The sequence below is a fragment of the Papaver somniferum genome, chromosome 10, assembly GCF_003573695.1.
Source record: "Papaver somniferum cultivar HN1 chromosome 10, ASM357369v1, whole genome shotgun sequence".
In the NCBI taxonomy this organism is placed as follows: Eukaryota; Viridiplantae; Streptophyta; class Magnoliopsida; order Ranunculales; family Papaveraceae; genus Papaver; species Papaver somniferum.
This window is the reverse complement of record NC_039367.1, coordinates 131682555-131754643: the sequence shown is the minus strand read 5'-3', so window position 1 is coordinate 131754643 and position 72089 is coordinate 131682555.

Sequence of the window (72089 nt, the reverse complement as noted above, 5' to 3'; positions counted from 1 at the left end):
TAATGTACATGGATAACTCCTAGAAGTTGCTCAACTATGACCGCCCGCCGCCTAGCTTGCGCGTGATTGGTCAGAATAACTAGGTCTTGCACACAAGACCCAATAAGCAACCTGCTGCATATTTTCCACGAAAATACTCAAGACATCAAACATGTCACAAACTAGGGGATGTTCATCAGGGTATTGGTCTGGCGGTTTACAGCGTGCGGCGTGCAAAGCGCCCATTACGAGAAAGTGTCAGGAAAGGGCGGACGGTTAATAGAAGTAAGAGAGTAGTGGGCGCATGGCTGAACAGTTTTCCCTCATGATGGAAACGTGATAGTCACCACTTTTTACACAACCCCACTTCTCCACTACTTAACTGTCACCACTTCCTACGAGATCAGGGTGTGCTCAATCATGACTTGTATAAATAGGTTTTCAACTTATTTTGACAGGAGGACAAGTGTGATCAACACAATTATCCAGAAACCAGATTCTGATAAAAGTCATAAAAAACGGCCACACCTTCAGAAATTCAACATTTTGATCTCAACATCGTCTTCGCTTCCCTCCCTAAGATAAACCCTTCTCCTTCATTTTGTGACCGAAACAAGGCTGGAACGGTCATTTCTTGGTATAGCCCATAATTGTAAAGATTGATCTCTCAACACTCACTACTGTGTTTCCAGGAATACTGCCTCAGCACATCCTTCCTCTTGGTGTTGAGACGTGCAAATTCCTCAACACTCACTACTGTGTTACCAGGCATACTGCCTCAACACATCCTTCCTCTTAGTGTTGAGACGTGCAAATTCTTCAACACTCACTACTGTGTTGCCAGGCATACTGCCTCAACACATCCTCTTCTTAGTGTTGAGACGTGCAAATTCCTCAACACTCACTATTGTGTTGCCAGGCAAAACCGCCTCAACACATCCTTCCTCTTAGTGTTGAGAAGTGCAAATTCCTCAACACTCACTACTGGGTTGCCAGGCATACTGCTTTAACACATCCTCCTCTTAGTGTTGAGACGTGCAAATTCCTCAACACTCACTAATGTGTTTCCAGGGATACTTCCTCAGCACATCCTTCATCTTGGTGTTGAGACGTGCAAATTCCTCAACACTCACTACTGTGTTTCCAAGCATACTGCCTCAACACATCCTTCCTCTTAGTGTTTAGACTTGCAAATTCCTCAACACTCACTACTGTGTTGCCAGGCATACTGCCTCAACACATCCTTCCTCTTAGTGTTGAGACGTACACATTCCTCAACACTCACTACTGTATCGCCAGGCATACTGCCTCAACACATCCTCCCTCTTAGTGTTGAGACGTGGAAATTCTTCAACACTCACTACTGTGTTGCCAGGCATACTTCCTCAACACATCCTTCCTCTTAGTGTTAAGACGTGCAAATTCCTTAACACTCACTAATGTGTTGCCAGGATTACTTCCTCAACACATCCTTCCTCTTAGTATTGAGACGTGCAAATTCCTCAACACTCACTATTGTGTGGCCAGGCATACTGCCTCAACACATCCTTCCTCTTAGTGTTGCGACGTGCAAATTTCCTCAACACTCACTACTGTGTTGCCAGGCATACTGCCTCAACACATCCTTCCTCTTAGTGTTGTTACGTGCAAATTCCTCAACACTCACTACTATGTTGCCAGGCATACTTCCTCAACACATCCCTCCTCTTAGTGTTGAGACGTGCAACTTCCTCAACACTCACTACTGTGTTGCCAGGCATACTTTCTCAACATATCCCTCCTCTTAGTGTTGGGACGTGCAAATTCGTCACACACTCACTACTGTGTTGCCAGTCATACTGCGTCAACACATCCTTCCTCTTAGTGTTGAGACGTGCAAATTCCTCAACACTCACTATTGTGTTGCCAGGCATACTGCCTCAACACATCCTCCTCTTAGTGTTGAGACGTGCAAATTCCTAAACACTCACTACTGTGTTTCCAGGCATACTGAGTCAACACATCCTTCTTATTAGTGTCGAGACGTGCAAATTCCTCAACATTCACTACTGTGTTGTCAGGCATACTGCCTCAACACATCCGTCCTCTTAGTGTTGAGAAGTGCAAATTCCTCAACACTCGCTACTGTGTTTCCAGGCATACTGGCTCAACACATCCTTCCTCTTAGTATTGAGACGTACAAATTCCTCAACACTCACTACTGTGCTGTCAGGCATACTGCCTCAACACATCCTCCTCTTAGCGTTGAGACATGCAAATTCCTCAACACTCACTACTGTGTTGTCAGGCATACTGCCTCAACATATCCTCACCTTAGTGTTGAGACGAAGCAATTCCTCAACACTCACTACTGTGTTGTTAGGCATCACTGCCTCAACACATCTTCGTCTTAGTGTTGAGACGCGCAATCTCCTCGTCACTCACTCGTGTTTTCAGGCGTGACTGCCTCAACACATCATAGTGCTAACGGCTCCACCACCTCAACACTCATCTTTGTATTCAAGGCTCAGCTGCCTTAACACTCATTAATCGATGCTCCCTACTTAAATACATCATTTTAGTGTTCTACTAGAAGGGTGATTACTACTTGTATCGACGTTTCATTAAACATGTTCTGCTCAAAGGCCAAGCCCGTCTCTATCTACTGGTAACGCCTGTTTACTCTTCTCATGAATTTGATTTTCATCTATCACCATCTAGTGCTTACCCCGCAACAGTGTCATTGTTACGTGCTAAGCAGGGGACTTAATGTTGATGGTGGTTTTTCTGTTTAGGGCTAAAACTGTGAAACCCTGTGCTTAATATGCTTTCATTCTGTAGAGAAACAGAACCATTTAAAAGTGACTAGAGCCCAAGTCTCTTCACTTACAATATGTATTGAGCAACTCAGGATATTTATACGAAATTTATCCAGAATGGTGCATGTAGCAACAATCCCAAATATTCTATAAATTTTATTAAACTCCCGCTTACATTATTCACTAATGTACAATCTGTCGCGTATTTTCCTATGCTACGTTCCCCAGCTGAACTATTAATATTGGCATGACATGACAATTACTATTCACTCACAACGGAGTAGCATGAATTTCCCGAAGTGTCAGTATTATGATCTGCATGAAAATACTCAGGAACACGCAAGTTGCACCGCTCTCTGATAAAGAGGTTTCTTGTGCCAACGCACTGATAATTTATCGAAAATTGTTTAATTTTGTGTCAGCTCACGAAATTCAATTTTCCGATCAATCAGATCGCTTTAAATGCGCCACACACACTTTTAAATAAAATTGGAAGTTGGTTGGTCGACGCACCTAATTCCTTAAGGAATCTAATATAGGATGCCCATGTCAGTCTTAAAACGATCACGGCCGTACGTTTTGGCCAGTCGATTTATCAAGTCTAGCCACTTACTAACATGACCGGACAAGCTCCGTGGTACACGCCCGCGGGCTCCTCTTTCCCATCAGCCAATCAAATCGCTCCAAAGACGCAGTCTACACTTCAAATTAAAGGTGGATGGCGGCTCGTCTTTGGTTTTGACCATCATATCTCTTCAACTTGGTCGGAAGATATCCAAAAGGTCACCAAAGATTGGACGAACAACTAGGAGCATTTGGTAAATAATTTGAGTATGAGATACATGCCAAAAGTTTCGTATGGATGTCTAGTATAACATACTAATACATCACATCAATCGGATTAACGAGCTAAAAGATACAACTTAAAAGGAGAGCTAGGTCATGACTGAAAACTGACAGAATTCCTCCTGAATTCTTCCTGATTTTTTACTGTCGGGATGTTTTAACCTCCTAAACGAGCTCAAACCCCAAATATTCCCGAGTTAGAAGATAGGAAATTCTTTTATGATAAGAACGAAGGGGCGGATCATCAAAATCTGAGTTCGTATGAGAATTCTACAACAGTTTTAGTGAGGGTCTCACATCTGAATTTTCCGAATACGAAATTTCATGAATTAACAAAAACTTCTGCTAATCATCTCAGCCATCTAACTTGGCTAGCCAATTTAACCGATTTAGATTTAATTTGGGTCAACCAATAGGATGTCAAAATGGATACCAGCCATCATTCTCCTATAGGGACCGACCACCACATTTTTAATGTACATGGATAGCTCCTAGCAGCTGCTCAAATATGACCACCCGCCGCCTAGCTTGCGCGTTATTGGTCAGAATAACTAGGTCTTGGACACAAGACCCACTTAGAAACCTGCTGCATATTTTCCACGAAAATACTCAAGACATCAAACATGTCACAAACTGGGGGATGTTCATCAGGGTACTGGTCTGGCGGTTTACAGCGTGCGGCGTGCAACGCTCCCATTACGAGAAAGTGTCGGGAAAGGGAGGAAGGTTAATAGCAGTAAGAGAGTAGTGGGTGTAAGGCTGACAAGTTTTCCCTAAACTTAACTGTCACCACTTCCTACGAGATCAGGGTGTGCTCAATCATCATGACTTGTATAAATAGGTTTTCAACCTATTTCTACAGGAGGACAAGTGTGATCAACACAAGTATACAGAAACCAGATTCTGATACAAGTCATAAAAAAACGGCCACACCTTCAAAAATTCAACATTTTGATCTCAACACCTTCTTTGCTTCCCTCCCTAAGATCGACCCTTCTCCTTCACTTTGTGACCGAAGCAAGGCTGGAACAGCCATTTTTTGGTTTAGTCCAGAATTGTACAGATTGATCTCTCGAGTATAATGTATTCCCGTGCAGTGCATTTGTTTAGGGTTTAGATTCGTTTCTCGGCGGCACACCCAAATTTACCATTTCCAGCAGAATCAGTTTTTACCCAAAAAAGTACCATTGTTGGTGTTCACTGTGAATTGTTAGTACTCATTGTCGAGAACAAGAGATGTTGAAAAATCCTTAAGATAGTGAATTTAGACCTGCTCCTATTTTTCATATTCTTAATTCTCTCATTCCAAGAGAAGCGATATGGTCTGGAGACTTTATCGTGTGTGATGGAAGAAAACGTCTTAATATCCAAAAACTTTCTAAGCAATATGATCAGCTACAAGAAGCCGGAGAATCAAAAGAGACTCTTGAAGAAATTAACAGAGTCATACGAATGGAATTACAACGTCGTTGGGATGTTGAATATTATGAGGATGACGAAGATTCTGATGAAGATGAGAAACCTTTGCAAATCCTTTGCAACAATGAGGAAGTTATTCCAACTCTGGATCATTATAAGGATCTTTCGCCTATTCAAGAGGAGGAGACTGGATACAACTTATCTTTTATTTTAAACTTGATTTTCGCGCTTTGCTCCCTCTGGAGGAGTAATGTGAAAGAATGCCAAGTCGGGCTGACGACTTTAAACCAAGCGTTAAATGGGAGGCAACCCATAGGTTTTGTATCTTAAACCATTTTATTTATTAATTTTCTTGTTTCCATATCATATTTTCATCCCCATGTTTAATTTCATTGAGTCCGGAATCTATTTTAGAAGAAAATTATGACGAATACCTTTTCGTTTGAAAAATTCAGACTGCACGCAGTTCAGTCCAGAGACCATAACTGTCAGACCGTTTATCGAAACATTGTGTCCTTTTGACACTTTGTAGAAAAAACGTAGGCGAACAACTTTTCTGAAAGTTTTTCCAAATTCCTTATCAATTTGTACAGTTTTTGCGTTTTATCTGATGTTACGTCAGAATTCAGAATTTTCGGTTTTATACATTGAGGACAATGTGAAGTTTAAGTGTCGGGGAGTATTTTGCATATAGATTTTTCACTTTTTTGCACACATTTGCATAAAAACTCCAACTTGTAGTTAGTTTGTAGTCACATAGTCTACATGTCGCTAAGATTACATCGAAATTCTCACAAGAGTGACTGAACTTAAAGATGCCAGAGAACGTCATCGGGTTTCTTGCTTGTTTGAGAGTTAAAGTTGGATTTAACCATGCCAGTGGCATATGAGGTGCATACTGAATTCGATATTAGAGTTATAATCCCCTATAGTGTAGACTACCTATTGTTACATCATATGAGGCACCGACCTTCAATTCTTTGTACATGTCTAAAAATGTTCTTTTAGAGTGTGTGTCACCGTACATTAATTCTGGGTAGAATGGTGAGCTACCCAAACTCCCACCAATAGAAACACTACTTTGATCTCTTGAGCGATGTCTTATCAGTCATGATGGTGACATCGAATTGCTAACTTACATACCACTTGTAATATTGTTCGAAGTTAGCACCATCCACTTTATCTCTCTCTACACCAACATGTCCATAGAAACATCATTGTTAGAGCACTGCTCGGTCGAACTCGCATGCATTCCTATTTCAAGCATGTTTGTTAATGTTAGTGATCAAAACTATAAGTCTTGATTTCTAGTCTACTTATAGCTAAGTCTCGGACTAGGATAGAAAGTGTAGTTGAGCTCAAGACTCCATGGAGATCATCATACAAATATGAAGAACTACTCAAGGAACTTGTGGAACTTCATCGACTAAAAGGTATGTGGAGACTTGAACTTATTTATCACTCAAAAGTCTATCTACTCTATCTCCTATCTTGAGACAAAAGTCGTATTGCTATATAGACTTTGATTATACACATTTGCTATTTCGAGACGAGTTTATCTCGCGTATCTATTTCTCGAAATATGTTTTGGTAAGCTTTCGCTTTGGGCAAGTTCATCTTTACTAATGACGAAAGTCACATTAAGTTTGAATTACTTGAAAATGGCTTTGACGAAAAATGGTTTGTGAATAACAATCATATAACGTCCTCTAAGAATCTTTCAATGATTGAAATGAGAGTTTAGAATATATAACCTTGAAGAATATAAACATTGTGTGGTAACGCATATGTGTGTAAGTCCTTATTCCTTGAACCAAAGTATGCGTACTTTGCTGCTCAGGAAAACCGGAACTAAAGTCCGCGTACCAGTACGCGCACCATCGGAAGCTCACATCCCGTGAAAATCTGTTAGAGTTTGTGAACTGAAAACAAACTTATTCCGGGTACTTAAGTCCGCGTACTAGTCTGCGTACTTAGGTTGGTTATTTTCTAAAAACGATTATTCGTGAACTTAATCTTATATAAAACTAAGGAATGCATAAATGCAAACCATGGCTATAAAGTTCATGAATTGATTCGAGTGAATCATATCGTTTTTGCTTCGATTGTGTCTTGTATACTTCTATAAGATCTAAGCAATTGAACAACTCTCTAACTAGTTCATTTGAGTCATATGAACTAGTTGTGGTAAAGAAGAATATGGTTGATATGGAAGTGCTCATATGGCTAACCATTTGGTTAACTACCGTTGAACCAACTAAGTGTACATGTTTGGGTACGGTTACACAAACCTAAATAAACGTGCATTTCATTTGTGTGTAACAAGCTAAGTTCGATCTAACGATTGAAAGATATTAGCTTGAATCTAATCAGGTTTTCATCTAACAGTGAATATTGAATTCTTTGTTACTAAGCTAACATTGATTACAAACCCTGATTTGAAAGTCTATATAAAGGAGAACTCTAGCAACTGGGAAAAATAATTCCCACACCTTCTGTGTGATACTAGTTGTATTAGCTAGAGTCGATTCTCCTTTAACCTTAGGTTTCTTTTCGAGACCTTGTAGGTTAACGACTTGTAGACTTCATTGGGATTGTGAAGCTAGACCCAACTATTTTCTCTGTAGTTGCGTGATCCGATCTTGATGTCTCTATCGTATTTGAGTACAATCATAAGATTTTCTTGAGATTGATTTCTCCGATAGGCAAGATATAAAAGAAGTCACAAACACCTTCGTCTCATCGTTTGTGATTCCACAATATCTTCTTTCGCTAGTCGATTAAGATTATCTGTTCTTCAGGAATATAAGTCCGAGTTATCAATTGGTTCCTGTTCACCTTGATTTATCAAAAGACGGAATAAAAGCTTGTAGATATTTCTGTGGGAGACAGATTTATCTATTACCGTAGACTTTTCTGTGTGATACAAATTTGTTTATTAAAGTCTTCGACTTTGGGTCGTAGCAACTCTTAGTTGTGGGTGAGATCAGCAAAGGGAATCATGTGCACAGTATCCTGCTGGGATCAGAGACGTAAGGAGCGCAATTGTACCTTGGATCAGTGTGAGATTGATTGGGGTTTAACTACAGTCCAGACCGAAGTTAGTAGTAGTCTATTGTCTGTAGCGGCTTAATACAGTGTGTGTCAATCTGGACTAGGTCCCGGGGTTTTTTTGCATTTGTGGTTTCCTCGTTAACAAAACTTCTGGTGTCTGTGTGTTTGTGGGTAAAAATTGTTTCTACTGGTTTTGGCAATTTTGGGTGTGTGTATGAGAAACAAATCTAAACCCTAAACAGTGCACTGCACGGGAGTACTTTTGATTCGAGAGATCAATCTGTACAATCCTGGCCTAAACAAAAAAATGACCATTCCAGGCTTGCTTCGGTCACAAAGTGAAGGAGAAGGGTTGGCTTAGGGAGGGAAGCGAAGAGAGTGTTGAGACCAGAATGGTTAATTCTGAAGATGTGGCTTGTTTTATGATTTGTATCAGAAAGTGGAACTGGCTTGCAGAGTGAAAAAGCTATCAGTTCTCGGTGATTTCTGGATACTATGTTGTTGTCGACCAAAAACCTGTCGTTTGGTGGAAATAAGTGAAGCCTATTTATATAAGTCATATTTAAACGTACCCTGGTCTCATAGGAAGTGGGAACGATTGGGTGATGGTATAACCGTTATAAACCCATGCTTCCATGATGAAGGAAGTGGATCCGTTACACCCGTTACTTCTTGCCGCCACTAATTGTCCCGCTTAATGACACTTTCTTATAACGTGCGTATTGCACGCCGCACGCTGTAAACTGACATACCAATACCCTGTTAAGTATCCCCCAGTTCGTGACATGCTTGATATCTCGAGTGTTTTCGTGGAAAACGTGTAGCAGGTTGCTATGTGCGGCAAGTCAAAGTCAAGAGTCTTGCCGCAGGAAAATAGCATGTGATGCTATTAGGCACGTCTTGGCTGGTGACCTAAAACTTTCCACAAGTCCGTCAGTTTGGTGGCGAACTTGGATGGATGAGATCGCATCTCATGCGGAAGGGTAGTCGTTGATTATGGCTACCTTCCGTTGGCTCCTGGTAATGGCGCAGTGGTGTTTTTGGTGTATGCCAGTGGCACTGCGGCATGACTGGTATAGCTCGTGCATGCCAGTGGCACGGTGGTATAAGTGGCGCCTGGCGTAGCCATGCTCACGAGATTTAAGCGTCTGGTCGCCTAAAACTTGCCACAAGTCTGTCAGTTCGGTGGCAAATTTGGATGGCTGAGATTGCATCTCATGAGAAAGGATGACCATTGATTATGGGCATATCTTGTTGTATATAAAAGTGGCGCCATTGGTATGGTGGCGTCTGGCGTAGCCATGGCATAGCGGCATGCCAGTGGTGTAGCCATGGCAGCTTTTTTGGCATATTGGTGTTAGACCCAAATATGGCTCTGGCAATATTGGCCCTGTTGCTAAGTTAAATTTAAGGCCTTAGGAGAATCACTTAATCTAGTTGGCATGGAGACTTTAGCTAAACTAGGGTTTGGCGTATCGAAACCTTAATTAGCACGTGCGCTGCGACACGGTGGCGTGGCTGACATAGCTGGCGCATGCCAGTGGCACGATGATGCAAGTAGCGCCTGGTGTAGCCATGGCCGCTAGGTTTTGTCACATTGATGTTATACCCGAAATGTGGCGTGACAACATTGGCCTTGTTGCCACATCAATCCCAATGCTCTGGGGAACGTTACTTGGCTTGGTTGGCGTAGCAACTTTACTTAAATTAGGGCTTGGCATGCCGAAACCCTAATTAGTGTGTGTGGCATGTGGACGCGGCATGGCGACACTTTTTGTGCAAACGGTGCCATAGCTGTGCCAAAGGAACTATAACAAGGCCATGGTGTAGAAACGGCCACAAAAGTAAGGATTGTCGTGGGTGGCTATGACATGGCGCCATTCCTAGGGCTTCATGGGTCCCACACGGCTCGTGACATGATGTGGGGTCGAAGTGGCATAATTTGTACCACGACTGAAAATTAGGGCTTTGGTTAATGCAAAGTCATGCTTCTGACTAGAAAACCCTAATTTAAGCTTGTCATGGCGTTGGCCACGAACAGGAGGTAGGCTAGCACGCATGGCACTATTTATGGCATGTTTTGGCATGCTGCCACAAAGTGGAATGTTGGCATGCCGCTCATCTCATTGGCGCAACATGGCACGTTTGGCATGTTGGCGCGGTTTCTGGAAAGCCAATTGGCTTCGTGACCATCTAGCGCAGTTTCCCCTTTTTAACACTTTGGCAAGTTTAGAGCAACCTGATTGGTCGAAAAAGAGGGTCGGCCAAGCATGGACGTGGCTACACTTCTGGTGTGAGTGTGGCGGCTTTAGAGCGACCTGATTGGTCGATGGGAAATGTGGCTGGCAAGTATAGGCCCAGCCACAACTCATGGGAGTGTGGCAGGTTTAAAGCGACCTGATTGGTCGACAAAGGAGTTACCGCCGGTTGGGTTGCATGGGGCGTGGCCAAGTGGCGCCGGCTGGCCTATGGTGTGGCCACGCTTCCTCTCATTGTTGCTCCTTCTCCGCGGCTCCTTTATTCTTTGATTTCTGATTTTGGGTAGGACTTTTCACCTACTAATCCATGTAGGATTGTTGCTTACATGCATCAGTCTGGATAAATTTGATGTGAACATATTGAGTTGCTCAATAAATACGCCAGTAGAGAGGTTGAACACTCATCACTTTACATGGCTCCATTTTCTGCAGAGTGATGGCACATTAAATGTGAGGTTTTATAATTTTACCCCTGAACTAAAGACCACCATCAACGTTAAGTCCCTTGCTTAGCACGTAACAATGGAATTGTTGCGGGGTAAGCATGATATGGTGACATATGAAGATAAAAATCGAAAGGGAAGACATTAAGAGATTGCCAGGAAAATTCAACTAACCTTTGGCAGGAGGCATGAGTAGTCTATGATCCTTGTGTTGGCATACTTCTGGCTTGTCCACAGGGTGCTGATGCCATGGAGTGTTGGCGCAGTGATCCTTAACACAAAGATGAGTGTTGAGGTGGTGAAGCCGTCAGCACTATGACAACAACAGTGAGTGGTGAGGAGTTTGAACGTCTCAACACTAGGAGGAAAGATGTGTTGAGGCAGTACGCATAACAACATAGTGGTGAGTGTTGAGGAATTTGCAATCTCAACACTAAGGAAAAGATATGTATTGAGGCAGTTTGCCTGGAAACACAGTGGTGAGTGTTGATGAAATTTCCAACGTCTCAACACTAAGGAAAAATATATGTTGAGGCAGTTTTCCTGGCAACACGGATGATGAGTGTTGAGGAAATTTCCACGTCTCAACACTAAGGAAAAATATGTGTTGAGGCAGTTTGCCTGGCAACACGGATGGTGAGTGTTGAGGAGTTTGAATGTCTCAACACTAAGAGGAAAAATGTGTTACGGCAGTTTTCCTGGAAACACAATGGTGAGTGTTGAGGAGTTTGAACGTCTCAACACTAAGAGCAAAAAATGTGTTGAAGCAGTTTTCCTGGCAACACAGTGGTGAGTGTTGAGGAATTTACACGTCTCAACACTTAGAGGAAAAGGTGTGTTGGGGCAGCATGCCTGGAAATGCAGTAGTGAGTGTTGAGGAATTTACGCGTCTCAACACTAAAAGGAAGGATGTGTTGAGAAAGTATGCCGAGCAACACAGTTGCGAGTGTTGAGGAATTTACACGTCTCAACACTAAGAGGAAAGGTGTGTTGTGGAAGCATGTATGGCAACACAATAGTGAGTGTTGAGGAATTTACACGTCTCAACACTAAGAGAAAAGGTGTGTTGTGGCAGCATGCCTGGCAACACAGTAGTGAGTGTTGAGGAATTTACACGTCTCAACACTATGAGGAAAGATGTGTTGACGAAGCATGCCTAGCCACACAGTAGTGAGTGTTGAGGAATTTACACGTCTCAACACTAAGATGAAAGGATGTGTTGAGGAAGCATGCCTAGCAACACAGTAGTGAGTGTTGAGGAATTTACACGTCTCAACACTAAGAGGAAGGATGTGTTGAGGAAGCATGCCTAGCAACACAGTAGTGAGTGTTAAGGAATTTACACATCTCAACACTAAGAGAAATGATGTGTTGAGGAAGCATGACTAGCAACACAGTAGTGAGTGTTGAGGAATTTACACGTCTCAACACTACGAGGAAAAATGTGTTGAGGCAGTATGCCTGACAACACAATAGTGGTGTTAAGGAATTTGCACGTCTCAACACCAAGAGGAGAGTGTGTTGAGGCAGCATGCCTGACAACACAATAGTGAGTGTTGAGGAATTTACACGTCTCAACACGAAGAGGAAAGGTGTGTTGAGGCAGCATGCCTGGCAACACAGTAGTGAGTGTTGAGGAATTTACACGTCTCAACACTAAGAGAAAGGATGTGTTGAGGAAGCATGCCTAACAACACAGTAGTGAGTGTTGAGGAATTTACACGTCTCAACACTAAGAGGAAAGGATGTGTTGAGGAAGCATGCCTAGCAACACAGTAGTGAGTGTTGAGGAATTTACACGTCTCAACACTAAGAGATTTAAAATTTATTTGATATGCCTAATAAATATAAAATATTAGTTTAAGGATAGTTACTTAGCTCTGTCTCCGCTAGGTATGTCCTTGGCGCATGACTGGGATTTAGGTGTATCAGGCTCTCCCGTGAGTAAGCAGCGTGACAAAAGTCGCCATGTGTAATTATCCTGAGCTTATTTCCTTGTGGAAGATGTGCTTCCATTGCATTCGCTGGTAAGGCGGTGACTGCGTTTAAACTTCTAAACCTGGAGGAGGCTTCAGTCCCAAACGTTAGCGTACTTTGATTATACAACCTTGAATCTACGCCTCTGTGATTTGATACAAGTTTATCGTACTCTCCTGGATGGGATGCTTGGAACATCACATGGACGAAATATTCTTTGTAGTGGTTGCTGCTATGGTGAAGCTCAAACGAGCAGCAGCGGTTCTTGGCAGCAGCTGTGATCAGAAGAGATTTGGCTGGCTGCGATCACAATCCTTGACAGGGAGGAGTGGCGGCTACGGGAACGAACCTTGGTAGGAAGGAGTTGCGTCTTCTGGAGATAACGTTGTAGCGGATTCTGGAGCGAAACGTTGAAGAGGAGCGGCTTCTGGAGGTGAGACGTTAAAGCGGCTCCTGGAGCGAAACGTTGAAACAGACCGGCTTCTGGGGAGAACGTTGAAGCGGCTCCTGGAGTGAAACGTGAAAGCGGGGTGGCTTCTGGAGCGAAACGTTGAAGAGGAGCGACTTCTGGAGGTGAGACGTTGAAGCGTCTCCTGGAGAGAAACGTCGAAGCGGAGCGGCTTCTGGGGAGAACGTTGAAGCCGTTCCTGGAGTGAAACGTGGAAGCGGAGCGGCTTCTGGAGCGAAACGTTGAAGAGAAGCGGCTTCTGGAGGTGAGACGTTGAAGCGGCTGGAGTGAAACAGTGAAGCGGAGCGGCTTCTGAGGAGAACGTTGAAGCGTCTCCTGGAGTGAAATGTGGAGGCGGAGCGGCTTCTGGAGCGAAACGTTGAAGCGGAGCGGCTCCTGGAGAAAAGTTCGAAGAGCCAACGCAACACAGATGAGAGCTTGAAAATATATCTCGGCGCTGCACCTTGGAGAAATAAAAAAATCTCACACACATGCTCAATCATAGGTTACATGGTTTTGTGAACAGAGTCCCCAGAAAGCATTAATGCACAACTTCCCCAATTGATGTTCGGTCACATTTGGTTTATGATAATCTAACGCCCGAATTCTGAATCCCTTGACTAATCATTCAGATGTTCATTGTTTCGCTCCTTTTGAGTTGTGACCATGTCCGTTTGAGCCTTAGCAAAAACTTCTTGTATTTCCATCAAATCAGCAATGGTAATAGGGGATCGGCTTCATCTGGATCCCCCAGTTTCTCTTCCTGATGGTGGAGTAGCAGCGGCTCTGGTGACGGTTGGAGGAGTCACACTTGAAGAAGCGTTGGGGGTGGAGGCAGCGGCTCTGGCTCTGGTAACAGGAGGTGTAACGCCTGAAGGAACATTTTCCGCGCCGCTAGTGTTGACAGGTGGCATGTTAATGCCACTAGAAGGAACGTTAATACCGAGAATAATTTTTAGCGCTAGTGTTTTCAGGGTTTATTGTTGATCCGGACCTGAGTTCTACCATCTTGAGATCATGATTGAAAAATGAAATTTGGAGATTGGAAATTGATATTACAACCGAGAGATTAATCTTCCATTGTGGTCGCCAATTGTTTGTGGGTAAAAACTGTTTCTGCTGGTTTTGGTAATTTTGGGTGTGTAGATGAGAAACAAATCTAAACCCTAAACAATGTACTGCAGGGGAATTTGATTCGAGAGATCAATCTGTACAATCCTGGCCTAAACCAAGAAATGGCCGTTCCAGGCTTGCTTCAATCACAAAGTAAAGGAGAAGGGTTGGTACTAGGGAGGGAAGCGAAGAGAGTGTTGAGACCAGAATGGTTAATTCTCAAGATGTGGCTTGTTTTATGACTTGTATCAGAAAGTGGAACTGTCTTGCAGAGTGAAAAAGCTATCAGTTCTCGGTGATTTCTGGATACTATGTTGTTGCCGACCAAAAACCTGTTGTTTGGTGTAAATAGGTGAAGCCTATTTATACAAGTCATATTTAAACGTACCCTGGTCTCGTAGGAAGTGGGAACGATTGGGTGATGGAAGAGTGGAGTAACGTATAACCGTTAGAAATCCATGCTTCCATGATGAAGGAAGTGGATCCGTTTACACCAGTTACTTCTTGTCGCCACTAATTTTCCTACTTCATGACACTTTCTTATAACGGGCGTATTGCACGTCGCACGCTGTAAAACGCCAGACCAATACCCTGATGAGTATCCCCCAGTTTGTGACATGTTTGATGTCTCGAGTGTCTTCGTGGAAAACGTGTAGCAGGTTGCTATGTGCGGCAAGTCAAAGTCAAGAGTCTTGCCGCAGGAAAATACCATGTGATACTATTAGGAACGTCTTGGCTGGTCGCCTAAAACTTGCCACAATTTCGTCAGTTCGGCGGAGAACTTGGATGGTTGAGATTGCATCTCATGAGGAAGGGTAGTCGTTGATTATGGCTACCTTCTGTTGGCGCCTGGTAATGGCGCAATGGCGTTTTTGGTGTCTGTCAGTGGCACTGCGGCATGAATGGTATAGCTCGTGCATGCCAGTGGCACGGTGGTATAAGTGGCGCCTGGCGTAGCCATGGCCACGAGATTTAAGCGGCTGGTCTCCTAAAACTTGCCACAAGTCTGTCAGTTCGGTGGCGAATTTGGATGGCTTAGATTGCGTCTCATGAGAAAGGATGGCCATTGATTATGGCCATATCTTGTTGTATATAAAATTGGAGCCATTGGCATGGTGGCGTCTGGCGTAGCCATGGCAGCTGTTTTTCCATATTGGTGTTAGACCCAAATATGGCTTTGGGAATATTGGCCATGTTTCTAAGTTAAACTTAAGGCCTTAGGAGAATCACTTAACCTAGTTGGCATGGCGACTTTATCTAAACTAGGGATTGGCGTATCGAAACCTTAATTAGCACGTGCGTTGCGGCACGGTGGCGTGGCTGACATAGCTGGCGCATGCCAGTGGCACGATGATGCAAGTAGCGCCTGGCATAGACATGGCCGATAGGTTTTGGCACATTGGTGTTAGACCCGAAATGTGGTGTGGCAACATTGGCCTTGTTGCCACATCAATCCCAATGCTCCAGGGAACGTTACCTGGCTTGGTTGGCGCAGCAACTTTGCCTGAATTAGGGTTTGACATGCGGAAACCCTAATTAGTGTTTGTGGCATGCGGACGCGGCATGGCGACACTTTTTGTGCAAACGGTGCCATAGCTGTGCCAAAGGAACTATAGCAATGTCATTGTGTGTAAACGACCACATGAGTAAGGATTGCCGTGGGTGGCTATGATATGACGCCATTTTTAGGGCTTCCTGGGTCCCACACGGCTCGTGGCATGTTGTGGGGTCGAAGTGGCATAATTTGTAGCACGACTGGAAATTAGGTCTTTGGTTAATGCAGAGTCGTGCTTCTGACTAGAAAATCCTAATTTAAGCTTATCATGGCGTTGTCCACGAACATGAGGTAGGTTAGCACGCAGGGCGCTATTTATGGCATGTTTTGGCATGCTGCCACAAAGTGGCATGTTGGCATTCCGCTCATCTCATTGGCGCAACATGGCACGTTTGGCATGTTGGTACGGTTTTTGGAAAGCCAATTGGCTTCGTGACCATCTGGTGCAGTTTCCCCTTTTTAATACTGTGGAAAGTTTAGAACAACCTGATTGGTCAAAAAAGAGGGTCGGACAAGCATGGGCATGGCTACACTTCTAGCTAAAGAAGTCTTTTGGCCTTCCCTTGATCCTAGGAGCACCGCAGCGGATGTTTTCCCCCCGGATATTGGTAGACCTTCTAAGGGTGTTAAACTTTTGGGCGGTCCAGTGAGTTTAGATATGGACTTCATTAGTGATATGTTGTTGAACAGGGTGCACAAAACTGTTCAACTAATGGATGCGATCAAAAAACTCAGGGATCCTCAAAGCGATATGCTTTTACTTCGCAATTGTACTTGGGTGTCCAGACTCTACTTTGCAATGCGAACTACTAATCCTGGTGCTCTTCAACCTGCCACCGATCTTTTTGATGACCAGTTATATCAGTATCTGAGACTTCTAGTTACTGGGGATGGTGCGGGTTTTTGTCTTTTACAGAAGAGATTAGCTACCTTACCTATTAAAGATGGTGGACTTGGAATTTATACCATGTCCGACACTCGTGCTTATTGTTATCTTTCTTCTCAGAGCCAGACTACTTCAGTGCAGAAAGTGATCCTTGGTAATTTATTCTCAACGGACAAAGGTTCAGCTTATCAGTTGGCTCTTCAGACCTTCACCCAGGTATGTGGAATACTGTCTACTTACTGTGTCGATAATTCTCCCCCCTCCCCCCCCTTACATGCATTCTTTGACAGTAGTTTATTTTGATGCAGTTAAGAAGCAAATCCCAGACCAATTTCATATGTCTGAAATACATTCCATCTTATGGAAATGTAACCGTGTCAAGCACGCACAAGACTATCTTTTGGCGGTACCTATTAGTGGGATTAATCAATGCCTCAGACCTAGACAATTTAGATTTGTGTTTTGTTATCGCCTCGGTATTCCTATGTTCGTTGAGAATAGTTCATGCACAAGTTGTAGCAAATCTATGGACATCTTTGGTGATCATGCGCTTCATTGTGCTAAGGATATTGGGTATAAGTTTCGCCATGATGTTGTTCGTGGTGTTATCATCGACATTTGTTACAAAGCCAATGTACCTGCGCGCAAAGAGGTTTCTCTCGGTCTTCGGTCAGATGATGATAGAGATCTAAAGCCTCCTGATATTCTTGTTCTTAACTGGGAAAATGGGAAAGATGTTTGTATGGATGTCACAGGTGTCTCTCCATTCACTGGTGATGGTGTCCGCTCCTTTGTCCCCGGAAAGACTATTTCTGGTGTCGTTTCTCGTAAACGTGCTAAATATTTGGACAAGTGTGCTGCACATGGATATGGTTTGGGTGTTCTGGCTTTCTCTAATTTAGAGGAACTTGGTGAGGATACTCTTGTTTTTTTCAAGCGTCTACATAATTGTTTAGTGAGCAATGACGCTAGTAGTGGCTTAGGTAGTTTTATTTTTTATAGATTAGGCGTTGCAATTCAAAGAGGAGTTGGAGTCCAGCTTGTTGCTAGGTTACCAACAAAAAGCTCTGTATGATTTTCAATATTATTATTGTTATTTAGATTCTAGTTAAATAAAAAATAAATAAATAAATAAACATGGTTTCTTCTCCGGCGACTATTTTGTTGATTGAAACCCAGATTTTTTCATCGGATTTAACATGGTTTCTACTCGTTTTCCTTTCATTTTGATTTTCCTTTTGATTTCCTTCCCAAGGTTTCACGAGTTTTGCTTTCTTTTTTCTTTTTTCTTTTTTTCGACTCATTGTTCGTGGTTTTTAATTTTTTTAGGGTTCGAACTTTTATTTTCCATTTTAGGGTTTCCCTGTTGTTCCCGTGGGTATATCGTCTAGGGCTTCTTCTTCTCGTAACACTTTGATCACTACCCCCTCTTCCTAGGTACCCTCAACTCCATGCTCTTCCTCTTCAGCAGATGTTGTCGGTTGTCAGCCAAGCAAAAATATTTTAAGTTCTTTCACTTCACAATTATAAATAAGAGTATAGGTATAAGAACAAATTCGTTCCACAAGGAGATATGGGTTGTTATTCGTAATTGAAAACTTAAGTAACCTGGGGGGGATTTTTGATAGGTCTAAAATAATTAAACTAATAATAGTAGCAAAGAATGGATAAAGAGAATCAACAAGTTGAGAATACTGGTTAAGGGTTCATCATCAATCATAATACATGCACTTCGACTAATAACTAGTGTTGTCACTCAATCATACATTATCAAGAGTCCTAAAGTACCCCATCGAGAGCATACTCCGGTAAATTCCTTATATTATCACATACCATAACGATGAATATGTGAATACTACTCAGCGAACAACCTAATGCAACGTCCTAATAGATATAATCCTCCAAGAGCCTTAAGTTCTATGGATTAGACTAATCCATGCGATAGAAATACTACGAGTAAACTATTTAACATAGGCCAAGCTTCTACTTGCAATCACACAAAGGTTTTGAATACAATTGGTAATCACAATATGTTACTTATGACAAGGTTTATCAACAATTATGTATCTTAAAACCCTAGTGTAGCTATAGGTATGCATTTATGGTCATTTAGTAGCGCTCCTAAACAAACAATCATACAATCATACGCGATAATAAATCGTAGAACAAGACAATAATAATTTGATCGAGATAACAAAACCAATATATTAATTTAGTAGCATGTTTATGATATCCGACTACATCCTTAACCAATATGGAGTGTTTATCTACTCATGAATTTCTTAAAACCCATGAAAAATATATTAAAAGAGAATGATTAAACCAAACCCTAGGTTGTAGAAAAATCTCCAACTTCAAACCCTAGATCTTGTTCTTCTCTTTCGAAGTATGATAAAAGATATCTCAAGATATCGTCAAACTCTCTCCTAAATAGGGTTCCCAAAAGTAGACGTGCCTGTACTTGAATCCTGGCCAATAGGTTGCCCAAAATCGCAACATTCCTAAAGCTGAGTCTGACTGACCGTGTACTGCAGCAGCTAATGGGCTCATGCTGTGGAGAAAAATCTGGCCCAAATATCTTCACAACTGTGGGAGACTGACAGTGTATCTCAGTTTTCACCACACATTTCTTTTCTTTTCCCTGAGTTATCTTACGACCGGAAGACCCATCCGTAACCTCACCTGTTGTTTACCGAGTTTCACTACGGCTAGGTTTCGTACTATAGCTTCTCTTCTTTCTTTTCTTTCACTCGAGTTTTCATTATTCCATGCAATGTTTCCATACAGCTCCATATCTTCCCGGTTATCTTCAACTCAATCTTCATCGACAGCATTCACCCATCATCTCCCTGAATCATCACCGTTAACAGCAACCATCACTGCCAACCATTTACCTCCTCCTGCGTCTTGAGCTTTTGTATTCACCACTGGAAGCATAGAACTCAAGTCCATTGCTAGCAGCGTCTCCTCATCTGCAGCTATCAACACCGCAATCTTCTTTGTGCTCGAGCTCAATCCACAGACTTTTCCACAGACGCAAGTAGAAAGACATCTCCTTCTTTATTCACTGCCAGCTATCCCCATGAATCGATCTCATCATCAACCACATCTCCCAGCGTTTCTCACATCAATCACAACCAACACCCTTAATATCCAGCTGCAACAGCTTCATCGCTGCCATCATTTGCAGCTAACTCCATCAATCCTCGGTAATGGTATCACTGCCATGCTTGAGTACGGCCACAACTCGACTTCCTCATCTCCATTAGCGACAAAAACAACTCACAACAAACTATCCTTCTCATCAGTTTTAACTTCAGAGAATGACCAAAGTTTCATCTTTATTCTCGTACAATCTCCATTCCCTGTTTTGCTCGAGTTCTTCATATACATTCAATCACCAACAGATCCAATGATAAGAGAATCATCCAACTAACAGCCAACTGAACTTCATCATAATTCCCGATCACCAGCAACTTCAGCAACCTGATTCTCGTCTCTGTCTCGTTATCTCCATTCACCAGCAATCCTGCCATCATAAAACTCCATGGATCACAATCAGTTCACTACCAAGTGGCGGATAACTTCATCGTCTCCATCGGTCAAAAACTGCCAACAACCATCAACAGTAACTACAGTCAGCAACCCTGCAATATCATCGAGCAATAGTTTCTGCAGTCTATCTCCTTCGTAACTCGACCACCATAGTTCAGCTTCCATTACCGAGCAATGCCAGTCCATGCCAATGCCCGATACAGCTCCATTCTCGCCATCTCTTTCTGTGACTGAATTCTTCAACTCGGGCACCATCAGGATAAGCACTACTATCTTCATCACAACTGCCGAGAATCACCAGCTAGCATCTGTCAAGCTTCATCGTCAATGACCATCACTGATCACCACAGCAACACAGCAACAAGAACTGATGAAGACTACAAAATAAATACTACCTCCGTCCCTAATTAGATGACCTAGTTAAAATTTACTAGTAAATTTAGAAATTATTTATCTCTCAAACTATACAACGGATTTCCGTAAATTTTGTATCATCGGAAAGCATTTTAAAACACCTATCTAAAGAATATAAATATGGCTATCAAATTTTACATATTTCTTATAATAATACTAATCTATCACTCCACTTATTTATGGTATAGGTCATCTAATTAGGGACAGAGGGAGTAAAGAGGATGAAGTACCCAAATAAATAGGCCAGGTGCTTTTATCAGTTCTTTGCATTCTCTAACTTTCACAACTTTGGCTTGCTTCAATTGCGCGTAACTTTCTCATATAAAATCGGAATGACCTCATTCTTTCTCTGTTGGCTTCGTCTTTTCGTCCTCTTCATGGTGATGTGAAGAAATCTCGGATTTAAATGAGTTCCACTTCTTTTTAGTTAAGATAACCTCAAACACCTAACAAACTCAAAAGCAAACAAAATCAAATCATAATGATACAAAAACTATCAAGAAATCAAAAAATTTGAGTACCTAACTAGTGCAAATATTGCACATATCAAATTCCCCCAAACTTGCCTTTTGCTAGTCTTCGAGCAGACTACAAAATAAACTAAGGTACAACAACTCATTGTCGTCGAAGTCACGGTTGCACTTAGCATGTGCAACAGGCCTTTAAACCCCTAGGTGTCCCTAGTGGACGAGTTATAGTCTCGTCAGGGCTTACAAGAGGTATACCCACAAAACCTACTCCAACTTCAAAGCGTTTCAGCTTCCCAAGCATCCAAAGAGCTATGAGGACATAGAGTTTCTGCATGCTAGTAATTAGAAGTTATAAACACCAAAGAACATATTCTCATTCTTAATGTTGAGTGAGAAATAACCACACCATAATGAGAGAATGCGTGTTTGAGAGCGATCAATAAGCATTTCGCCTCGACTTCTGCCTCACTTAAAAGGCTTTTATGATAATTGCACTCAATAAGACGACTTTTTTATGGGTCTCACATGTGTGTAGGTTATGAAGAGAGAATCCTACACACGTTGAATGGTGGGAAGGAAACCTTCCGAATTATTTCTGGATACCCCACAAGATCGTGGGAAATAAAAGACTTTTTTTTCTTCTGATGATCTCTAAGAAAGGAAATCAACCACTATAGCAAGGATGAGAATACTTACCACCTTCAAATCCGATATGCAGTGATGAAATCACCACTCTCATAGCATCCAATAGAAATGTAGTCTTCAGCTCGTCTTCTTCATCTTCTTGGTCTTCGTCTTCAGTCTTCAACTGTTGATGATAAACTCTTGAACTTCGTAGAACTTCGACAATTTGTAACTCTTTCTCTTCAATTCCTTGTTGCTTGAAACTTCTTCATAGATTTTTCTTCTTCCCATGGCTGTATTAAATGAATACAAAAAGAAATACAAACCAAAATAATACAAAGAATTTCTCTTTTTCTTTTTTCTTTTCTTTTTTTTTTTTTTTTTTTGATGGCAAGAGAAATAACTACAAACTGAATATAGAATAAATAATGAAATTTTTATTGCCATGGGATAAGTACTTTAACGCTTGATTCTTCACAACTTGTATTGTCTTCGTATCATAAACTTCAATATAATTCCCATCTTTTGGTTTTCTTCGCTCTTGTAAATAAGTCTTCAACTTGAATATAGAATTTTGCTCCTTATGTGTAAGTCTTCAACATGTAAATAAAAATCTTCTCATTGTATGTTGCTTTACTTGAATATGAAATTGCGCTCTTCCTTGTATTGTTGCTTGTAAACCTCAAACGTCTTCAACTTTCCTTGTAGATTTTGATGTCGTTCCCTTATTGATGATGACGTGTTTCTATGGACCTGTTGTTGGCGAGAGAGAGAATGGTGCTAACTGTAAATCAAACTACAAGAAGGTGGTTTTCATCTATAGACGTCACCCTCATGATTGACAAAGTTATCACTCAAGAGACCAAAAATAGTGCTTCTATTGGTGGGAGGTTGGGTAGCTCACCATTCTACCCGGAATTGACGTACGGTGACACACACTCAAAATACATCTCTTTAGTCAACTACACAAAAACAATTTTGGTCTGGTGCCTCTGTTGATTTCAAAGTAGGTAATTTCCACTAATGATTGATCAACAACTCTAATAATGCATTTCTCCCTGCTCCTAATTTGCATCACCGGCATGATTAAATCCATTATTTAACACTCTAACAAGCAAGAAATCTGAACGTAGTTCCCTAACACTTCCAAGTTCAGTTATGTTGGTCAGAATCTCTATGTAAACATACCTAGAAGTATGTTAGTGACTCTAAAATCTCTACAAGTTGGAGGTCTTTTTTTTTTTTATTTTTTTTATGCAAATATAAACAAAAGTTTGAAAAATGTAGGCAGAAAGATAAAAACTCTATATGCAAAATACTCCCCCACACTTAAACTTCACATTGTCCTCAATATGCAAAACTGAAAATTCTGAATTCTGACGTAGCAGTAGATAAAACACAAAAACTGTACAAATTGGTAAGAAAATTGGAAAAACGCCATTTCACAAAAGTTGTTCGCCTACGTATTTTCTACAAAGTGTCAAAAGGGAAAAGTGTTTCGACAAACGGTATGAAAATTATGGTCTATGGAATGAACTACGTGCAGTCTGAATTTTTCTGACGAAAAGGTATTCGTCAAAATTTACTTCAAAATAGATTCCGGACTCTACGAAATTAAACATGGGGATGCAAATATGATATGAAAATAATAAAAACTGAAAACAAAAGGGATTAAGATACAAACCTACGGGTTTCCTCCCATTAGTGCTTGGTTTAACGTCGTCACCCGACTGTAGACTCTTTGGCTACTCCTTAGCTTGCGTCTACGATATTTGCATGAACGTCCGAATGAACATCGCTAGGATACCGCATTGCTCCAAAAATATTGAAGCGAATGTTTTCATCATCAAATTCCATAGTGAGAATTCCTTTGTCAACATCAATAACGGTTTTGGCCGTTTTCATTAAAGGCCTCCCAATAGCAGCGGTATAGATGCATCAGACCCGCTATCCATTTCCAATACACAAAAATCAGCTGGAAATACGAGTTGATTCACCTGCACAAGAAAATCTTCAATAATACCTCTAGGTTAAACATTATAACGATCAGCTAGTTCAAGAACAATACAAGTTTCTTTCAAAGGACCTAAATTCAAAGACTCATAAATAGATGCGGGCATAACATTAACCGATGCTCCTAAATCAAGCATGGCTTTTCCAAACCTTTTATTACCAATCATAACAGGTGTATCGAAACTACGGGGATCCTTGCATTTAGGTGGAAGTTTCTTTTGGAGGATAGCATAAACGTTTTCCCCCACACTCATCACTTCATTACCGGTTAATCGTTTCTTCTTGGTGCATAGGTCTTTCAAAACTCTTGCGTACTTAGGAACCTGCTTAATTGCATCTATCAGTGGAATATTCACATGAATCTTTTTGAGTACATCTAAAATCTCTTTGTCTTGTTCCACATTTTTGTTAGCAAACCTGCCAGGAAACGGTAAAGGAGGAACATAAGTTGAACAAAAGGTTTAGAGTTTGTTTTAGGTACCTCATCGGTTTGGGAAGAGTCAGTAATCTCTTTCTCCAAAACAGGCCCCTTGGGGTCTTTGCTTTTCTCAGCATCTTCTGGTTGCACAGTTCGTGTACCACTTCTCAATGTCACAACATTAACAGTTTCTCTAGGATTAATAGGTTGAGAAGGGAGTTTCCCACTATTCTGTGTTTCCAAAAGGTTAAATCTACCTTCTACGGTACTCATTTGTGTCTGCAACTCCTTGATTGCACCATCATTCATTTGGTAATTTTTTTGCACCATTGTGGTTAGATTCTTCATCATATCAAGCATCTCTAATGATTCTGAGTTCTGCGCTGGTTGTGGTTGTTGTTGGAAACCACTAGGGCGATTAAAAATCGACCCTGGAGCTGCTGCTTGCGTATTCGCATAGATGAAATTGGGATGATCTCTCCACCCTGGATTATAAGTATTGGAATAAGGATCATACTGTTGCCTTTGTTGATTCGGGAATACTGCATTCACTTGCTCAACTTCTTCCTTATAAGAGGGAACGATTACTGCGGCCATTTGTTGCATCATCTTCTGCATATTACCAATCCTATGTTCTAAGTGCGGTGAAGAACCACCACTAGATGCATCAATAAGATTTCTGTGTGTTTGCATCAATCCTATCTTCTCCATATTACCAATCCTCATTAACCCTTCGACTCATTGACACACCTCTTATGTTGAATTGCTACGTGTTTGCAGCCATGTTCTCGATCAATTCTGTCACTTCGTCAATGGTTTTGTTTTTCAAAGCACCACCACTAGCTGCATCAATAAGATTTCTCTCGGATTGGATAAAACCATCATAAAAATACTTCACTATGAGTTGCTCAGAGATTTGATGATGTAGGCAGCTCGCTAACAACTTCTTGTACCGTTCCCAGTAGTCGTAAAGAGTCTCACCAGTAATTTGTTCAATCCCTCTAATTGTTTTACGAATAGTTGCTGCGTTAGAAGCAGGAAAGTACTTTTCTAAAAATGCTCTCTGCATCTCATACCATGTTGTGATACTTCCAGGTGGAAGACCATAAAACCATTCTTCTGCAAAATCAATCAAAGAGAATGGGAAAGTTGTCAGTAAAGCTCTTCCTTGATCAGTTCTAGTTGGATTCAAACTTGTCAACCTATGTTGAAACAGTAGTAAATGACAATTTGGATCATCTCCTGGAAAACCTTTGAACTTTGGTAACCAATGAATCAACTGAGATTTGAGATCAATTGAATCTTCCAAGTTGACACACAACTTCTGTTGATCAAACGATGGGGATGTCAGATCTTTGAGTGTCCTCTTGGGAGGTGGAGGTGGTGGAGCGCCGTCATTTCCCTGATTCCCCTGGTTTCCCTGGTTACCAGTGTTTTGGTTGTTCGTTCAGCCAACCATCTCTTCTTGTTGTGATTTTCGAGGTTCTTGTAGTACTGTTCCTCTGCGAGTTGAAATTCCGCACCGTTGGTAATCCCAACGTTTGGATGCCAGAGATCAAGTACCCGAAACAAGATTCGCAAAAACAAACTAAAAATAAGAAATAAAAAACAATATAACAATCCGTTATGCCTCCCCTGCAGCGGCGCCAAAATTTGGTCGGTTGTCAGCCAAGCAAAAATATTTTATGTTCTTTCACTTCACAATTATAAATAAGAGTATAGTTATAAGAACAGATTCGTTCCACAAGGAAATATGGGTTGTTATTCGTAATTGAAAACTTAAGTAACCTGGGGGGATTTTTGATAGGTCTCAAAATAATTAAACTAATAATAATAGCAAAGAATGAATAAAGAGAATTAATAAGTTGAGAATACTGGTTAAGGGGTCATCATCAATCATAATACATGCACTTCGACTAATAACTAGTGTTGTCACTCAATCATTCATTATCAAGAGTCCTAAAGTACCCCATCGAGATCATACTACGGTAAATTCCTTATATCATCACATACCATAACGATGAATATGTGAATACTACTCAGCGAACCACCTAATGCAACGTGCTAATAGGTTTAATCCTCCAAGAGCCTTAAGTTCTATGAATTAGAATAATCCATGCAATAGAAATACTACGAGTAAACTTTTTAACATAGGTCAAGCTTCTACTTTCCATCACACAAAGGTTTTGAATACAATTGGTAATCACAATATGCTACATATGACAAGGTTTATCAACAATTACGTATCTCGAAACCCTAGTCTAGCTATAGGTATGGATTCATGGTCATTTAGTAGCGCTCCTAAACAAACAATCATACGCGATAATAAATCGTAGAACAAGATAATAATAATTTGATCGAGATAACAAAACCAATATATTAATTTAGTAGCATGTTTATGATAGCCGACTACATCCTTAACCAATATGGAGTGTTAGCTACTCATGGATTTCTTAAAACCCATGAAATATATATTAAAAGGGAATGATTAAACCAAAACCTAGGTTGCAGAAAAATCTCCAACTCCAACTCCAAGCCCTGGCTCTTGTTCTTCTCTTCCAAAGTATGATATGTAGGGTTCCCAAAAGTAGACGTGCCTGTACTTGAATCATATCCAATAGGTTGCCAAAAATCGCAACATTCCTAAAGCTGAGTCTGACTGACCGTGTACTGTAGCAGCTAATGGGCTCATGCTGTGGAGAAAAATCCGGCCCAAATATCTTCACAACTGTGGGAGACTGACAGTGTATCTCAGTTTTCACCACACATTTCTTTTCTTTTCCCTGAGTTATCTTACGACCGGAAGACCCATCCGTAACCTCACCTGTTGTTTACCTAGTTTCACTACGGTTAGGCTTCGTACTGTAGCTTCTCTTCTTTCTTTTCTTTCACTCGAATTTTCATTATTCCATGCAATGTTCCCGGGTATGAAAACTCCATCGACAACATTCACCCATCATCTCCCTGAATCATCACCATTAGCAGAAACCATCACTTCCAACCATTTACCTCCTCCTGCGTCTTGAGCTTTCGTATTCACCACAGGAAGCATAGAACTCAAGCCCATTGCTAGCAGCGTCTCCTCATCGGCAGCTATCAACACCGCAATCTTCTTTGTGCTCGAGCTCAATCCAAAGACTTCACCACAGACGCAAGTAGCAACACATCTCCTTATTTATTCACTGCCATCTATCCTCATGAATCGATCTCATCATCAACCACATCTCCCAGCGCTTCTCACATCAATCACAGCCAACACCCTTAATATCCAGCTGCAACAGCTTCATCGCTGCCATCATTTGCAGCTAACTCCATCAATCCTCGGTAATAGTATCACTGCCATGCTTGAGTACGACCACAGCTCGACTTTCTCATCTCCATTAACGACAAAAACAACTCACAACAAACTATCCTTCTCATCAGTTTTAACTTCAGAGAATGACCAAAGTTTCATCTTTATTCTCGTACAATCTTCATTCCCTGTTTTGCTCGAGTTCTTCGTATATATTCAATCACTGTTAGAATACGAGCATCCAACTCAAAACCAATTGGCAATGAGTGGAGAGGCCCTAAGGGATTATAAACCGCAAGATCTTAGAATGCCCAACAATGTGGGACTAATAATCTCAACACGCCCCCTCACGTGTAGCCTCGTTGGGCCTAACACGTGGACAATTAAATCGGGTGACGCGGAGTAAAGGCGCGGTCAATGATTCGTCGCAAATAACCGGCTCTGATACCATGTTAAAGTCTGCGGGCATCCAACTCAAAACCACCAACAGATCTAATGATAAGAGAATCAACCAACTAACATCCAACTGAACTTCTTCAACATTCCCGATCATCAACAACTTCACCAACCTGCTTCTCGTCTATGTATCGTTATCTCAATTCACCAGCAATCCTGCCATCATACAGCTCCATGTATCACAATCAGTTCACTGCCAATGGCAGATAATTTCATCGTCTCCATCGGTCAACAACTGCCAACAACCATCAACAGTAACTACAGTAAGCAACCCTACAATATCACCGAGCAATAGTTTCTGCAGTCTATCTCCTTCGTAAATCGACCACCATAGTTCAGCTTCCATCACCGAGCAATGCCCGATAAAGCTCCATTCTCTCCATCTCTTTCTGTGATTGAATTCTTCAACTCGGGCACCATCAGGATAAGCACCACTATCTTCATCACAACTGCCGAGAATCACCAGCTAACATCTGCCAAGCTTCATCGTCAATGACCATCATTGATCACCACAGCAACACAGCAACAAGAACTGATGTTGTTCGTGTAAATAAATAAATAGGATGAAGTGCCCAAATAAATAGGACAGGTACCTTTATCAGTTCTGTGTATTCTCTAACTTTCACAACTTTGGCTTGCTTCAATTGGGCGTAACTTTCTCATATAAAGTCGGAATGACCTCATTTTTTCTCCGTTGGCTTCGTCTTTTCGTCCTCTTCAAGGTGATGCGAAGAAATCCCGGATTTAAACGAGTTCCACTTCCTTTTCGTTAAGATAGCCTCAAACACCTAACAAACTCAAAATCAAACAAAATCAAAGTATAATGATACAAAAACTATCAAGAAAGCAAAGCATTTGAGTACCTAACTAGTGAAAATATTGCACCTATCAAGATGCTAGACAATGGCTATTGTCATTGCCCTTTTAATAATCATGATGGATGTCAGGACGGGATTAATGACAGGGGTTATGCCAAAGGTTCATTTCTAAAACATCTACATGACAGGCACCTCTTTTCTGACGACAACATATCCATATGCATAGAATTGATCGCCAACAGTTTGCATATCTACAATGCCTGGGAAAAGGTACTTTACTGTCTTCGGATGTGGTTATGTTGTAGATGCATGCATCTTCATGCCTGGAAGATGCCATGCAAAGGTCGTGAAGGGTTTCACAGAGACGTCATTGCAGGTCCTCCTCCATGGCGTAGTTCCAGACTTTCTTCTTCACTGGATAACTAAGCCTGTTGAGGTAAGTGAGGTTTGTTTGGGGAATACTAGTGTTGATGTACGTGATGATTCCATAGGGGAAGCTTGTGATGACGCTATAAAAGGCTTGCTATCTACAGATTTGCTCAATGTTGTTCTTCAAAGACAATTCACCACAGTATCATGCATCCCATATCAGTGCAGGCTCTCTTTTTCAAGGGCGTTGAAGGCCTGCCTGTACAAGATCATTGTCAACCCAACCAGCTTGTCTGCTTGGCTACAGCTTTTTCTCCTTCATATCTGCACCTTAAATTTGTACAGGACGAGAAGCTCCGCTGAAGCTAAGTTTGGGAATCGTAAATGTCTACAGGTTGCAGCTATACATCAAAGTCTATCGACTTAGAAGGAGCCTGATTGTTGTTTTGCACTGGTAAACAAGTTGCTGCAATTACTTGTCCGTACTGGGGCCAAGCAAACGGATTCGAAGAAGCAGGTAACTACCTTGACAGCGTTCCACAAGAAACTGGGTTATGTCCATTTTGCTGCTGCCATCAGAGTTTTGTCTTCTAATGGAGTGGCTTCATGCAATGATAGTACCTACTCCGAGCTGCAAGACAAACATCCAGTTGTGTCTCCCCCTGATGTTCCTAATGAGGCTGTTACGGTGGACCCTATCACAGTTGAGAGCCGGGAAGTTTTGGGAGCTATTAAGAGATTTCCAAAAGGCACTTCGCATGGACGAGATGGTCTACGAGCGCAACATTTGGTTGATGCGATGAGTGGGGCAGCAGCAGCTGTCGCTGATGACTTACTCTCTTCGATCACGGGGGTCGTCAACCTTTGGTTGTCCGTAAAATGCCCTGGTTGTTTAGGCGAGTTCGTTGTTAGTGCGCCTTTGAAACCGTTACTTAAACCTGGAGGCGGTCTTAGGCCCATTGCACTTGGCACGGTTTTGCGTAGATTGGTCTCTAAAGTGGCTGCTTTCTCTGTCGGAAAGGACATGACTTCGTATTTGGGGTATTACCAGTTCGGTGTTGCGTGACTGCTGGAGGGGAAAGTATTTTACATGATGTAAATAACCTATTGAAGCTTAAAGGTCACTCTGACAAGATGTCAATGTTACTCATTGACTTTTCCAACTCGTTCAACATGGTGAGAAGATCTCAACTCATCAAGGAGGTTCATCTTCACTGTCCAGGTATTTCTTGATGGGTGGAATTTTGTTATATGCGACCGGCAAAACTCTACTACCACCAATATATTTTGTCATCTGCACTTGGAGTCCAACAGGGTGACCCTCTCCGTCCAATGTTGTTTGCCTTGACACTTCACCCCCTAGTGAAGATTATTGCTTCCAGCTGTAAACTCGATTTACACGCCTGGTACCTTCATGGTGGCACAATTGAGGTGGCCAAGGCCTTGCGCATAATAGAAAAGGAAAGGCCAGGTATAGGTTTACACCTAAATATAAAGAAAACAGAAGTCTGTTGGCCTTCCATTGATCCCATAGGTATTGCTGATGGTGTTTTCCCTTTTAATATTGGTAGACCGTCTAATGGGGTCAAACTTTTGGGTGGACCTGTGAGTCTTGATTTGAACTTTATTATTGATATGATGTTGAGCAGGGTGAACAGGACTGTTCAACTAATGTCCTCTATCAAAAAACTCAGGGACCCACAAAGTGAGATGTTGTTATTTCGTAATTGTACTGGTGCGTCAAGATTATATTTTTCAATGCGACCTACCAATATTGCTGCCCTTCAACAAGCCACTGATATTTTCGATGATCATTTGCTCAAGTATCTGAGACTCCTAGTCACTGATGATGGCGCGGGTTTTGGTCCTTTACAGCAGAGACTATCCACCTTGCCTGTCAAAGATGGTGGCCTTGGCATTTATACCATGGCAACACCCGCACCTACTGCTATCTTGCTTCACAGAGCCAGACTGCTTCGTTGCAAAAGGTGATCCTTGGTAACTTATTCCCAACAAACAAAGGTTTTGACTATCAGTTGGCTCTTCAAAACTTTATCCAGGTATGTGGACTACCTTCTTCTTACTATATTGGTGATACTGCCCCCCCTTCCATGCAATCCCTAGTAGTCACTTATTTTGATGCGGTTAAGAAGCGAATCCCAGACCAATTTTCTATGTCTGCAAGAGACTCCATTTTATGGCAGTGCAACCGTATTAAGCATGCACGAGATTATTTGTTGGTTGTACCAATTAGTGGGCTTAATCAATGCCTTGGACCAAGACAGTTCCGTTCTGTTCTTTCTTATCGCCTTGGTATCCCGCTGTTTGTTGAGAATGGTCTATGCTCGAGTTGTAACAGATCTATGGATGTCTTTGGGGATCATGCACTTCATTGTGCTAAGGATGTGGGAAGTAAGTTCCGACATGACCATGTACGTGATGTAATCACTGACATTTGTTACAAAGCTAATGTGCCTGCGCGTAAGGAAGTTTCTCTGGGGTTTTTGTCGGATGATGACAAAGACTTACAACCTGCTGATATCCTTGTTCTTAATTGGGAAAATGGTCAGGATGTTTGTATGGATGTCACACGTGTCCCGGGTAAAGATATTTCTAGTGATGTTTCGCGTAAACGCACTAAGTACTTAGACAAATGTGTTTCACATGGTTATGGTCTGGGTGTTCTAGCCATCTCTACCTTAGGGGAACTCGGATAAGATACTTTTTGTTTTTTCAAGCGTTTGAAAAACTGTTTAATTAGCAACGATGCAAGTAGTGGTTTTGGTAGTTTTATTTTTCATAGATTAGATATTGCTATTTAAAAAGGGGTTGGTTCCCATATTGTTGCTAGGCTACCAACCAAGGTTGTATGCCGATCTTGATTTTTTGTACTTGTTATTTGAAAGAGAATAAATTTTCATTACTTTAAAAAAAAATAATAATAATAATAATAATAAATAAAAGACAAGAGAAAATTTTGTTAGGATCATTGTTAGTTTTATTATTTTGTTTTGTTCTCATTTTGTATCTAATTTATTTTTCTTATCTCATATATTAAAAAAAAAGAGAGACAAGAAAAAATCGTTGTATCATATTACGGTTTGTTTTTAGTTTTGTTCTTTCCATAAAGCCAATGGAAGAAGAAATATTTATAATGAAGTTCCAAGAAACAAGGATTTGAAGAAAAAGAGTTACATTGTCAAGATTCTACGAAATTCAAGAGTTGAAGGCCGAAGACGAAGATGAAGACAAGGATTGAAGACCGAAGACGTTTCTATGAATGCTGTGAGAGTGGTGCTAACTGCAAGTCGAACGGATAACGAGGTAAGTAAGCATATTCCCACCTTGTTAAGTGGTTGATTTCCTTTCTTAGAGATCGTCAGAAAAAAAAGGGGTTTTCAAAACAATTTGGAGGGTTTTTTCCTTCCCACTGTTCAACGTGTCACAAGACTCTCTCTTCATTCCTACTTGGACACATGTGTGACCCATAAAAAAAGTGGTTTATTATTGAGAGAAACTTCATAAAACCCTTTCTGGTGAGGCAGAGTCGAGACTTTCGATCACTCTGGAACCTGGATTCTTTCGATAAGGGATGGTTATTTCTCTCTCAACTTTTAAGGATGAGATTGTGTTCATATATATGTCTAACTTCTTATGACTAGTGTGTAGAATCTCTATGTCTTCTTAGCGCGTTGGATGTTATCATTTGGGAGAACTAGTAAGTTGGAAAAGTAGGTTTTGTGGGTATATCTCTAGTAAACCCTCACGAGACTATAAGTCGTCCACTAGGGACACTTAGGGGTTTAAAGGCATGTTGCACATACTAAGTGCAATCGTGCCCTCTACAAAATGGAGTTGTTGTATTTAGATAGTTTGCTCGAGGACTAGCAAAAGCCAAGTGTGGGGGAATTTGTTAAGTGCATATTTTGCATATATTTAGTGTCGAATCCATACTAGTAATTGTTATATATTCTTGCGAATTACTGTATATTATTTTTGTTTTCTCTTATTTATGTTTTGCTAGGTGAATCGTCCAAAAGAAGTGAATTTGCACGTAATTGTGCAATAAAAGAAGTTAGCTACAAGTGGAGAAGGGCCAAAGACCAAGTAGAGCTCGTTCATGTCTAGGAGTCCATGATATCATCTCGAAGGGGACAAAAAGACGAAGCCAATGGCGAAAGAATGGAGTCAATCCGACGTGGTATGAAGAATCTAGAAGCAAGCCAAAGTTTTCGAAAACTAGAGAACCTACAGAACTGTTAACACCCGAGTTTCTACTCAGGGCATCCATGGAATATTAATAAACTGTCAGTCTTCTATGACTAACAGTTGAATGTGAGTTGTTAAAGGTTTGGTCTTTTGGGAGATGGCGGTGTAATGGTAATCAAGTTTCAGGAGACGAGCATGGAAGATGATTCCAGCGAGATGAAGTTTTTGTAGGAGCTGGAGGTGATAACGATGGATGTTGCTATTCTCGATGGAGCTGAGAACTGAGTTAGGTTAATGGTTGATGCCATTATCGATGATGAACAGGAAGATGGTTCGAGTTTTTTTGCTGCTGGAATTTGCTGTAATGCTGGAAAGAGTTAGCCGAGAGATATCAGTTGAGCTCAAGATGAGGAGTTAGATGGTGGTTCATGGAAGTGATGTTGTCGAGAAGCATGTGATGGAGAGAATCAAGACAAGCTCGAGCTGGTAATGGAAGAACTAGCCAGTAAAGATGAAGATCATTGATTGAGCTCAGATATGGTTGATGAGAGATAGAGAAAATTTGCTGCTTGTAATGATGATGATTGGAAGAAAACCTGAGCATGTCACTGACGGGAGAAGGAAGATGCTGCTGCCATTGATTCTCGAGGTTGAGCTGGGTTCCTGAGATTGCTGAGAGTTGGAGCTGTTTATGGCAGTGAAGATGGCGAGACAGCTGAGCATTTTGTAAAGATAATGACGCTTTTAATAGAGATGAACAAAGAGAGCGCTCGGATGATGGGTGCAGCTGTGATTCGATTGTGGTATACAATTGATTGGTGGTTGACTGGCGGAGCTGAGCTGCTGCTGATATCGATTAAGAAGGATTTGAGGTGCGAATGTAATACTCCGATTTCGGCAGTGGTTTGCCGAACAAAATATAAGTAATGATTTGTCATTTCCTAACATCGAGGCCTTTTCAGCACAATTGGCTCATGAGTTGGCAGAAAACTCTGCAGTTAAGCGTGCTCGGGCATGAGCAATCCAGGGATGGGTGACCTCCCGGGAAGTTGTTGCTGAATTACCCTAGCAATGCCCGTTGAAAATACCACACTGCCGGATAACCGCAGTGGATAAGTGGGGACAGTATCATTGGAGGGACGGGCCGAGGGTGGGAAGGTACGCCCGACGGGGTCGGTCCAGGTGCTTCTCATGAAGGGAAGGGAACGTCGGAGATCTGGGCTTGCGAATATATTCTGGAGCCGAGGACGGCTCCAATTTAAGGTGGTGGTATTGTAATACCCCGATTTCGGCAGTGGTTCGCTGAACAGAATATAAGTAATGATTTATCCTTTCCTAACACCGAGGCCTTTTCAGCAAAATTGGCTCATGAGTTGGCAGAAAAATCTGCAGTTAAGCGTGCTCGGGCGGGAGCAATCCAGGGATGGGTGACCTCCCGGGAAGTTGCTGCTGGATTACCCTAGCGATGCCCGTTGAAAACCCCACACTGCCGGATAACCGCAGTGGATAAGTGGGGACAGTATCGGTAGAAGGACGGGTCATTACAGGAAGATTAACTTCCGAAGGAAGGTGAAGCTGTTTAGAGGGATTAGTGATGATGATATGCTGCTGTTGTTCAATGGCTAGATAAATATGGAGTCTTGACAAATTCATATGGTTTTCACGGAGGGCCTGGTATACGTGAGAAGATGGCCGAAAAAGTTGAAATTCAGAAGAAGAATATTTTCACGTTGGGATAAGTTGTCGAGGAGGATGAGAAACGAAAACCAAAAGTCAGGGACTTAGATTTATCACGGAGGGGTGAATATCCGAAAATTGTGACGGGAGAAAGATCAAAATCCATGGAAAAAATATTCTCACCAAGGGAGACGTGACCGTGATTCCAACTTAGGAAAAAAGAGTAGGCTGTCAGTCCCTTGGAACTGACAGGACAACAACAATTCAAACTGAAATGGGTTGGACTTCTACAGCAGCCATGCAAAAGCCCAATAACTGTTTGGGTTAGTTTTGACACGGCCAGACTTGGACATGAGCTGTTTTTGGAATTTTGGTGAGTTTTGGCAATTATTCAATGATAGGTGTCTAAAGCACCTACTTTTGTATCTAGTATTTATGCTTTCTTTGCGAGTTTTCTTGTAAATTATGTATCTTATGTTTTCTTTTGAGTTTTATAGGTGTTTTGGAGTCATCAGAGCAAAAGGAAGTGGAACTCATCAAAATCATGGATTTCTTCTCATCATCTTCAAGCGAACGAAAAGACGAAGCTAGCGGCGAAAGAATTAGTTCATTCCGGCGTCGTATGGGAAATAAATGAAAAATCTTGTCAATTCTAGGGAACTGACAGTGCAAGAGTTAAGCAGGAAAATACATTGTCAGTCTTGCAAGACTGACAGTTGAATGGAGGTGCGCCCTTTTCATACGTCATAGGTGCCTACATCAACACGTCACGAGTTAACCTACAAACTAGGTCAGGATTCCTTTCAGAGGACCAATTCCTCTTTTCTTCCCTTGCTGCTATCTAATAAACCAGAGTCCTTCTTGCTGGCAAGCTCAAGTTCATGGATTCGAGTTCAAGAAGAAGGAATTGATGGTGGATGCTAGTGATAACAATGGGTTCGTGGCTGTATAGGAATGATGAGTAGTCGAGATTTGGTGGATTGCTGAATTTGAATCTAGGGTTTGTATGAGTTTGATTTATCAGAAATAAGAAAATCAGGCGTTGTTGCCATGGTTTCAATTCGAACATGGAAGGAAGAAATGGGTTCGTCTTTGATTGCGAGATGGAAGCAGATGGACTCAAATTAGTGAAGATTGAGAGTGTTTTTCAAATCTGTTTTGATTTATAATGAATGGGTTTGTGTTGCTGAGATCGATGGGGGCCATGAGTTTGTGGATGTGCTTGTCTATGCGGAGATTTCAAGGAGGAGAAGATGATGTTGCTGCTATCAGTTGAAGAAGAAATTGTTTTAAATCTGATGAAGGAGATGGGTTTTGTTTCATGGAACCAGTGGCTAGAGTTTGTGATGATTTGGTGACGACTAGGGCAAGAAATGAAGAACTGCTGCTGCTGGTATTTGAACAGATGAAGGAAGAACTGGAGATGCATCAATTGTGATTGAATTTGGTTCTACAGCGGTCCATTAATGGAACTGAGTTGCAGGTGTTTGTAGCTGCCGATTGCGTAAGGAAAGAGATGAAATGGTGTTGATGAATGTCTAGGTCAGGTACAAACTTCGGGTGATGCTGCAAGGAGTGGGTTGAATGGATGGCAGCTTGGCTGAATTGCAGGTGCAGTGGTGCTATGGACTGATGCACTGAGGTGGTGCTTTAGGCAGGGATTGAAATGGTTTTTGCTGTACAGGGAGGAGATGCAATGGTGCTAAGGTTGTGAATCTGCAGATGGACTTGAACTGGAGATGGAATGATATAGTGAAAGGAGTTATAACAGAGACTAGAATGGGTATTGAAGCTGATTTCATTGCAGGCAGTGCTGCTACTCAAATTGCAGAAGAAGAATATGGAGATGAAAAGGGTTTGTGCTTGAAGGGTGAATGTGCAGCTGATTATGGCAGTGGTGAAAATGGAGCTACAGGAAATGCGACACGAGTGTTTGAACTAAACTGCAGAGCAGGTTAAGGTGGTATGATGTTGTTGCTGTCTTGGCTGGAGTTTGAGGATGAGAATGGAATGGCTGAACTGAAGCAGTAGAATGTATGTTTAGGTTGCAGGAATGGAGGCAGTGAATCAAGTGGTGCTATGTGCTAAAAGTAATGCCACAATTGTTGTGTCCGGAACTGAAATTTGAATCCGCTGGAAGAATGAATGAATTAAACCGTCGAATGAAGGAACAAATGATTATACACTGCAGGGATGGAGGAAGTTGTGTGTTGGTATTACGAAGGTTGCAGATGCTAGTGAATGGCCGAGTAATGCAGGGCAAAGTGCAAAGAAGATGACAATAATAAGAAGTGGAGTTGATATGGAGCATGCCTGTGACAGAATTGCGGGTGAAATGAATGGTGGTGTTAGAGCAGATTGGCTTGGCAGTTCCAGGAGACTGACACAGGCTTAGTGAATTGAGGGATTTACTGTTTAATCCAGAAAACCCGACCCGGATTACTGGCTAGTTCAGCGCCAAAAAATATTTACTCCCTAGTCCAAAAAAGTTTTGAAAAGAGTAAAATTACTCTACTAACCCTAGTATATAACATTACGTATAATAATGCATATGTTACAACATATTACATATGTAGTATACTAGTTACTACTAGTATATATTAATATACTAGTAGTAACTAGTATACTAGTAGTAATTAGTAGTAACTAGTATGTAGTAATAACATATGTAGTATGTAATATACTAGTAGTAACTAGTATGTAGTACTAACATATGTGGTATGTAGTATACTAGTAGTAACTAGTATACTAGTAGTAATATGTTATGTATTGATACTACATATTGATATGTAGTATGTTATGTATTGATACTACATATTGACATATAGTATGATTGATATGTAGTATGTTATAAATTGATACTACATATTGATATGTAGTATGTTATGTATTGATACTACATATTGATATGTAGTATGTTATGTATTGATATGTAGTATGTTTGATATGTATCATGTTATATATTGATATGTAGTATGTTATGTATTGATACTACATATCAAAAAAAAATTGTTATGTATTGATACTACATATTTTACTACTAGTACTAGTTACTACTAGTTTACTAGTATAGTATACTAGTATACTAGTTTAGTATAGTAAAGTAGTTACATAATTTACTAGTAACAATAAGATACTTTTGTTACTACTAGTACAGTACATATTAATATGTAGTATCACCGTATTCATATTATTAGTATGTAGTAACATACTACTAGTAACATTTACATGTGTTGATACTAATTAGACCTGGAAGGGTGTTTTAGGAATTTATAAAATACACTTTATAGTCTCCACAAAGTTTTTGGACTAGAGAGTAAATAATCTAGTCCAAAAACATGTTTTTGGACTAGAGAGTAAATCTTTTCCACAGATGGACTATCCATTAACTGAGTCTGCTAGAACTGGACTAGCCGGTAATTCCTACCTAGTGAATTTTGATTGCATCATGGGCCTGAACTGGGCTGGAGCGTGAATTTGGCGGAGCTGGTCATAACTTGGCCGAGATTTGGAAGTTTAATTTTTGGAAAAAAAAAACCTATTCACACAGAAAGCTATATAAGCCTATTCACACCACAACAAGAGGATATCTCTTCTTCTACTTTTAGCATAGGGTTTCGAAACATGGGTTTTCTTTTTTTCCTTGTGATGAACTCCTATGCCATGTGTACTTAGATTTTATTATTGGTTAAGGAATAATTTGGATTTCCAAACATGGGTTTTCATTTAATAAATTAGTTAGTCTCCATGTTTTGTCGATTACTATTCGCTAGAAATATCGCCATGTATGATTGATTGTTAGTTTTGTCAAGTTGCAAATTGGTAGAACTCGTAATCATATCTATTGCTAGTTTAGGGTTTATTATACGTAAACGTGATACACCTTGAATACACGTAGCATAATTGTGATTATTTCTTGTAGTGATACATCCTAGTAGTCACATGTGGATCATAACCTTTGTTAAAACGGATTAGTGCTTTTACACGTTCGTTTGCATTGATTAGGCCTGATTTCATAGAACTTAGTGCTCTTAGGGAGTTAAACTTAATTATGCTTTTACACTTTAGGTTGCTTTCTAGGAAGAATTCACTTTCGCATCTTTTAATGTGTTTGTTGATGACAAGAGGAAATTAGCGGGATACTCTTGCGATCAAGGTATACTAGGACTTTTGATAAAAGTTGAGATTAAATATCAATTCTAGTTATTGTTACAAATTCATGTTTGTGAATGAAAACTAATCCTTGACCAATATCTTCATCTTATTGATTTGCATGTTTATTTCATTATTTGGTTTTAGTTTATTTTCCTTTACATAAAAATCAGAAATCCTCCCTTGTTTATATAGGAAACCAAAACAATTTGACAACCTAGATCCTTTCTGTGGGAACGATCATTTCTTACCCTTGCTATATTATTTATTTTGAGTTGTGAGAAAGTGTAATTTATTTTTGACGCATACGACCGCGATAAAATTTTGGCGCCGCTGCCGGGGAGGAAGCGGTTTTCACTTGTTTTTGGTTTCTTATTTTCTTGTTTTTTTTTAGTTTTGTTTTATTTTCTGGTTTTTAACCTTGTTTTGAGAATCGTGTTTCAGGCACTTATTTCTCATGGATGGAGCATATTGGAACAATGGATACGGTTTCCAACAATCTCAACAACATGACAACTTCCAACAATTCCAGGGGTATAATCAAAACCAATTCATTGGCTATGACCAATATTCCATGGATCCTTATGGTTTTCCTCAACAACCTTATGGCGGGTATGTGTGTGAACAACCACAAGGATGGGAGGACTCTTATGCTTGTGAACAAAAAGTCTCTGACTTTCTAGACAAAGTTTCCAACTTTTTACAAGAAGAGTTTCAAAAAGATAAAGAGGCTACAGAAGAGCAACTCCAAGAACTTCGTGAAGGTATGGCTAACTTACAAAGAGGTATTGATCAAATCAAAGAAGAAAGGTATGAAAAAGAACTTTGTTTTCAAAACAATAACTATTATAATGTGCCTGTGGTTTGTGATGAATATTTGATTGATGCTAATGTTGAAAAAGGCCAACCTTTAGGGACTTTCGTTGATAATTGTGTAGCTAAATCAACTCTTGATCTTAATAATGATCATTCGCCTATTCAAAAGGATGAGGTTGAGGTTAGCAACACTAACTAGTAGTAATTTGTGATCACTAACGGTGTGAATCGTGAAGAAAATCACAAGTAAAACTTGGCCTAGGTTGAATATACCACGATTGTGTTTATATTGCCTATGAATAACCCGTCTCATAGATTTTAGATCTTTCCTCAAGTTGAATCTTCTAGCAATAAGCATTAGGTTATTTGTTGGAAAAGAATTCATATAATTGCGATTGTGTTATTTGTTGATTTGTGGAGACGTAACGAAGTGTTGACACCAATTGGGGATACTTTAGGGTTATTGGTGATATGAGTGAGTGAATAATAATATGAATGCTTGATTGATTAACATGTGTAGTGATGGACGACGAGTTCCTTAACCAGCTTTTCCTCTGATATTTTCTTAAAACATTTTTAACTTTCGTTTTTAATTTAAATTATGTTTAAACAACAAAATGGGTAAGTTTTCAAAAACAATTAAACAACCCATATCTCCATGTGGAACGAACTTGTCTTATTACTGTACTCTTAAATATAATTGTGAAGTAAAAAGACTTGAAATAATTTTGCTTGGCTGACAACCGACCAAATTTTGGCGTCCTTGCCGGGGAGGCATAGTGGATTGTTATTTTGTTTTTGTTTTTTTTTTTGATTTCTTATTTTTTTGTTTTTAATTTTGTTTTTGAGAATCTTGTTTCAGGTACTTGATCTTTGGCACCCAAGCGTTGGGATTACCCAAGGTGTGGAATTTCAATTCGCAGGGGAAAAATACTACAAGAACCTCAATCACAACAAAAATAGATGGTTGGCGGAATGAACAACCAAAACACTGGTAACCAGGGAAACTAAGGGAACCAGGGAAATGGCGGTGCTCCACCATTTCCACCTCCCAAGAGGACACTCAAAGATCTGATATCCCCATCGTTTGATCAACAGACGTTGTGTGTCAATTTGGAAGATTCAATTGAGCTCAAATCTCAGTTGATTCATTAGTTACCGAAGTTCAAAAGGCTTCCAGGAGACGATCCAAATCGTCATTTATAATTGTTTCAACATAGGTTGACAAGTTTGAAGCCAACTGGAACTGATAAAGGAAGAGCTTTACTGACATCTTTCCCATTCTCTTTGACTGATTCTGCAGAAGAATGGTTTTATTGTCTTCCACCTGGAAGTATCACAACATGGAATGAGATGCAGAAAGTATTTTTAGAAAAGTACTTTTCCGCCTCTAAAGCAGCAACTATTCGTAAAGCAATTAGTGGGATTGAAAAAATTACTGGTGAGACTCTTTAGGACTACTGGGAACGGTACATGAAGTTGTTACCGAGCTTCCCAGATCATCAAATCTCTGAGCAACTGATATTGCAGTATTTTTACGATGGTTTGCTCCAATCCGAGAGAAATCTTATCGATGCAGCTAGTGGTGGTGATTTGACAAACAAAACCATTGACGAATCCACGGAATTGATCGAGAATATGGATGCAAACACGCAGCAATTTAACACAAGAGGATTTTCAATGAGTCGAAAGGTTAATGAGGTTACTTCTTCACCTCAGTTAGAAAATAGGATTGGTAACATAGAGAAGATGATACAACAAATGGCCTCAGTAATCATTCCATCTTATGAAGAAGAAGCTTAACAAGTGAATACAGTATTCCCAAATCAGCAGAGGCAACAATACAATCATTATTCAAACACTTATAATCCAGGGTGGAGAGATCATCCCAACTTCAGCTACGCAAACAAGCAAGCAGCAGCTCCAGGTCTGATTTTTAATCGTCCTAGTGGTTTCCAATAACAACCACAACAAGCTCAGAATTCGGAATCATCGGAGATGCTTTCCATGATGAAGAATCTAACTACAATGGTGCAGAAAAATCAGCAAACGACTGATGGTGCAATCAAGGAGTTGCACACACAAATGAGCACCATGGCAGATAGATTGAACCCTTTGGAGACGCAGAATAGTGGGAAACTCCCTTCTCAGCCTCTTAACCCAAGAGATTCTGTCAACGTTGTGACATTGAGAAGTGGTACACGAACAGTGCAACCAGAAGATGCTGAGAAACATAAATACCCTAAGGGGCCGGTTTTGGAGACATAGATTACTGACTCTTCCCAAACCAAAGAGGTACCTAAAACAAACTTTAAACCTCATGTTTCTACTTACGTTCCTCCTTTACCTTTTCCTCGCAGGTTTGCTAACTCTAAAAACGCGGAACAAGATAAGGAGATTTTAGACATTTTCAGGAAGATTCATGTGAACATTCCACTGATAGATGCGATTAAACAAGTCCCTATGTATGCGAGAATTCTTAAGGACTTGTGCACCAATAATCAATGGTTAACCGTTAATGAGGTAATGAAAGTGGGGGAGAATTCTTCAGCTATCTTGCAAAAGAAACCCCCACTTAAATGTAAAGACCCCGGTAGTTTTGATATTCTTATTGTTATTGTTAACACCCAGTTTAATAAGGCTATGCTTGATTTAGGAGCATCAGTAAATGTTATGCCTGCATCTATATATGAATATCTTAATTTAGGTCCTTTAAAAGAAACTGGAATTACTTTACAGTTGGATGACCGTTCTAACGTGTACCCTAGAAGTATTATTGAGGATGTGCTTGTGCAGGTAAACAAGCTAAATTTTCCAGCGGATTTCTGTGTGTTGGATATGAAAGATGAATCAACTGACACATATCTACCTTTACTTCTTGGACGACCATTTATGAGCACAGCTAGAACTAAAATTGATGTGCATGATGGTTCGTTGACTATGAAATTTGATGGAGAAGTAATATGTTTCAACATTTACGAAACGATGAGATATCCTAGTGATGTCCACTCTTGCTTCTCCATTGATTTGATTGATACTTTGGCTCAGGAAATGTTAAATATGGATGAGGTGGATGCGCCTAAAACCGTGTTGACTATACCCATTGATGATGGTTTGGAATGTGGTGACGTAATCAAGGACACTATTGGCTCACTTAACTCTTGCAAGAAAAATCAGTACATGAGAGTGTTTCCTTTATATATTTACCAGTATCTAATGAAAAACTTGTGCCATCTATCTTGCAGGCTCCAAAGCTAGAACTGAAACCTCTTCCAGATCACCTAAAATACTTGTATTTAGATGATAAAGAGGAGTTACTAGTAATAGTTTCTAAGGAACTAACTGAATTGCAGGAACAAAGACTTCTTCGAGTGTTGAGGGAGTACAAAACAACCATAGGATGGACAATTGCTGATATCAAGGGAATAAGCCCATCAACATGCATGCACAAAATACGACTTGAGGATGAGGCAAAACCTACAAGGGGAGCTCAACGCCGATTGAATCCTCCAATGATGGAAGTCGTAAAGAAAGAAATTCTGAAGTTATTAGATGTGTGAGTTATCTATCCCATCTCTCATAGCAAGTTGGTGAGCCCATTACAAGTAGTACCAAAGAAGTCGGGCGTTACAATGGTGCAGAATGATAAAAATGAACTTGTCCCAACTCATGTGCAAACCGGTTGGAGGGTTTTTATAGATTATAGAAAACTTAATGCAACCATTAAAAAAGATCACTTTCCTTTACCTTTTATGGATCAAATGTTTGAACGTTTTTCTGGACACTCTCACTACTGTTTTCTTGATGGTTACTCAGGTTACAATACGATTGCTATAGCACCTGAGGATCAAGAAAAAACTACTTTTACTTGTCCGTTCGTAACATTTGCATACAGAAGGATGCCTTTTGGTTTGTGTAACGCACCCGCTTCTAAAGGTGTATGGTAAGTATCTTTTCAGATTATGTTGAAAACATTATCGAAGTTTTTATGGACGATTTCAGCGTGTATGGCGATTCCAATGACTTATGCTTGGATAACCTTACACTTATTCTTAAACGATGTGTTGAAACTAATCTTGTGATAAATTGGGAGAAGTGCCATTTTATGGTAACCCATGGCATTGTTTTAGGCCATATTATATCTTATAGAGGATTGGAAGTTGATAAATCTAAGATAGATCTTATTCGTGCTTTAACCCCTCCTACTATGGTGAGGGAGGTTCGTTCTTTTCTTGGTCACACAGGATTTTATCGCAGGTTTATCAAGGATTTTACCAATATTGCAGCACCATTATGCCAACTTTTGCAGAAGGATGTCGTTTTTAACTTCGATGAGAAGTGTTTGGTGGCATTCAATCGTTTGAAAGAACTTTTGATAACAACCCCTATCATGAAACCACCTGATTGGAGTAAGCCATTTGAGCTAATGTGTGATGCTAGTGACTATGCGGTCGGTGCAGTATTAGGGCAACATACTGGGAAGTTACCCCATGTCATTTATTATGCTTCCAAAACGTTGAATGATGCTCAACATAACTATACGACCACTGAAAAAGAGTTATTATCAATCGTGTTCGCATTTGAAAAATTTCGTTCTTATTTGCTTGGTACAAAATTTGTTGTGTTTTCTGGCCGTGCAACACTTAGGTATCTACTCACAAAGAAGGAAGCGAAACCAAGGCTCATTCGTTGGATATTGCTTTTACAAGAATTTGATATAGAGATTAAAGATAAGAAAGGCATTGAGAACACAGTTGCAGATCACTTGAGTCGTCTTACTATGTACGAAGAAACTATCATGTTGCGTAAAAGTTTTCCGGATGAGCAATTGTTCTCGCTACAAGTTGCGGAGCCATGGTATGCTGATATTGTCAATTATCTGGTTTCTAAACAAACCCCGAAGAACTTGTCTCGTGCTGAGAGAGATAAACTTAAGAGATTAGCTTATCAATATATATTGGATGATCCATACTTGTGGAAATATTGTGCGGATCAAGTAATATGAAGATGCGTATCCGAATCTGAATCAGTCAATATTATGTTTTTGTCATTCTTATGCATGTGGAGGACACTTTGGATCTAAAAGAACCGCACTCAAGGTACGTGAGAGTGGTTTCTATTTGCGCACTTTGTTTAAAGATGCGTATATATTCTGCACTACTTGTGATAGATGTCAGAGAACCGCAATCTAGGTGCTCAAAACCAAATGCCACAAACTCCCATACTCTTTATTGAAATATTTGATGTTTGGGGAATTGATTTTATGGGCCTTTTTGCTAACTCTGGTGGTAAGTTTTTTATCTTACTAGCGCTTGATTATGTCTCGAAATGGGTGGAAGCTAAGGCCACCTCAATGATTCTAAAGTGGTTACAGAATTTGTTAAGGAATATATTTTTGCAAGGTCTGGAACCCCGAGAGCCATAATCAGTGATGGAGGATCACACTTTCGGAACAAATTTTTCTTTCGCTTGTTAAAGAAGTATCACATCACTCACAAGATTGCTACACCGTATCATCCACAGAATAACGGGCAAGCAGAAGTTTCCAATAGAGAAGTGAAATCCATCCTAGAGAGAACCGTGAATCCCACGAGGAAGGATTGGAGTTTACGTCTAAATGAAGCATTGTGGTCTTACATAACCGCATACAAGACTCCTATCGGGATGTCTCCCTTTAGACTTGTGTACGGTAAATCATGTCATCTTCCTGTTGAGATCGAGCATAAGGCTTTTGGGGCTATAAAACAGTGCAACATGGAGATGGATGGTGTAGGAGAGCAGAGAAAACTTCAATTGAGTGAGCTAGAAGAGATTAGAAAAACGCCATATGAAAGTTCACGAATTTACAAGGAAAAAACTAAGGCTTTCCATGATAATATGATTTCTAGAAAATAGTTTACTGTTGGACATAAAGTTTTGCTCTTTGATACTCGTCTTAGATTATTCCCTGGCAAACTGCGTTCCCATTGGAAGGAACCTTATGTTATCACTAATATATTTTCTCATGGTGCAGTAGAAATTCAAGATTTAACTTTAGGAATGGATTCAAAGTGAATGGTCATCGCTTAAATCCATATTACTAGAACTTTGTACCTGAGAATGTGGAAGTGGTACAACTTGTTGATGTGCTCCCTCTGGAGGAGTAGAAAGGAAAATGCCAAGTCAGGCTAAGGACGTTAAACTAAGCCCTATATGGGAGGCAACCCATGGGATGAGTATTTCTTATCTTGTTTTTAGAGTTTTCTTGTCTTGTATTTATTATTTTTTGATTTCTTGTCACATTTCATATAGGATTTACACCTTGACTCTACTTGGATGACTTAATTTACATTGAGGACAATGTAAAGTTTAAGTGTGGGGGAGTGGTTAAGCTTGCATTCAAAAACTCCAACTTGTAGTTAGTTTGGATTCACGTGGTATACATGTCGCTAAGATTACATCGAAATTCTCACAAGAGTGACTGAACTAAGAGATGCCAGAGAACGTGATCGGGTTTCTTACTTGTATGGGAGTTAAAGTTGGATTTAACCATGCCAGTGGCAAATGAGGTGCAGACTGAATTTGGTATTAGAGTTGTGATCCCCAATAGTGGAAACTACCCATTGTTACATCATGTGAGGCACCGACCTTCAATTCTTTGTACGTGTCTAAATATGTGCTTTTAGAGTGTGTGTCACCGTACGTAAATTTCGGGTAGAATGGTGAGCTACCCAACCTCCCACCAATAGAAGCACTACTTTGATCTCTTGAGTGTTATTTTATCAATCATGATGGTGACATCGAATTGCTAATTTACGTACCACTTGTAATCTTGTTCGCAGTTAGCACCATCCACTTTATCCCTCTCTACACCAACAGGTCAGAAACACCATCATCAATAAAAATAAGAGCATCACAAATTTGAAGGAAAGTTGAAGACATTCAAGGTTTACAAGCAACGGTACAGAAATGAGCAGATTTCATATTCAAGTAAAGCAACAAGACAAGGAGCAGAATTTTTACAAGTTGAAGACTTATGTACAAGAGCGAAGATTATCAAGACGAGAGTTCAAGAAGTTTATGATATCGAGACATACAAGTTGTGAAGAATCAAAACGGTAAAATACTTACACCATGGCCTTTGTACATTTTTATTTATATTTTTATTTATACTATTTTCTCTTGTTTTAAAAAAAAAAAAAAAAAAAAAAAAAAAAAATTGGGACATGGTCATCATTATGCTAGGTCTCTTGTCAATCAATAAAAAATGATGATGTATGTATGTGATGATTTTATATGATTAATATAATCCTGCTTTGGCGCTTTTCAAAAAAAAAAAAGAAAAGGAAAAAAAAGTGACAAGAGAAAATTTTGTTAGGTTCATTATTAGTTTTATTATTTTGGATTTGTTTTATTTTTCTTGTCTTAGGGAAAAAAAACAAGAAAAAATGTTTTTTGGTTTGTTTTAGTTTTGTTCTTTCAATAAATCCAATGGAAGAAGGAACATCCATAATGAAGTTTCAAGCAACAAGGAATTATAAGAAAAGTATCACATTATCAAGTAACTACGAAGTTCAAGAGTTATCATCGACAGTTGAAGACCCGAAGACGAAGGATTGAAGACCGAAGACGTTTCTATGGATGCTGTGAGAGTGGTGCTAATTGCACGTCGAACGAATAACAAGGTAAGTAAGCATATTCCCACCTTCATTAAGTGGTTGATTTCCTTTCTTAGAGATTGTCCGAAAAAAAGGGTTTTCAAAAACAATAAAAGATACATTTGGTAAAGATAGCGAAACATTGGACATGACACGTTTACAGTTAGGCAAGCAGCACTAAGGGCTGCCTTAGGTAAGATAACGAAACATGAGAGAGCATGTCATGATAATGGGCACGCTTTTATTCCTTTCGCTTTTGATACATTTGGTTTTTTGGCTCCAGAAGCGGTTGGACTCCTTAAGAGAGTCAAGAAAGTCATGCACAGTAATGTCATGACTCCCGGTTCGAGAGAGTTTGTTTTTCATAGGATATGATTTGCTATTCAAAAAGAGCTTGCGACGCAGATTGTTGCGCGTTTGCCTGTTTCGCCGATGCAATTATTTCACTATATTTTAATAAATTAAAGGTTACTTAAAAAAAATAAAAAAAAATAAAAGATGTGGGTTTTGAAAACAATTCGGAGGTTTTTTCCTTCCTACTATTCAACGTGTCGCGGGATTCTCTCTTCATTCCTACCTGGACACATGTGTGACCCATAAAAAGTTGTTTATTATTGAGAGCAATTTCATAAAACCCTTTCTAGTGAGGCAGAGTCAAGAATTTCGATCACTCTCGAACCTGAATTTCCTTCGATAAGGGATGGTTATTTCTCTCTCAACTTTTAAGGATGAGATTGTTTTCATATATATCTCTAACTTCTTATTACTATTGTGCAGAATCTCTATGTATTCTTAGTGCATTGGGTGTTATTATTTCGGAGAACTTGTAAGTTGGAAAAGTAAGTTTTGTGGGTATATCTCTGGTAAACCCTCACGAGACTATAACTCGTCCTAATATCAGTAATACTGAAGCTGAAACTTCCAATGCCAACACCATCAATGATTCTGGAACATATTTCCAGCAAACTCAGAGGTGCACGACACGAGGAAAACAAAATGTTAACACATTAATGGAGAGTCGGGTATTTCTTTCATTAACTACCCTCAATTTTTGCATTTCCATTTACTTCTGTCTCATAAACTCTATAATCATTTTTTGTTTGACTTTTGTTTTAATCATTAATTTATGCTATTTACGTAAAATTGCATACAAGGAAAAACATTCCAGGGTGGCCACTATTGCACATATCAAGTTATCTTCTTTTGTTATCTACTGCATTATTTTTTGATTGTTTTTCCAAATTTTTTTGCCAGCATGAGAATTCTTTCATAGAATGTTCAGGGTTTAAAAACTCATGAAACCCGTAATCACCTAAATGAGCTTGTCAGAACTCAAAATCCTGATATAAATTTTTTGTGTGAGACTAAAATTAAGCAGGCTAAGAGTCAACCTTTGTTAAGTCATTACCAATACCCTAATCATGCTTTCATTGATCCAGTAGGATTATCTGGTGGTTTAGTGCTACTTTGGAAAAATGGTTTCATTTGTGATCTTCTAGAAGCTAGGCTTAACACTTTTAACCTAGTTGTTCAACATGACCCTAGTAAAACTGAGTATCTCCTTACTTGTATGTATGGTTATACAAATTATAACAAGAAAAAAGAACAACGGGAGTTTATACAAAAAATAAGTTAGAATCATTCTGGACCATGGATTCTTATAGGTGATCTGAATTTTCACCTCCTAGACATTAATAGTAATTCTTCTTCTTCTGTTGATGGCCTAGTTAACAATATTGTTGATTCTTGGGTCTAGAAGACATTGGGTTTGTTGGACACATGGTCCAGAAATCATCTAGAAACTGGTACTAGAAGATCTAGGATAGATATGGCACTAAGAAATGTAGATTGGAACCATAATTATCCAAATTCTAAGTTACTTCACTTAACTCAAGTAGGAAGTGATCACAGTCCCATTATGCTTGTCACTAACTCTCTTGATACTTAGTGTTGGAAACCATTTAAATTCTTTCTCACTTGGTTAGAGGATGCAACATGTACTTCTGTTATTGAAGATGCTTGGATTTCAACTGGTGAAGAAATTTCAATCAACTAGGAAGAAGTTGTCTCTATGGAACAAAACTCATTTTGGTAATGTGAATCAAAGAGTTCACAGTCTGCAAAATGAACTTGATCTTTGCAATCCCTGCCTCCTTCTGATAAAAATCATAACAAAATTCTTTGCATCAACAAAGACCTTAACAAATGGCAGAAGACAAGAAGTGAGTTCTACCAACAAAAGTCCAGAGATCATTTTATTAAGGACATGGATAACAACATCAAGTACTTCCATACCAAGACAAATAGAAAAAGAGTAAGAAATAATATTTATGCTTTACAAGATCATGATAATAACTGGTTACTCACTAGGGAAGATATTTTTCATCATCTTACTTCTCATTTCAAAGGTATAAGCACTTCTGATCATGTTATTCATGATGAAGGTCTTTTTCTGCTTCTCCCAACTTTAATTACAGCAGATGATAATTCTTTGCTTACAAGAATTCCTTCCTCACAAGAAATACATAATACTCTTAAAAGTATGGAGAATTGGAGTGCTCCAGGACCAGAGGGTTTTCAAGCTGGATTTTTCAAAAGCCAATGGAATATTATTGGTAATGATGTATGTCAGATGGTTACTAGATTCTTTGAGACTAAGAAAATGGTGAGGGAAATTAACAAGACTTATATATATCGTATTCCTAAGAAGAAGAATCCTATCTGTGCAGCAGATTATAGACCAACTGGTCTATGCAACACATCATACAAGATCATTTCCAAGATAATTGTTACTAGGTTAAAGCCTCTTATGAAGAAAATTATTTCACCATATCAAGCAGCATATGTGTCTGGCAGACTTATAAGTGACAATATTGTCATTTCTCAAGAAATTATGCACTCTATGAAGAAGAAAAGAGGACAAATTGGTTGGTTAACTCTTAAAATAGACATGTCAAAGGCATTTGATAGGCTAGGATGAAGTTTTTTGTTAAAAGTTCTGGATTATTTTGGTTTCAGCAAGGATTTATGTGATCTGATATATGAGTGCACAAGTACTTCTTCTCTGTCAGTTATGCTTAATGGGTCTTGAAAAAGTGGGGGTACAACAACCACACCCAATATTTCGATTAGCAATCTGTATGGACTAACTCCAATATACTTTTAAGAGAATCAACTAGACAGTCAAACTCAATCTTAATAAAAGTATATCAAAGATTTATATCTCTCTTTCTAGATTCAATACTTACTCAAGAAAATACAAATCTGCGAGTCTAATTGAATACAAGATAAATCACTTGAACGGTACCAAAGACCAATGTTCAAAGATCAATCAATTTCAATCAACAATCAAAGGTTGGATTTCCCAATCGATCGATTCAAACGCACAACCTGTGATATTTCAATTACACAACAAAATATAATGCGGAAAAGAAATAACAAAGACACCAGAAGTTTTGTTAACGAGGAAACCGCAAATGCATAAAAACCCCGGGACCTAGTCCAGATTTAACACACATTGTGTTAAGCCGCTACAGACACTAGCATACTACAAACTAACTTCGGTCTGGACTGTAGTTGAACCCCAATCAATCTCACACTGATCCAAGGTACAGTTGCGCTCCTTACGTCTCTGATCCCAGCATGATACTACACACTTGATTCCCTTAGCTGATCTCACCCACAACTAAGAGTTGCTTCGACCCAAAGTCGAAGACTTTATTAAACAAATATGTATCACAGATAAAAGTCTACAGTAATAGATAAATCTCTCTCCCACAAAAATACCTAGGAGTTTTTGTTTCGTCTTTTGATAAATCAAGGTGAACAGGAACTAATTGATAACCCGTACTTATATTCCCGAAGAACAGCCTTGAATTATCAATCACCTCACAATAATCTTAATCGACTAGCGAAAGAAGATATTGCGGAATCACAAACGATGATACGAAGATGTTTGTGACTTCTTTTATATATTTCCTATCGGAGAAATCAATCTCAAGCCAATCTTTACGATTGTACTTAGTACGATAGAAACAACAAGATCAGATCAGACAACTACGAGAAAGTAGTATCAGTCTGGCTTCACAATCCCAATGAAGTCTTCAAGTCGTTAACCTACAAGGTCTCGATAGAAACCTAAGGTTAAAGGAGAATCGACTCTAGCTTATACAACTAGTATAACACAGGAGGTGTGGGGATTAGGTTTCCCAGTTGCTAGAGTTCTCCCTTATATAGTCTTTCAAATCAGGGTTTGCAATCTAAGTTACCTTGGTAATAAAGCATTCAATATTCACCGTTAGATGAAAACCTGATTAGATTCAAGCTAATATCTTTCAACCATTAGATCGAAACTTAGCTTGTTACACACAAATGAAATGCATGTTTTTAGGTTTGTGTAACCGTACCCAAACATGTACATTTAGTTGGTTCAACAGTAGTTAACCAAATGGTTAGCCATATGAGCACTTTCATATCAACCATATTCTTCTTTACCATAACTAGTTCAAATGACTCAAATGAACTACTTAGAGAGTTGTTCAATTGCTTAGATATTTATAATAGACACAATTTTAACAAAAACGATTTGATTCACTCGAATCGATTCATGAACTTTATAGCCACGGTTTGCAAGTATGCATTCCTTAGTTTATATAAGTTTAAGTTCACAAATAATCGTTTTTAGAAAATAACCAACTTAAGTACGCGAACTGGTACGCGGACTTAAGTACCCGAAATAAGTTTGTTTTTAGTTTACAAACTCCAGCAGAATTTCTCGGGATGAGAACTTCCGACAGTACGCGGACTTGGTACACGGACTCTAGTTCCGGTTTTCCTGATCAGCAAAGTACGCATACTTTGGTTCAAGGAATAAGGACTTACACACATATGTGTTACCACACAATTATTATATACTTCTATGGTTATGTAATCTAAATTCTCATTTCATTCATTGAAACATTCTTAGAGGACGTTATATAGTTGTTATTCACAAACCATTTTTCGTCAAAGCCATTTTCAGGTGATTGAAACTTATCATGACTTTCGTCACTAGTAAAATATGAACTTGTCCAAAGAGAAATCTTACCAACACATATTTCGAGAAATAGATAAGCGAGATAAACTCGGCTTGAAATAGCAAATGTGCATAATCATAGTCTATATAGCAAAACGACTTTTGTCTCAAGATAGGAGATAGAGTAGATAGACTTTTGAGTGATAGATAAGTTCAAGTATCCACATACCTTTTAGTCGATGAAGTTCCACAAGTTCCTTGAGTAGTTCTTCGTCTTTGTATGATGATCGCCATGTAGTCTTTAGCACAACTACACTTTCTATCCTAGTCCGAGACTTAGCTAATAGTAGACTAGAAATCAAAACTTATAGTTTTGATCACTAACATTGGCAAACATGCTTGAGATAGCAACGCATGCGAGTTCGACCGAGCAGTGCTCTAACAATCTCCCCCTTTGTCAATTTTAATGACAAAACTATCAATACGTATGGAATACAAAAATTGAAAAATAAACTTTTGTAGCTTCCATTCCACATGCCTGATCTTCTTGGTTCTTCAACATTATTCGAAATCTTCGTCACTTCCAAGTACTCCAATGATTCCAAAGGTTGTAAGTTTAGTATCATCGTTGTTGAAAATCCATAGCCATAACAATGAAGAATTCTCAATCATTGCTACACAGTGTCATAATATTATTACACAGCATCAAAGTTCAATTACATCACAACTTCGACAACAATACTATGGTGATATGTATCACTCCCCCTTAATCAATACTCCATCTCACATGGAAACCACTCCCCCTTACATAATGATCCGAAAACCATATGTATTTGTAGTGTGAACTACACATTAATTCTCCCCCTTTTTGTCAATAAAATTGGCAAAGGTACAAAAACTAGTGGGATCCTAATGAAATTTCCATAGAGACATTTCATGACCAAAAGCAAGTACATACCAACTTTTTAGATGCAATCATATAGCTGAAGCTAAATGCTTTCATCAAGGACTTTATATAGATACAAGATAACTCCTCTAATGCAATGATTGTTGAGTTCTGTTATGTAATGCACAATGATTGCGCACCACTCATTCTGGCTGTTGCATAATGATTGTGCTACACTCGTTCTGTCTATTGCAGAATGATTGTGCAACATTTATTCGGGCGTAATGCACAATGATTGTGAAAATACGAGGGTACCCAAATATACCTCAATCTAAAACTTTTCCACCTATAAGTCCTTTTTCCGAAAGTGATTGTCTATGGACTGAGTCGAGACAATATAACGAATCAGAATGTGATCGTCTATGGATACGAGATCGGGACAATACGACAACAAGATTGAAAAGACGAGGGTACCCAAATATACCTCAATCTAAAACTTTTCCACCTCTAAGTCATTTCTCCGAAAGTGATCGTATATGGACTTTGTCAAGACAATACAACTAATCGGTTAACACTTCGTGTGATCGTCTATGGATACGAGATCGAGATAATACGACAACAAGATAACTTCCGTGATTGACTATGGATACAAGATCAAGACAATATAACAACGATGTATGTTTACTTGATAAAAGGTTCAGACTTAACCAAACACAATAGGATTGCTATCAAGTAAATAGGAATTAACATTTATGTATTTTACTTGCGGAATACACAATTATAATTGCGGAAATAGAAAAGTTAAAGACACATCAATATTTTGTTAACGAGGAAAAAGAAAATGCAGAAAAACCCCGGGACCTTGTCCAGAATTGAATACTCTCAGGATTAAGCCGCTATACAAAATCTAAACCAACTTCGTATAGTTGAGACCAAGAAACTAAACCTATAGTTCACCTAGTTCCTTCTGTATCCCTGCGCCTCCAACTTGTAATAAGTCACGCACTTGGAACAATTCATTTAGTTTGTATTCCAAACAGTAAAGGAACAACAAATATGTTCGGTAACAATTCTTTGCAAACAACGTGATATGAGTTTGACAAAAGGCTCTTCCGTTTATCCCAATAAACTCCTTTGTCAGGTCCTTAGATCTATCTTTTCAACAACTACCAAAGTAATTGTTAAGATTATGCAATCAATACTTTGAATCACAAAGAAACGTATTGATGCCGGTCTACTCAACTAATCAATCCAATCTTTCACAAAGATAAATTGATTATAATTGGATCCTTTTCCAGCCAAAACAAGTTTTTTGCACACCAAAAATTATGAACCCAAATATCTTCTTTGTCTTCAAATCTTCTTTGATCTTCAATAAAGACCTGCACACAAACAACTTGAATCTCTTGTGATCAATCACACACATAACGGAGACTATTAACAATGGATTATCACAAGACGTCTTTAGATCTACAAACAGTCTAAATATCCCTGTCGAAACTTCGATCTAGTTTGAGTGAATCTTATACCAGAAGAGAAGATTCTCAAGCATAAACAAACTAGGTGCAATCAAAGTTCAACCACCGTTAGTCAATAAAATCAATCAAAAACTAATAATAAACTACAATTATCTAGTTTCCCACCAACGGTACTAATAGAGCTTCCCAATCCCAAAGAAGTCTTTAAACCGAGCGGTCGTAAGAGATTTTCGCCTAATTAGGGTACTTTCCTCTCCGAATAGGCGTCTCCACCAGTAACAACACAACTAGGTAGTTTTGATGGCTCGGAGGATTAGTTTTCTCGAAATGCAAACTTCAATATTTATAGACCAAGGAAGTTTGGACACCAAGGAATTTCCAAAACCGAATATTCTCAAAGATATGCAATAAAGCCAAAATCAGTTTTCGTAATTCCTGAAAATGCTCTGTCCAAATATTGATTGAAATCTCAGTAGAAAATCTCCAATTAGTAAATGCACATTACCAATTTTTATTTTCTAAAGATATGCATTTTAATTGCTGGAAATTAAAAGCATATAAAACTAAAAACCTTAATTAAAAGATTCTCAATTTATTTCGATCCGGGATTTTCCTTTAGCTATGAAGGAATAACTTTGAACAATAAAAGGTAAGAATTACTGCACGTGTTCAAAGTATGTCTAAATATTTACTTTGTAAATCTTTTTTCATATTTACAATCTTGGAACCGATTTGCCACACTTCCAAACAAGTTTAGAAATTGGTTCATCTGACTTCCAAGAACTATGAGATTGACCACTTCTTATGGTAAAACTTGTGATCGGTTGACCAAGTTATATGATCGGTTACACCAACTTACTAAAACTTGTTAAACCTCTTACAATGATCGATTACACTCTCTCTTGTGATCGGTCACACCTCTTACTAGGATCGATTACCCAATGGCTAGTATTTAGTCACACCAAATTCAAGATATCGATCTTACCATCTCAGGTAATTACTTAAGATCGGTTTCACTAATAAAAGTCATACTAGTACAAAAGTCAGGCCTCGTGAATAGTTTTACCAAGATACATAAACAAGTTATGAGCGGTTATACTAAACACACATATTGGTAATTCAAAAGATTTGCAATGAATAACAATACCAATAAGCCTAGCGATTTCCCTTTTGATTCACAAAACAAGTTTATGAATTTACTTCCTTTAAACGAATGTAAAACATTGTTTCCTAGGACGAAATCTTTACCCATACCCATACATAATCACAATAGCATTCATACGATTATGTCGATGTCTTATATACGAAGTTCAAAAGATAGACGTTATACTTCGTATTGTAATTCCTTAATATTATGTCTAACTGGAGTATAATCATTCACATCTTCGCGGTTATGTTTTCAATATGCACGACTTGAAAGATACGTTAGGGAATGAAACAGTTCAAGTCAAATATTACTAACCTCAAGTGGAAGGATGATGTCGTCGTCGTTGTAGCTCCTTACTTCTTCACATTCTTCGAGTCTTCACATAATACTTGTAATGTCTCATATCCTAATACTTTCAAGCTAACCTATACGAAGTTGACTCTAGTAAATAATCAAGCGACCCTTAAAATGAGTTTTGGTTCACTAAAATATGACAACCAATCTTGACATACTAACGCTTGGTGGGATCAACCGAGCTATGCTCTAACAATCTTCCCCTTTGTCAATTTTAGTGACAAAACTCTTACATCATATGGATAAAAAAATTACAAGAATTCATTACACATACGCTTGATTCCAAGTTTCAACAGTACAATAACTTGTATGCATTCAATACTTTAAATGTCGTTGTTAATATTATAATAACAAATCTAATACCCCCCTAAAGGTAAGATAGGTAGATTTTCAATCTGCACGTCTTTGTTATTTCCATCATCATGTGATATGTTACTCCCCCTTAGCCTATGCTATACTCTTTCGTTAGATATAACGTTTAAGCACCATTGTCCTTTCCTTAGTGATACCAAATCAATATCAATATCACTTGTTTACTCCATATATTTCTCCCCCTTTTTGTCACAAAATGACAAAGGTACGAGCAAATAAAGGACAAACCGAAAGGATCTTACAAATCTTACAAAGAGACTTGCAATCTATAAGAGTTAAGCACGAGGGTTCCACACACCATTTTTGATAACCAATATCAAAACCGAAACTACAAAGTAATTTTGTTTTGATATGTTACCAAGGAAACAATTTCCCGAAGAAATTTTTCCTAATAGTTTAGCAAACCAAAAATCGACTAAGCACCTTAGTTTCTTTTCTAAACTGATTGCAAAAATACAATCGCTTGTTCGATAAGACCAAAATAAAGATCAGAATTAACTCTATTTTATCATCGGGCTCTAGTTATTCTCATCAATAACTTAGACCTTTCACTTTTAAAACAAGACAAGTACTAGGTTAGTTAACTAGCATTTCTTGTTAAGGAATTCGATTAGACTTGAATAACCGAAACCTTCACTTTGATAAGTCTAACTAAGATCAGAATTAACTTAGTTTCTCTTATCCGAAATCGAATTGGACTAAACAATTCATCCCGAAAAACTTTTCTTTTGTTAAGCCATAAATAATTCATACAAACCAAATAAATCAACTTGCATAATTATTTACCTCAACCGGAAGCAATTGAAACAACATAGACATTACAGTACCACAATTGTACCGAAATTTTGTAAGCCTAAACAATTGATACCAAACAATAAAGCAAGATAACAATAGTTTTTCTTAACAGAAAATAATTGAATCACACACATCCATACACAAGCAATGGAATAAAACATCAATTGTACCGAAATTTTTTTAAGCAAAAGGAATAAATATATGCAATAAAATCAGGCTTTTCTTAAACAGGAAAACGATTAAATAACAAATTCGTTACCTCAAATTCCGCATCCTCTTCTCCTTTTCTTCGTATCTTTCCGGGGAGAATATGATCGTGTTGTCATCCTCTCGCAAGACAAAAGAACAACAACAACCAACCTTTACCAGAGAAAGGTTGAAAACCGGTTTTAACTAATGCAATGCAAAAGTTGAAACCCAGAAACACATATGCTTTTATGCTAAACCAAATGATTCAACATATTGTGACTTTTTCACATATTGTTTCAACCAGAACCCCTCTGTTTCAACCAGAACCCCTCATGATCCTTTGATAAATCCTACCAACATGTGCTAGAACTCAATCCCGCTAAACCAAAAAGTCACCCACACCATAAGGGTTCTCAACATCATATGAAATGTAATATTAAGGTTAGAAAACCGAAATCAAACATCCCATAAACACATAGCAATACACCATAAATATTAAACAAATAATCAAGTATTGCAATTACCTCAATCTTGTAGGGATTAAATTACGAAACCAACGCAAAAAGAATGTGGTCATTCCGAGTTCGGACGAAGAATTTATAGGCAAAACAGTTTTACACTCCTTCGTATTCACCAACCACTAGGATCGGTTTCACAAATCCCAACTAGCTACTAGGATCGGTTACAAAAATCCCTAACTAGCTACTAGGATCGGTTACGGTAGTTACTAGTGAAGGATCACAATACTAAACTGTTTTTGGCATAACTTTTGCATACGATGTCCGAATCCAGTGATTTTTGGCTCGTTTTAACCGTATAAACAAGAGATACACATATATGATTAGTAGACATCAACATCATAAACTCAAAATTTCCGTTTTTATCAAAAGCTTAAATATAGATAGAGAAAGTATGAGTATGGAAGAAAAGAAATCTCCCAAAAGATGTTAATTATTCATATATTAACCGAGAGATCATGTGCTCAGTTTCATGTGCTTCCTCACCCTTCATAAGATTGAGCACAAAGGTGAGCATGAATATTCCAACACAACTAGGTTGTGTTGAGTTGATCCTTGTCTTGTTCGTCACGAGTGACTAAGACGGAATCAACATTCTTGACCCCTTCCTTGATTTGTTTTCTCTTGTTCCATCTCTTGTTTTTCTTATTTGACTTGTGATGAAGAGTGTCATTATCACAACGTTCACTAGTACAAGAGATTTCGGACATGATGTTTTTCTTTAATCTTTCAAGAAAACTCTTTAATTATTGTTACCAACAATTAACAGCTGAGAGTCATTCTTGTGACTAACTTTTGATCCTTTCTTGGATATAGAGGACTTCGGGACCCATTTAGAGTTGGGTTTCGCAGGAGCAGCTTTCTCCTTCATACCATTAGGACAATTATCCTTTTGAATACTTTGCGAAACAACTTTTCTCCAATTTGGAACATCAGATCTTGTCTTAGCATTTACAAAGTCATCTCTCTTTCTATATTCAGGTCTTTTATAAGATGACCTTATTGAGCGATAGGAAAAATTTGAACTATCATTATAATAATTCTTTTGCCTAAACTTTGGACAATATCGATCTGTGTTCCTTTGGGGAGCAATCTTAGCCAATTTGTTTGATACAATAGAAAGTGTATCTTTTGTCTTACGAATATTGCATCCCCATTCCACATGCCCTTTATTACCACAATAACAACAATGCTTAGTAACATACGAAGTCTGAGTTTTAATGTTACCTTTTTGTGGATCCTCTTGCGTTGGAGCTCGACGATTCTTCTTCTTCTTCTTCTTCTTCTTGTCTTTGTTCAACTTTGTTGCTTTCTTGACATTAGCAGAAGTGCTCTCTTGGATTGTCGTTCTTGAAGAGTATGGTTGAACATGATTCTTAGGCTTTACTGGTTTTACTTCTTTACAAGGAATACGAGCATCTTTTACCTCAAAGGAAGCCTCTGGTTTAAAAGAATTTGTAGCTTTAACAAATTTTACCTCTTTTCTAATACTTGAAGCATTTATTCCCTTATAGCCCAATCCTCATGTATCACGATGATTTCTACTTGCTTCTTACATTGAGGTTAAATTGTTTGAGCTAACATTGAACTTTTTAAGGTCCAAATTTTCTTCTTCCAACGTCTTGATTTTATCAAAAGCACTAGCTAGATCAGCCTCAAGACGTATTTCTCGTGAGAGATATTCTCCTTCTTTCTTTTCAAAGTTCTTTTGTTGAGAGTTAATCCTTGCATCGGATTCAACAAGTTTCTCTTCCAACAAACGTACTTTTCAAGAGCCGCATCACGATCTTTCTCAAATAATTCTGTTTGAGAAAGACTAGCACATACTTTTTCTTTAAGACTTTGTATTTGTTGAGAATCATTTTCCCTCAACTTTTCATAGTCTAGACGATCCCTTTCACATTCAGTAGTCTTTAATTGTAAAGTAACCAGAAGTTCCTTTACTTTCTTATCAGAAAAACTTAGGAGAATTTTGTTAGACAACAAGTGTCCATGAATCTCTTTCAACTCAGAGTTTGTAACCTATGATTCTGAAGGTGGTTTAACAACCTCTTGCGATACGTTAACTGAGTCTTTCAATAATTTTCGCTTTCGCTTAATCTTACTTTGACTCATTTCTTATAGGTTGGATCGCACCAAACACAGATTGTTAAATCTTTTCGTGTTTGCCCGCTCTAATACCAATTGAAAAGACGAGGGTACCTGAAAAGACGAGGGTACCAAAATATACCTCAATCTAAAACTTTTCCACCTATAAGTCCTTTCTCCGAAAGTGATTGTCTATGGACTGAGTCGAGACAATACAACAACTCGGTTCACACTTCGTATGATCGTCTATGTATACGAGATCGAGCAATACAACACCGAAGTATGTTTACTTGATAAAAGGTTCGGACTTAACCAAACACAATAGGATTGCTTATCAAGTAAATAGGAATTAATGTTTGTTTAATTTACTTTAAATTATAATAACAACAATTATAATTGCGAAAAATAAAAGTAAATGACACAACAAGATTTTGTTAACGAGGAAACTGCAAATGCATAAAAACCCCGGGACCTTGTCCAGAATTGAATACTCTCAGGATTAAGCCGCTATACGAAATCAAACCAACTTCATATAGTTGAGACCAAGCAACTAAACCTATAGTTCACCTAGTTCCGTCTGTATTCCCACGCCTCCGACCTGTAATAAGTCACGTACTTGGAACAATTCCTGTGGTTCGTATTCCAAACAGTAAAGGAACAAAAAATCTGTTCGGTATCAACTCTTTTCAACCAAGTGATATGAGTTCGACAAAGGCTCTTTTTTTTATCTCAATAAACTCCTTCGCCAGGTTCTTAGATCTATGTTATTATCAACTACCGAAGTAATTATTAAGATTTTAAATCAATACATTTAATCACAAAGAATTATATTGATGCCGATCTACACAACTAATCAATCTAATTTACCACAAGGATAAACCGATTATAGTTGGATCCTATTTTACCGAAACAAGTATTGTGCATACCAAAGATTATGAATCCCAAATCAGAAATCTTCAAAGTCTTCTTTATCTTCAAATCTTCTTAGATCTTCAATAAACACATGCACACAATCAACTTGAATCTCTTGTAATCAATCACGCACAGAACGGAGTCTGTTAACAATGGATTATCACAAGACGTCTTTAGATCTACAAAAAGTCTAAAGATCCCCGTCAAAACTTCGATCTAGTTTGAGTGAATCTTATATCAGAAGAGAAGATTCTCAAGCATAAACAAACTAGGTACAATCAAAGTTCAACCACCGTTAGTCAATCAAATCAATCGAAAACAAAAGATAAACCACAATTATCTAGTTTCCCACCAACGGTACTAATAGAGCTTCTCAATCCCAAAGAAGACTTTAAACTGAGAGGCCGTAAGAGATTTCTCCTAATTATGTTACTCTCCTCTCCGAATAGGCGGCTTCACCAATAACAGCACAACTGAGATAGTTCTTGCTATATGAGGATTAGTTTTCTCGAAATGCAAACTTTCATATTTATATACCAAGGAAGTTTGGACACCAAGGAATTTCCAAAACCGAAAATATTCTCAAGATATGCAATATATTCCAGATTCGGTTTTCATAATTCCTGGAAATGCTCTGTCCAAATTAATGACCGAAATTCTCTTGGAAAATCTCCAACTAGTAAATGCACATTACTAATTTTCCTAAAATAAAATTAAAAACCTTAAATAAAAGATTCTCAATTTATTTTATTCGATCTGGGATTTTCTTCCTTTAGCTATTAAGGAATAACTTTGAACAATTAAAGATAAGCGTTACTGCACATGTTCAAAGTATGTCGACATCTTTACTTTGTAAGTCCTTTTTCATACTTATAATCTTGAAACCGATTTTCCACACTTCCAAACAAGTTTAGAATTGGTTCATCTGACTTTCAAGAACTGCGTGATTGATCAAGAACACTCAATCACAAATCATGGGTTTAACGGTTCTACCAAAACAAGTTTCAGTTCTACCTCCATGTGAGTACTGTGCATGGTCACACTAGCTTTTCAAAATTCAGTTGACTAGGTACTAGGATCGGTTCCCCACATATATATGGTATCTAACTTGTACTTGCTGCACATGTCCATAGGATCGGTCCCCCCTTCTGCTAAAAACTTGTTGCACCTCATACAAGGATCGATTCCCCTTTGTGATAGGTTGCACCTCTTACTAAGATCAGTTCCCCTTTACCCAGAGTAGGTCATACCAATAACACAAAATCGATCATACAATCTCAGGTGATTACTTAAGATCATTTTCACTAATAAAAGTCATACCAATACAAAAGTCAGGGCATTGTGAATAGTTTTACCAAGAACATAAACAAGTCATGAGCGGTTATACTAATCACACATATTGGTAGTTCAAAAGACATGCAATGAATAACAATACCAATTGTAGTTGCAGGAAATCCTACACTACACCCCTCATATGATTTCATTATTAATCAACTCATTTTTAGGTTTACATTCTTAATTTTATTGATCAATTTTGAATATTCTTACAAGAAAAGATAAAGAAATCAAGAATGATCTCTGCTCTAGATTTTCTCTCTCCTATTTACTTGTTTCTTACTCAAAAAAGATCTCTCCCCTTTCTTTACAACTTGACCGACTATTTATAGGGAAATACATAGTGGATGACAGCTAATCTGTCCTTTATTTTCGGGTATGATTTGCGACATTCTCGCAACCTTACAAATATTAATTTCGCAAGCTCTCTAATTTTCGCAGGACTATCACATATTTCTCGTGATCTTAGCTGACGTCATTTATTATATTCTTCCTGAAATTGTTCTGCGACGCTGTTGTATTGTGTTGTTGATAATTTCGCTGAAATATTGTCGTTGCGTGATTCTGATCCTACATCTTGCCTCTTCTCATATCTTTTCTGCGAAGTAGAGAATGATGTGAGAAATGCCGCAGCTGTTCTCCTCTTCATATTCTGCATTTATCACACGTATTCTTTCTTCCATCTATTTCTCGACACGTCTTTTGTAACCGTTGCTTTTTAACCGCTTATATCTTTCCGTATTAATCGTGTTTATTTTCTCGAGGAAAAATTCCCTCTATATATATTCCTTCTCACTCTCGTTTTCTTTCTTTTTATTTTCTCTGCAACTTCATCGTTCTTCTGCAAATTCCATTATTGCAACTTTTCTTCTTTCTTCTTCAATCTTTTTAAGTTCTTCTTCATTTTCATACTATTTCTTCTGCAGATCTTTATAGTTCGTAATTTTCTTCAAAACAATCTCCCTGCTATTGCTTTCCATGGATTCATCAAGGTTAGTTTCTTTTTTTCTTCTTTATGAGTTTTGCTGAAATTGATCTTGTTTATTGCCTTATTTGATGTTGTTTATGTGATTCCCATACTCTTGTTATTTCAGCAAAAGCGCCTCCAACACTAGATTTACAGTTCATAACCCTAACATTTCCAAATCGCAGCATAAGGTTGTTGCGCATAAAAGAAAGTCTGCGAATGAGAAGGTAGTAAGAAACAATATCCTTTTCTAATAACAATATTGTTTCCTCTGTTTCTTATCTGGATTGTAATTCGCAGGGTGATGAAGATGTTAATAAACCTCTCAAGAAATCTCGCCACCTTAAAACTGTTCCAACTTCTGTTCCCTTCCACTTACCCATCTCTTCTAAATCTCCTGCGACATCTTTGCAAGATAAACCTTTATCTGCAATTCGCGAAAAATCTGCATCAGACTTCATTTCTTCAGCTAACCTTTCAATGATTGAAACCCCCCTTGTTGGTCCTTCTGTGAATGAAACCTCTTCTCTTCCCATTGAGAATGTTTCTCAACCTTCTATCTCTACCAGTTCTCTACCTAAGTCTCTTCCTCTTTCGAAAGAAACTGTGGAAGGTATAGATATTGCCTTCAAAGTTTTATCTAAAGTTCTGGATGATGTCAAGAAGTCTTCTATTGATCCTATCAAGTCTAATGTTTGCGAAATTCTGAGCAAGCATTTGGTTCTGACAGAGCTGCTTCGCAGACAGCTTTGGAAAAAGAATGTAATGCTCTTCGTCTCGAAAATCAGAAGCTTCAGAATGTTTTGCTGGATCGTGACAATCTTCGCAAGAAGAATGATGAATTGAGAGGTATGATTTTCTTATCTGTGTCTTTAATTTGCCTTTTTAATGGTTTTATCCTTCCCATATTTAATTATCCTTGAAATCCCTCTTTCGCATGTTAAGCTTTAAACCAGAAACGAATAATGGAGAGATATCAATTTGAATCTGCTGTTGAAGAAGCCCGTGTTGATAAAGAAATCTTGATGGATCAATATAACCAATTAGATAACCTCTATTCATATTCTCTTGATCATATAAATAATCTTACCAATGAAAATACCCAATTAGTTCAAAGACAAGATTTATTAAGTAATGAAGTATCTCGTCTTTCTTATTCTTTAACTAAAGCTAATTTAGGGATGGAAACTTTATCATGAGAAAAACCTTACTCTCAAGAGAACGAACTTATTTAAACAAGATGGCGATATCTTCGCAACAACTTAGTTTCTTCAAAAGTATGTGATGACCAAGAGCAATCTCTTCGCTCTTTGAGAAATGAACTTAAAGAAGTAACAGAGTCATCTATCGCTGAAAGAGATACACTCATTCAAGGTAGAATAGCTTTAAGTGTAAAGGCGAATCAGCTTAAAGAACAATATTCCAAATTAGAAGAATCTTATTCTTCTCTTGCGAAGAAAAATGCCTTTCTTATTTCTAAAGAGAAAAATCTTCAGTCTCGACTTAAAGGTTTAGTTGGAGATAAATTTGATGACGCAATGGACCGTTGGGAGAATAGTTGTCTGTCCTTGATTCAACACCTTATTTCGCAAAAGGAAGGTAGTCATAATAGTTTGACTGCCTTAATTATCTTTTCTTTGTCATATCTTTTGAATTCCATCTTAATGAAATTTTGTATTCTATCTTTCGCAGAGTCTGAGAAGAATCTTCATTCTTCCATTTCTGTTTTGGAGGCTAAATATGCCAAAATTCGCAAAGAAAATGCATTGCTCGTCTCTACCCTTACTGGTTCTCGCGACCGAGCAGAAAGAAGACTTGATTATCTTGCTTATTTTAAGGATATTCAAGATAGGAATCATCAGAGAGCACTTCTTCGTCAAGTTCATCTCCTGAAGTCCTTGTAAATGACATTTTATTGTCCAAATCTCTTCTCCTACATCAATTGATCCTTTAGAAGTAGATGATGATGAAGTTCCTCGTCCTGCTGATAGTGATTATGATTACGAAAGCGGTGCAGAGGATAATTTCTTGGAAGATGAAGAAGATTCCTTCTAAAGAAGCATCTGCTGGTGTTAATCAAAATGAGAAAGAAATTTCTCCTGAAGAAGTAATTGCTGGCGATAATCAAGATGCTAGTCAAGGCGAAGATCAAAACCGAAATGAAGGAGAGGCTTGCGAGAATATTGGCGAAGAATTTTGATCTCTGCTACTGAAATTAATTGAAGCTTGAGCTTCTTATCTAGCTTTGTCTTCTTGAACTGTCTTATTTTTATCACTTTTGCGAGTTACATTTTTCAACCAACTTTGGAATCAACTTTTCCTTTTAATATTTTTTGATGAGAAAGATAATGCTTCTTGTGTATTGATTCCCATACTTGCCTCTCATTATCTTTCTTGCAAAAAATAATCTGTTACGAATACTTATAAATATTTTTTTTATCATGTGGTCTTATTTTGCCTTCCTAATTAAAGGTCTTATTATGCCACCTCTTGTCATTGCGACAAAATCGCAGGACGTCCTTGCACTTTCATGCAAAAACCCATTGATCTTGCCTTAACTTTTTCTTTTGTATTATGGCCTCTTCAGGAATGTTGCGACAATATGACAGGCCTAAATATTCTTGCGAAAATAAAGCCCCATGACATTGCCGTCTTGCGACGAAATCGCAGGACGTCTTCGCACTTTCATGCGAAAACCCATTGATCTCGTCTTATTTTCTTTTGTATTATTGCCTCTTCAGGATTGTTGCACAAATATGACAAGCCTTAATATCCTTGCGAATAAAAGCCTCATGACATTTGCGTCTTAAGACACTTATCAGCTCCCTAATGGAGGGTGCCGCCCTTATCTCCCCCTGGTTGCCCCTTCAAGGAGGCGTACTTCTACCATACAAGGTTAGCTCCTCCCATCCAGTCTTAACAACAACCAGTTGTTTTCGCAGCCTCTTATCCCTTTTACCTATAGGGCTTATGGTTACGAGACTGCACCCTAAGTGGGGTTTTCTTCGGCCGAGTGCAGTATAAGCCAAGACTTGTCAAGAATGGCAAGGTACGCTTCAAACGTCCCTGGCACTCTTGACTCAACCGTGTACCTCGGCGCCTTGATCAGATCTGCACTCCTTGGGAGAGTCCTTATTACCTTAGTCGCCCAACCCAAGTCATATGCTTAAGCTGAGAATCCAAGGTGCCTCTCCCGGATGGGCTTTATTGACCCCAAATCTCCATGACTCAGGTTCCGGTGGCGGTGTAGCCTTTCCCTGAGCCATGCAACAGGTACCCCCTAATATGACGTACTTTAGGTCTTACATTTGCCTCTTGCGAAATTTTATTCGCGAACTAGGGTGTACGCCATAAAGGTTCGCCCCTTTCTTTTATGTCATTGTTCTGTGATTATCTCTGCGAAAATTTCGCACATCATGATCTTGTTTTGATATGAGTAATCTTGCAATTATTCTTTCAGAATCCATAACTTCTCAAAGCTTCTTACGGATAATATCTTTTTAAGTACAACCTGTTCCATGGTCTCTAATCTATGACCAACATCTCTTCCTTCTGGATCCATTAATCTATAAGCTCTGTTCCAACTATCTCCTTAATGATGTAAGGTCCATCCCATTTTTTCGCTAATTTTCCACCATTTTCTCGCTGATATATTGGTGTTCTCGCAGAACTAAATCTCCTGGTTGAAATTCGCGTATTTTGACACGTTTATTATATTCTCGGGCTAATCTTCGCTGATAATTCTCCATATGTTGTAAAGCTTTTTCTCTTCTTTCTTCTAATTCATCAAGTTTATTTAAAATCAAGCCCGCACTAAGATTTTTCTCCCAAGCTTCTCTTTTTGTTGTCGGAATAACAACTTCTGTTGGTAACACCGCTTCAACTCCGTATGTTAAACAAAAAGGTGACATTCCAGTAGCTTCTCTTCTAGTTGTATTATAAGCCCATACTGCATTATGTACTTGTTCGCACCATGCTCTGTGATGTCCTTCCAATTTCTTCTTTAATATATCTGCAATTGTTTTGTTTGTTGCTTCTACTTGCCCATTAGCTTGTGGATACAAAGGAGTAGACTTTCCACATTTTATCTTGAATGCATTAAGTAGCATTTCTATATTCTGTCCTTCAAATTGTTTCCCATTATCAGATACCAACTGTGCAGGAATTCCGAATCTGCAAATGATATTTTCGAATATGAATGTAAAGATATCTTTGTCGCGAATATGTTGTACTGCCTTCACTTCTGTCCATTTTGTGAAATAATCTGTTGCGACTATTAATATCTTCTTTGTCCAACCTGGTAAAAATGGCCCCACAATATCTAAGCCCCACTTTCCAAAAGGCCACACATGGTTGAAGATGAATGGTGCTCCAGGTGCATGTATTTTCTTTCCATGCCGCTGACAATCTTCGCAACGTCTTGATATTTGTTTTGCATCTTCGTGCATGTATGGCCAGTAATAACCTTGCATTTTTGCTCTATGTGCCAAAGATCTTCCTCCACTATGATTGCCAGCATCCCCACTATGTAACATTTTTAGCACTTTTCTCCTTCCTCTCGTGTCAAACATCTGAGTGATGGTCCATTAAAGGATTTTCGGTATAGCAACCCATCTCTTAATTCATAATTCGTTGCACGGCTTTTTAACTTGTGTGTTTCCAATCTATTTCTTGGTGTTTCTCCTTTCGCCAAATATGCATGAAGTTCCATTCTCCAGTCTGCGATATTGTTCATTTGTTCTTCTTCTTCATTGTCTATTATCATCACATCCACGTCTTCTTCTTCTTTATTGATTGATGGTGACAGAAGTGTTTGTATTTTTATGCATCTCGCAGTTGGATCTGTCATCATGCTTGAGATGAAAGCAAAAGCGTCTGCGAGTCTGTTATCCTTTCTTGAAATGTGCCTCCATTTTATTTTTGGGATTTTCGCTGACAATTCTTCAACCAGCTTCTTGTATTTCTTCAAGGATGGTTCATTTGTAGTATACTCTCCCTTTATTTGGCGAATAACTAGCTGCGAATCACTAGTGATCCTGGCATTTTCTAGTTTCATTTCTATTGCGAATTTTAAGATGTAGGCATGTATCAATTCATATTCTGTTTCATTATTAGTGGATGCAAATTCCAATCTGAATGAAAAAGCCATCTTTATTCCTTCTGGCGAAATTAAAACAATTCCAACTCCATTTCCTTCTCCATTTGATGATCCATCTACCAATATCTCCCATCTATTTGGTTCTGTTAATAAATCTTTTGGATCTCCATGTTCTTCTTCTACATCCATCATTTCTTCTACTGCTTCATCTTCTTCTAAAGGAAATTCTGCCAAGAAATCTGCAACAACTTGTGATTTTGGTGAAGACAAAATTTCATATTTAATATCAAAGTGGCCTACTTGTGCATTCCATCTCTCCACTCTTCCTGATCTTTTAGAATTCTTCATCACTGATTCAATTAGTACTTTTGTTAATACCTTTATCTTGTGCGCTTGAAAGTATATGCGGAGCTTAAATGATGCATAAACTAATGCTAAGATTAACTTCTCAATCTTTGAGTAATTCTTCTCGGCAGTATTAAAAGTTTTGCTAATGTCATAAGTGGGTTTCTCCACTCCTGCGTCTACTCGCAATAACACAGCACTTAATGCATGCGACGTCGTCGCAAGATAGATCAATAATTCTTTTGCTGATTCTGCTTTTTGTAAAATAGTTGTATTCATAAGATGTTCTTTGATCCCTTGAAAAGCTTTTTCACATTCATCAGTCCATTTAAATTTCGCACCCTTCTTGAGTATATCGAAAAAATATTTGCATTTGTTTGATGATCGCGAAATGAATCTCCCCAGCGAAGCTAGAATCCCATTCAACTTCTGTACATCTTTTATTGTTGCTGGTGTTGGCGTGTCACGAACTGCTTGCACATTTTCTGGATCAACCTGTATTCCTTACTTTAATACAATGTAGCCTAAAAATTTTCCCGATGCAACTCCAATAGTACACTTCTCAGGATTCAATTTAATGTTATACTGCCGCATTTGTTCAAAAATCTCCCTCAGGTCTTGTACATGGTCTTTAGCTTCTTTACTCTTTACTAACATGTCATCCACGTATACTTCTAATGTTTTGTGTATCCATTTTGCGAACACCTTCTCTACCATCCTTTGGTATGTCGCTCCCGCATTTCGCAAACCAAATGGCATTTTCGTGTAACAATATAAACCTCTAGGGGCAAAAAAAGCAGTATGTTCTTGATCTCCTTCAGCGAGAGGGATTTGGTTATACCCTTTGTACCCATCTAAAGACGATACTCTATCGTTTCCCGCTGCGGATTCCACTATTTGAGGAATATCTAGTAACGGAAAACTATCTTTGGGGCAATATTTGTTTAAATCAGTGAAATCTATGCAAATCCTGATTCCTTTGTTTTTCTTTGGGACAACGACCATATTCGCTATCCATTCTGGGTATTTAGCTTCTCTTATGATTCCCGCATCAAGCATTTTCTGTAGTTCTTCTTCTATTTTGGAATGGTAAGTTGTTGCCATTTTTCTTATTCTCTGTTTAAATGGTCTCATATTTTTGTTAATCTCCAACTTGTGGCATGCAATTGATGGATCTATTCCCGGTATCTCATCCATGCTTCCTGCGGAAACATCTTTATATTCTCGCAACAAGTTAACAGTTCTTTATTCTTCTTCCACATCCATTTTGGTTCCAATTTTCAATATTAAAGGTTCTTCTATAGTCCCAACGTTTATTTCTTTTGTTGGTTCTGCGGCAGTGTAACTGGGTTTAGCTTCTCCCATTGGTGTTGGTTCTTTTATTGTTTTCATAGGTCCTTCTCCTTCTTCCGAAATTTCGCTGGGTATTCCTTTGCATTCTTTTGCCCTTATCATATATACTCTAAATTCTTCTCCTTTCTTTGCTTCCTTTGCCAACTTTCTGTGAAATTGTTTCTTTTTTGCTTGTCCTTCATAATGCTTTACTTCAATTTGATGACATAATTTCGCATTGTCAACATCTCCTCTGATTTCACCTACTCCATTTGGTGTGGGGAATTTAATACATTGATGAAACGTTGATACTAAAGCTTTTATCGCATGTATCCATGGTCTTCTTAATAACATATTATATGGCGATTCCATATCCACTACGCACAGCGTTACATCTGTTTCGATTTCTCCAAGTGGAATTCGTACCATTATCTCTCCTTTAGGTTTTGTTGTGGATTTTCCAAAGCCGTGAACAAAATATGTTGAACTGGAAATTTCTTCATCTTTAAATCCCATTCCCCGGAATGCATGATAAAATATTATATCCACTGAACTTCCTGTATCGATTAAAGTTTTGTTCAATATCCATTCTCCTGTGGATTTTGTCGCTGTCTCCTTCTCTTTTCGCGTAATAGGCACTGTAATAACCAATGGAGATGTGTGGTTCAAATTTTCTTTTGGTATTTCTGCCGCCATGAATGTAATTTTTTTGCTTTTCCCAATCTTTCAAGGGTGATGTTTTTTCTACCGCCATAACTTTCCTTCCTTCAAAATTTCGTTTATGTATTCTTCCTTTGATGTTTTCATGGAATTCATTAACCATCGTTTTTGTTATCATATTACACTCCAATCTTTTGTCATCTTCATTAATTTTATTCATCTTTCTTTTAACTAGTTCACTGATTTATTTAATCACTTTCTTGATTTGAATATTCTCAACAACAATCTTCAACTTTCAATCTTCATTGTCCCTGTTTTTAGCGCCATTATGTAGTTGTAGGAAATCCTACACTACACCCCTCATATGATTTCATTATTAATCAACTCATTTTTAGGTTTACACTCTTAATTTTATTGATCAATCTTTGAATATTCTTACAAGAAAAGATAAAGAAATCAAGAATGATCTCTACTCTAGATTTTCTCTCTCCTATTTACTTGTTTCTTACTCAAAAAAGATCTCTCCCCTTTATTTACAACTTGAACGACTATTTATAGGGAAATACATAGTGGATGACAGCTAATCTGTCCTTTATTTTCGGGTATGATTTGCGACATTCTCGCAACCTTACAAATATTAATTTCGCAAGCTCTCTAATTTTCGCAGGACTATCACATCTTTCTCGTGATGTTAGCTGACGTCATTTATTATATTCTTCCTGAAATTGTTCGGCGACGCTGTTGTATTGTGTTATTTATAATTTTGCTGAAATATTGTCGTTGCGAGATTCTGATCCTACACCAATAATGCCTGGCGATTTCTCTTTCGGTTCACAAAACAAGTTCATGAATTTACTTCCTTAAAACAAATGTAAAACATTGTTTCCTAGGATGAAATCTTCA